General features: G+C 47.8%; 3 protein-coding genes across 3 annotated transcripts in view; 1 reads left to right on the top strand and 2 right to left on the bottom strand.

Moving 5' to 3' along the window:
* Positions 1–4,513: 4,513 nt before the first annotated feature.
* LOC145339485 (inosine-5'-monophosphate dehydrogenase 2-like) lies at positions 4,514–35,520 on the top strand. The gene is made up of 14 exons (XM_080183954.1): positions 4,514–4,597; positions 7,783–7,884; positions 8,627–8,701; positions 11,706–11,912; positions 12,045–12,132; positions 13,624–13,823; positions 13,999–14,089; positions 16,671–16,766; positions 20,059–20,130; positions 29,976–30,119; positions 32,072–32,216; positions 33,444–33,587; positions 33,687–33,770; positions 34,798–35,520. Exons 1-14 carry the CDS (start codon positions 4,514–4,516, stop codon positions 34,817–34,819), a joined length of 1,554 nt encoding a protein of 517 aa, XP_080040080.1. The 3' UTR covers positions 34,820–35,520.
* Positions 35,521–36,115: 595 nt separating this feature from the next.
* Positions 36,116–44,335, bottom strand: ndufaf3 (NADH:ubiquinone oxidoreductase complex assembly factor). The gene is made up of 5 exons (XM_080183951.1): positions 44,210–44,335; positions 40,068–40,257; positions 39,252–39,318; positions 38,541–38,641; positions 36,116–36,386 (listed from the first exon to the last, which is right to left on the bottom strand). Exons 1-5 carry the CDS (start codon positions 44,317–44,319, stop codon positions 36,288–36,290), a joined length of 567 nt encoding a protein of 188 aa, XP_080040077.1. The 5' UTR covers positions 44,320–44,335; the 3' UTR covers positions 36,116–36,287.
* A 15,213-nt stretch (positions 44,336–59,548) lies between these two features.
* LOC145339483 (cytochrome b-c1 complex subunit 1, mitochondrial-like) overlaps positions 59,549–70,862 on the bottom strand; it is a 29,053-nt gene continuing 17,739 nt past the window's right edge. Inside the window, exons 10-13 of the mRNA XM_080183952.1 lie at positions 67,033–67,118; positions 66,101–66,189; positions 61,523–61,598; positions 59,549–59,827 (exon numbers count right to left, since the gene is read on the bottom strand). Coding sequence (XP_080040078.1) covers positions 59,763–59,827; positions 61,523–61,598; positions 66,101–66,189; positions 67,033–67,118 — 316 coding nt within the window. The 3' untranslated portion in view covers positions 59,549–59,762. The remainder of the gene's footprint in view (positions 59,828–61,522; positions 61,599–66,100; positions 66,190–67,032; positions 67,119–70,862) is intronic.

The following is a 70,862-nucleotide window of genomic DNA, read 5'->3' on the forward strand; positions in this document are numbered from 1 at the left end:
TGGGCCGAAGGGCCTGTTTGTGCTGTAGTGTTCTATGTTAATCTTCTCGCCTCTGGAGTGTGGAATCTAAATGTTGAAGATACTGCCTAAGCAGTGCACTGCTTTATAGATTGCTTTGAATGGGCTGCACAGTGGTTAGTACTGCCGCCCCATAGAGCCAGGGACCCAGGTTTGATTCCAGCCTCGGGTCACTGTCTGTGTGGAGTCTGCACGTTCTCTCAGTGTCTGCGTGGGTTTTGTCTGGGTGCTCCGTTTTCCTCCCACACTCCAAAGATGTGCAAGTTTGGTGGATTGGCCGTGCTAAATATGCAGGATTGCGGGGGAGGGCCCGGGTAGGATGCTCTTTCAGAGTTAGTGCAGACTTGATGGGTCAAATGGCCTCTTTCTGTCCTGTCGGGATTCTGTTAAATTTGATTCGTGACATCTTTAAACAGCACAGGTGTGGACATGATGCCACATGGAAATTGTTTATATCGGAATAGCCCTTTGTGTATCCCGATTGTTAAATGTTGTTGTGAATCTGGATCCCATTCCTCTGGAGGTGGGAGGTACTAGATTGCACTCGGGACTGGATTGATAGCGACTTCAGAATCAAGTCTTCATCACAGGCACTATCGGTGTGGCCCAATCACTCCCATTAATGGGTTTGAGGCCTTGGGCTTTGATCTCCCTCTCATTCTGCATACGCCTCAGAGCCTAATGGTGTGTGGAACTGACCTTATCTTTGGTTTGGGTCCTTGGACATTTCTTTGGTTATTGCGTGAGTCAGGATTAACGGCAGCAGTTTGGGTTTAATTCCTTTTCTGGCTCAGGTGGACAAACTCTAACTGGAAGACAGCTGTGGATCCTCCAGATCCCGGGATCATTCCCCACCTGAGGACGTAACTGATCATTGTGAGCTAGGACTTGGGGGCAGGAGCTGGCCAGTCAGCCATGTTTGTGGGATCTTACTGTGTAGACATTTTCCATTTCTTGTGAAGCTTGGGGGCTGTGCTGAGGTTCTCGATGTAAATTGTCTCGTGTGTTCAGCATCCTGTCAGTGCGCAGGAAGGAAATCTCTGGCTGCAGAGATTGATTCTGCTAAATATAACCATCTAATGTTTTGTGCGTGACTTCAATAATGAATTAAATGTTAGAATGTGGGAAGCTAACTCCTGACCACCACCTGATCTGGGCTCTATCTTTAAATCTGCGGGAGCTGTCTCTATAATCCAGTAACTGGGGAGCTCGTGAAAGTCCCCCCCCCCACCCCCCAGACACTGCGGTGTGGGAGTCGAGACAGTGAGTGCATCAAACCAGAACCCCCCCCCCGTAGCCACAAGATGGAGGTTTTGGGGGATTCAGCGTCTGATACGACCGCTGGGAGAAGCTGCGATGCCAGTGTGATATCACCAGCTGTGAGTGGGTAAGGCCGTCGGTAACATTCCCATTCCCTCAGCTACAGGATTAGACCACATTTACACATCCCACAGGAGGCAGCCAGGCCTGGGGGCTGGGGCAGACGCTAGATCCAGGCTGGGGTGGGGGAGGTGGTTAAACCTGACCCCCAGCTCCAGGCGGGGTGGAGGAGCTGGGGGGTGGGCAAGGGGTAAATCAGGCCCCCCACCTGGGTGGGGACAGGCAGGGGGTAAGCCAGGTTGGGGTGGGGCGGGGGGGGTGCGGGGGGAGAGGGAGGACGCAGGGGGTAAGCCAGGTTGGGGTGGGGGGGTGGATGCAGGGGGTAAGCCAGGTTGGGGTGGGGGGGGTGTACGCAGGGGGTAAGCCAGGTTGGGGTGGGGGGGGGGGTGGATGCAGGGGGTAAGCTAGCCAGGCACCAGCTCGGGGGGAGGTGGCGGGATGCCAGGTGTGGCTCCGGGGGAAATTGATTTGGTCGTGCGAGTCACTCCCTGGTTCTCCTGGTGACATTGACAATGAGACCTGCCCTCCCCAGGGTAGACCGCTTGCTGTGATTCCTTTGGGAGGTGTGGGGTAGTGCCGGACAGCAGCAGTGTCTGTGGAACCCACTCGCTCTGTGCCTATCTTTGGGGTGCGTTGGTGACAAATTGGATTAAAGTTCCAGAGAGCTGCGTGTTAGTGACAAGGAGTGGTGGTTAGGGATTGTTTCTGGTTTTTGAAGCAGCCTCAGGTAAATGTTAATGGAAGTATTGGATTAATTTGAGTTTGTGCTGGGTCAGTGGATTGCAAACTGATCCAGTGAGATCTGGGGTCATTGCCCTGGATAATCTGAATAGTCTGTGTGCCTGTGCCCCTCATGAGTCTGGAGTGTACCCCACTCCCCACTGACTGAGACCCCTTCCCCTCTGGAAGCAGTGATTGTTGCTAGCCGTTTAGGGGTGGGAGAAGGGGCGGGGGTGGTTGTTTTAAGGAATGGTGCAATCCAGAAGGTGCCATGAGAACCTAGAGTTAATTTTAAGGAGTTTATAACTGGGCATTTGGAAGGCAGTGGTATAATCAGACAAAATCAGCATGGATTTACAGAAGGGAAATCGTGCCTGGAACTCATTGCCAGGGGAGGGAGTGGAATCGGATACAGTGGTGAGTTTTAAGGGGCATCTGGGCAAATCCATGAATAGGATTGGAACGGAGGGACATGGTCCCCAGAAGGGTAGGGGGTTTGAGTTCAGTCGGGGCAGCATGGTCAGTGCAGGCTTGGAGGGCCGAAGGGTCTGTTCCTGTGCTGGAATTTTCTTTGCTTTGTTCTTTGTATCGATTGCAGTTTGAGGATGTAACTAGTAGAGCTGACCAAGGTGAACGAGTGGATTGGTTTGTTTAGACTTTCAGAAGTCTTTCAACAAGGTCACGTGTAACAAACTACTGTGTAAAGTTAAAGCACGTGGGGTAATGTCTGGAGATGGATGGAAAGCTGGTTAGCAGTGAGGAAGCAAAGAGTTAGCACAAAAAGTCTTTCTGATTGGTAAGCAGTGAATAGTGGGGTTCCGCAGGGATCTGTGCTCGGACCCCAACTGTTCACATATATTAACGATTTGGAAGAGGGAACTGAATGTATCATTTCCAGATTTGCAGATAATACTGTACTGTTGTATGTTCTGTACAAAGTTGGGTGGGAGGGTGAGTTGGGTGGGAGGGTGAGCTGTGAGGAGGATGCAGAGAATCTTCAGTGTGATTTGGACAGGCTGAGTGTGTGGGTATCTAGGAGTTCAACTCCTTCCTATAGGAGTGAATTCCACACATTCCCCACCCTCTGGGTGAAGAAATTTCTCCTCACCTCAGTTCTAAAAGGTTTACCCCTTATCCTCAAAGAATGGTCCCTAGTTCTGGACTCCCCCCACCATTGGGAACATTCTTTTGAACCTACCCTGTCTAACCCTTTTAGAATTTTATAAGTTTCTATCAGATCCCCTCTCACTCTTCTAAACTCCAGTGAATATAATCCCAACTGATTTAGTCTCTCCTCATATGACGGACCTGCCCTCCCAGGAATCAGCTGGTAAACCTTCGCCGCACTCCCTTTATAGCAAGGACATCCTTCCTCAGATAAGGAGACCAAAACTGCACACAATACTCCAGGTGTGGCCTCACCAATGTCCTATATAATTGCAACACAACATCCCTATCCCTATACTCAAATCCTCTCACTATAAAGGTCAACATACCATTTACCTTCTTTACTGCCTGCTATACCTGAGAGCTTACTCAGTGACTGATACACGAGGGCTCCGAGGTCTCGCTGAGTATCCATCTCTCTCAATTTACACCCATTCAAATAATAATCAGTCTCCCTATTATTGCTACCAAAGTGGATAACCTCATGTTTATCCACATTATATTGTAACAGCCATGCAAACGTTCACACGCTCAGCCTGTCCAAATCACATTGAAGCATCTCTGCATCCTCCTCACAGCTCACCCTCCCACCCAACAATGTATCATCTGTAAATTTGGAGAAAATACATTCAGTTCCCTCTTCCAGACGATGAGGGAGGGGAATATTGGAGGAATCTCATAGAAATCTGTAAAAATCTACCAGGATTGGACAGGGATGATGTAGGAAGAATGTTCCCGATGGTGGGGGAGTCCAGAACCAGGGGGTCACAGTCCGAGGATTCAGGGGAAACCATTTAGGACGAAGATGAGGAGAAATTTCTTCACCCAGAGGGTGGTGAATGTGTGGAATTCACTCCCACAGGAAGTAGCTGAGGCCAAAATGTTGGATGTTTTTGAGAGGCAGTTTGATAAAACTTGAGGTGAAGGAGATTAAATTATGTTTGGGGAAAGTGGGAACAGGTTATTGAGTTGAATGATCAGCCGTGACCATAATGAATGGAGGAGAAGGCTCGAAGGGCTGAGTGGCCTTTTCCTGCTCCTGTTTCTGTGTAATTATTTATTTACTCTCATCACAGTCACAGCGTCTGCCTGATGGATTAACACACTGCAGGAATTTAACCCAACCTCGAGACTCGGTGTTCAGTGGCCGCAGCAATGGTCGTGTTAGATTCTTTGAGAGTGACTGTTGGCCACATAGTGCTGTTCAAATGCAGGAGCTGATTCAGTGATGCTGATAGCTTTCTCTCTCTCTGTCTCTCTCAGTGATTTCCTCATCCTGCCCGGGTACATTGACTTCACCTCTGACCAAGTGGTGAGTATTCAGAGAAAACGCCAGAGCGAAATTAGTGGAAATGGTGCAGAATGAGGCCATTCTGCCCAACTAATCACACTCCCCCTTCTCTCTCCCCAAGGTGCTGTCAGTATCTTTTCACTTTCTCCAATCCCCGTTTGGAAGTTGTTATTGAATCTTGTTTTCATTGCCCTTTCAGGCAGGGCCTTCCAGATCACAGCATTCTAGGACATTCCCAGCTGCAGCAACTCGTCGATTTTCTCCATCTCCTCTTTGGTTCTTTAGTCAATCATCTTCAACCGAGTTGTAGAGGTTTACAGCATGGAAACAGGCTCTTCAGCCCAACTTGTCCATGCTGCCCAGTTTTTACCATTAAGCTAATTCCAGTTGCCCGCATTTGGCCCATATCCCTCTATACCCATCTTACCCATGTAACTGTCTAAACGCTTTTTAAAAGACAAAATTGTACCCGCCTCTACTACTGCCTCTGACAGCTTGTTCCAAACACTCACCACCCTCTGTGTGAAAAAATTACCCATCTGAACCCTTTTGTATCTCTCTCCTCTCACCTTAAACTTCTGCCATCTGGTTTTGGAAAAAGATATTGACTATCTCGCTGATCTGTGCCCCTCATTATTTTATAGACCTCTAAGATCACCCCTCAGCCTCCTACACCCCAGAGAAATAAGTCCCAGTCTATTCAGCCTCTCCTTATAACTCAAACCATCAAGTCCCAGTTGCATCCCAGTAAATCTTTTCTGTACTCTCTCTAGTTTAATAATATCTTTTCTATAATAGGGTGACCAGAATTTCACACTATATTCCAAGTGTGGCCTTACCAATGTCTTGTACAACTTCAACGAGACATCCCAACTCCTGTATTCGGTGTTCTGACCGATGAAACCAAGCATGCTGAATGCCTTCTTCACCACTCTGTCCACCTGTGACTCTACTTTCAAGGAGATATGAACCTGTACCCCTAGATCTCTTTGTTCTGTAACTCTCCCCAATGCCCAAATTTACTGGAGTTCTATGAGGATGTGTCTAGGGCGGTGGATAGAGGAGAGCCGGTGGATGTGGTCTTTCTTGATTTTCAGAAGGCGTTTGACAAGGTACCTCACAAGAGGTTATTGCAGAAGGTCAGGGGACATGGAGTTGGGGGTAGGGTGTTAGCGTGGATAGAGGATTGGTTGTCAAATAGGCAGAGAGTAGGGGTCAGTGGGTGCTATTCGGATTGGCGGTTGGTGACTAGTGGAGTGCCCCAGGGGTCGGTGCTGGGGCCTCAGCTATTTACCATTTATATAGATGATCTGGAGGAGGGAACCGAGTGTATGGTGTCGAAATTTGCTGATGACACCAAGATTGGTGGAACGGCAAATTGTGTGGAGGGTGTGGAGAGTCTACAGAAGGATCTAGATAGGCTGGGCGAATAGGCCAGGAACTGGCAAATGGAAGTTAATGTTGGCAAGTGCGAGGTGGTCCACTTTGGTAGGAATAATGGTAGGAAGGACTATTACTTACGTGGCGAAAAACTGCAGCAGGCGACGGTGCAGAGGGACCTCGGGGTCCTTGTGCACGAGTCGCAAAAACCCAGCTTGCAGGTGCAGCAGGTGGTCAGGAAGGCGAATGGGATGCTGGCCTTCATCGTGAGGGGGATTGAATATAAAAGTAGGGAGGTCTTGCTGCAGCTGTATAGGGCACTCATGAGGCCGCAGCTGGAGTACTGTGTGCAGTTTTGGGCGCCGCACTTACGCAAGGATATTTTGGCCTTGGAGGGAGTGCAGAGGAGGTTTACTAGGCTGATACCAGAGTTGAGGGGATTGAGCTATGAGGAGAGGCTGGATAAACTAGGCTTGTACTCGTTAGAGTTTAGAAGAATGAGGGGAGATCTCATTGAGACGTATAAGATGATGAATGGGATGGATAGGATAGAGGTGGAGAGACTCTTCCCGCTCAGAAAGGACAGTAGGACTAGGGGGCACAGCCTCAAGATAAAGGGGGGGCGGTTTAGAACGGAGTTGAGGAGGAACTTCTTCACTCAAAGGGTGGTGAATCTCTGGAATTCTCTGCCCGTTGAAGTGGTGGAGGCTGCCTCGCTAAATATTTTTAAGAAGCGGGTTGATGGGTTTTTGATAAGAGAGGGGATTAAGGGTTATGGGGAGAGGGCGGGAATGTGGAACTGAGCCATGACAGATCAGCCATGATCTTATTGAATGGTGGGGCAGGCTCAAAGGGCTAGATGGCCTACTCCTGCTCCTATTTCTTATGTTCTTATGCCCTACCATTAACTGAGTAAGTCCTGCCCTGGTTCAGTCGACCAAAATGCATCACTTCGCATTTGTCTAAATTAAACTCCATCTGCCATTCGTCAGCCCACTGGCCCAATTGATCAAGATCCCATTGAAACGCTCAATAACCTTCACTGTCCACTATGCCACCAATCTTGGTGTCATCTGCAAACTTACTAACCATGCCTCCTAAATTCTCATCCAAATCATTAATATAAATGACAAATAACAGTGGACCCAGCACTGATCCCTGAGGCACACCGCTGGTCACAGGCCTCCAGTTTGAAAAACAACTCTCTACAACCACCTCAGAAGCCAATCTTGTATCCATTTAGATACCTCACCCTGGATCCTGTGAGATTTAACCTTATGCAGCAACCTACCATGCGGTACCTTGTCAAAGGCCTTGTTAAAGTCCATGTAGACAATATCAACTGCACTGCCCTCATCTACCTTCTTGGTTACATAAGAACATAAGAAATAGGAGCAGGAGTAGGCCATCTGGCCCTTCGAGCCTGCCCCGCCATTCAATAAGATCATGGCTGATCTGTCGTGGCTCAGTTCCACTTTCCCGCCCTCTCCCAATAACCCTTAATCCCCTCTCTTATCAAAAACCCATCAACCCGCTTCTTAAAAATATTTAGCGAGGCAGCCTCCACCACTTCAATGGGCAGAGAATTCCAGAGATTCACCACCCTTTGACCCCTTCAAAACACTCAGGTCAGGTTACCTGGTGGTGTTACCGGGGTGGGGGTGGGGAGGGGGTTTGTTCTGAGGGAGGTACATTGTGACTGTCAGTTGCTTTGAACCCTATTGGAAGTTGCTCTTGGGGGGGATGGAAGTGAATTTTAATCTCAGACATCCATGCCATTTCTATAGTTTGCCTGTATTTTTTAACCTTTGTGTTTTCGTATACAGGATCTTGCCTCAGCACTTACCAAGAAAATCACCTTAAAGACACCCCTGGTCTCCTCTCCAATGGACACAGTGACTGAGGCTAGCATGGCAATCGCAATGGCGGTATGTAAGTTCAGCTATCCTACTCCCCATCCATCGGGAAATGCTTGCTCAAGGCCCGTGTTTCCGAATCTCATTGCAGCTCAACTGAACGTTCCCAGTTCTGGAAACCTCTCTGATTCCATGCTCTGCCCCATTGGTAAATTTTAACTGTATATTTGGAGGGTGCTGATAACTGTCCGGAGTAGAGTGGCTGTAACTCCGTCCCCTGCCCCCACCACTGCCCTGTTTACATTGAAAATCCCATTCTAAATGAAAGCGTGGGAATTTGAAATGGGGAAATGTGCAGAATGTGGACAGAGATGTAATTGTTCTGTTATTTGTAATTATGGAGTTTGGTTTCCTCCTTGTCTGGATGTAGAGTCTGGAGGATATTTCTCTCCGGATTGGATGCCTGCTTCCCGACTCCCATTCTTGACACTCAGAAAGGCAGGTGCCTGTTGATTGGAGACTGAGACAGCTCTGACCAACATCATTTCTGATCCCTTTACTGTCTGGCCTCGTGCCTCCGAGGTTACCAAACTTTGCCAGTGATCGGTAGTAATTACCGTCAGTCTGGCTGAGGTTAATGCGGAGCGGAAGTGTAACACCCTCCACCCTCCTCCAATCTGCTGCGTGCCTCGCAGTGTGACAATGAATTATGTTCTTGGTTTGAATTGAATAGGCTGCAGTTATGGAGTGTTGCTGCTCTGAGCCTGTGGCCAGGAATGTTTTTAACTCCTGTTATTTTCTCTTTGAACCGCAGTTGATGGGAGGAATTGGGTTCATCCATCATAACTGTACCCCAGAATTCCAGGCAAACGAAGTCCGCAAAGTTAAGGTACGGATTTGGAATACCGGTTCAGTGAGATTCTGGCTAACTAAGCCATTCCAGAATTCTGCAGTTTTGGTTTGACGAAAGGTTTGGGATGTTTTAATTCCTGTCCTTGGAGAAGTGAGTGTTAAACTGATGGGCAGAAGCCAGTGGTGTGGCTCAGTAATGTTGATGTACAGTGTGGATTCTAGCACTCGCCTGGAATCTTCCTGCTATTTATATTGTTAATAAAGGCGGGATAGTGAAATGGGTAATGTCCCTGGGATTATGGAAACATAGAACAGGAGGAGGCCATTGAGCCCGCTCCGCCATTCATTGTGATCGTGGCTGATCCCGACTCCCTCTCCCCCATCCTTTGAACCCCTTCACCCCAAGAGTGAAATCAAACTGCTTCTTGAATACATTCAATGTTTTGGCATCAACTACTTCCTGTGGTAATGAATTCCACCGGCTCACCACTCTCTGGATGAAGAAATGTCTCCTCACCTCCATCCTAAATGGTCTACCCTGAATCCTCAGACTGTGACCCCCTGGTTCTAGACTCCCCCTGCCATTGGGAACATCCTCCCTGCATCTACCCTGTCTAGTCCTGTTAGAATTTTATAGATTTCTGTGAGATCCCCCTTTTTCTTCTGAACCCCAGTGAATATAATCCTAACTGACTCAATCTCTTTTCATACATCAGTCCTGTCTTCCCAGTAATCAGTCGGGTAAACCTTCTCTGCACTCTGTCTGTAACAAGAATATCCTTCCTCAGGTAGAGGCCGAAACAGCACACAATATTCCAGGTGTGGTCTCACCAAGGCCCTGTATAATTGCAGCAAGGCACCCCAGCTCCTGTATTCAAAACCTCTCACAATAAAGGCCAACGTACCACTTGTCTTTTTTACCGCCTGTTGCAGCTGCATGTTTACCTTCAGCGACTGGTGTACAAGGACACCCAGATCTTGTTCTGCATTCTCCTCTCTCAATCCATAGCCCAGTAGATGGTCACAACATCAGGTTAGAATCCAACAGAGTTATTTGGTAGTGCTCCAAAAGCTCGTGCTATCAAATAAACCTGTCGGACTTTAACCTGGTATTGTGAGACTATTTACTGTGCCCACCCCAATCTGTAGCCATTCAGTTCATCTGTCTTCCCATTATTGCTACCCTAGTGGATAACCTCACATTTATCCACATTATACTGCATCTGCCATGTAGATACCCACACACTCAGTCTGTCCAAATCACACTGAAGCATCTTTGCATCCTCCTCACAGCTCACCCTCCCACGCAACTTTGTATCATCTGTAGATTTGAAGATAATATATTTAGTTCCCTTTTCCAGACCATTAATATATAATGTGAGCAGTTAGAGTTCCAGCACTGTGCCCTGCTGTGTCCCGCTAGTTACTGCCTGCCATCTGGAAAAAGACCTGTTTAGTCCAACTCTTTGTATCCTGTCTGCCAGTCAGTTTTCTATCCATCTCAATACACTTCCCCCAATCCCACACGCTTTAATTTTACACGCTAATCTCTTACGTGGGACCTTGTCAAAAGCCTGCTGAAAGTCCAAATAAATCACTTCCACTGGCTCCCCCTCATCAATTCTATATCCTTGAAGAACTCCAGTAGATTTGTCAAGCATGATTTCCCTTTCGTAAATCCATGCTGACTCTGTCCAATCCTGTCGCTGTTTTTCTTTGATAATGGATTCTAGAATTTTCCCCACAACCAACACTATAATTCCCTCTTTACTCTCTATCTCCCTTTTTAAATAGTGGGGTTACATTGACTACCCTCGATTCTGGAGGAACTGTTCCAGAGTCTATAGAATCCTGGAAGATGATCACTAATGCATCCACAATTTCTGCAGCCACTTCTTTAAGTACTCTGGGATGTAGATTATCAGGCCCTGGGATTTATCCATCAGATTCCCCAACACCATTTCTCTACTAACACTGATATCCTTCAGCTCCTCTCTCTCACTAAACCCTGTGTTCCCAAACATTTCTGGTATCTTTCTTGTGTCCTTTATGAAGATGGAACCAAAGTCCGTATTCAGTTAGTAAGCTGTTTCTTTTCCCCTATTCTACAATACCCGGTCAGTAGAGAGATTCAGGTCTGTTGTGGGCAAGGGACTGAGAGGTGAGATTGTTGAACGGGATGGCTTTGAATAAGTCATTGTGTTTTCTTGTTTGTAGAACTCCTGTTTTGTGTTTAGTTTAATTGTATCTCCATCAGCAGAATCCCATTCCCAGAACCTCCTGCTGTTCCTGATCTGTGGGTTTTGTCATTGGGTAGCACAGTGGGTTAACGCTGCTGTCTCACAGCGACACGGTGACACAGTGGGTTAACACTGCTGTCTCACAGCGACACGGTGACACAGTGGGTTAACACTGCTGTCTCACAGCGACACGGTGACACAGTGGGTTAACACTGCTGTCTCACAGCGACACGGTGACACAGTGGGTTAACGCTGCTGCCTCACAGCAACACGGTGACACAGTGGGTTAACACTGCTGTCTCACAGTGACACGGTGACACTGGGTTAACACTGCTGTCTCACAGCGACACGGTGACACAGTGGGTTAACACTGCTGTCTCACAGCGACACGGTGACACAGTGGGTTAACGCTGCTGTCTCACAGCGACACGGTGACACAGTGGGTTAACGCTGCTGCCTCACAGCAACACGGACCCAGGTTCCATTCTCGGCTTGGGTTACTGTCTGTGTGGAGTCTGCACGTTCTCCCCGTGTCTGCATGGGTTTCTTCTGGGTGCTCCGGTTTCCCCCTCACTGCAAAGCTGTACGGGTTAGGTGGATTAGCCATGCCAAATTGCCCCTTAGTGTCAGGGGGATTAGCAGGGTAAATATGTGGGGACAGGGTCTGGGTGGGATTGTGGTTGGTGCAGACTTGATGGGCTGAATGGCCTCCCTCTACACTGTAGGGATTCTATGATTTAATTATTTTTTTGCTGACCCCTCCCTCGCTGATCCTTGTCAATGTTTGGATTTTCCTTTCAGAAATACGAGCAGGGCTTTATCACAGACCCCGTTGTCCTGAGCCCATGCGATAAGGTACGGGACGTCTTTGAAGCAAAAGCTCGCCACGGATTCTGTGGAATTCCCATCACGGACACCGGGAAACTTGGCGGCAAATTGGTGGGAATCATTTCCTCTCGTGACATTGACTTCCTGACGGAAAAGGAGCATGACCTTAACCTGGCAGAGGTATTGCGCCCTCCTCCGTGCTAATGCCCCTCAACTCCTCCCTGCCATGACCCATCCCTGGGCCCTCGCCCCCGCCCCCGTTTAGGGTGATGCTGGGGCTGTTCTCTGACTGTTTCTCTGTCTCTGCACCAGGTAATGACCAGGAGAGAGGACTTGGTGGTCGCTCCAGCTGCCGTCACTTTGAAAGAAGCAAATGAGATATTGCAGCGAAGTAAGAAAGGTAAAAGCAGGAAGAATAAACTCCAAACAAATCGCAACAGAATGGCAGAGAACTCAGTTACAGCAAAGACCAACACAGTCTCTGTGTCCCTGAAAGTTGGGAGTCAAGTAGATAAGGTTGTTAAGAAGGCATACGGTGTCTTGGCGTTTATTGGTAGGGGGATTGAATTTAGGAGTCGCAGCGTCATGTTGCAACTGTACACAACTCTGGTGCGGCTGCACTTGGAGTACTGTGTGCAGTTCTGGTCCCCACATTACAGGAAGGATGTGGAGGCTTTGGAGAGGGTGCAGAGGAGGTTTACCAGGATGTTGCCTGGTATGGAGGGGAGGTCCTATGAGGAGAGACTGAGGGATTTGGGGTTGTTTTCGCTGGAAAGAAGGCGGCTAAGAGGGGATCTTATTGAAACATATAAGATGATTAGAGGTTTAGATAGGGTGGATAGTAATAGCCTTTTTCCTCTGATGGAGAAATCTAGCACGAGGGGGCATGGCTTTAAATTAAGGGGTGGTAGTTATGGGACGGATGTCAGGGGTAGGTTCTTTACCCAGAGGGTGGTGAGGGATTGGAATGCCCTGCCTGCTGCAGTTGTAAATGCGCCTAGTTTGGGGGTGTTTAAGAGATCCGTGGATAGGTTTATGGACGAGAAGGGATTGGTTTAGGTTAGTGGGTCATTGTTTTGTAACTGGTCGGCGCAACATCGTGGGCGGAAGGGCCTGTTCTGCGCTGTAATGTTCTATGTTCTAATTCCCACACAACTGCCCCTCCCTTTGGAGGGGGGAGATTGCAGAGACTGGATTGGTTATTGGAGAGAGGGGACCGGTTGATTGCAGCAACTGGATTGGGAGGTTCACGGTTTTGAACAAAAGTTGAACTTTATAAACATTTTGAAAGTGGGTGCTGTGGGGGTGAATTATTTCGAGTGGAGGAGGATGAGAGGTGATTTAATAGAGGTTTATAAGATGATGAGGGGGGGATTGATAGAGTGGACGTTCAGAGACCATTTCCTCGGGTGGATGTAGCTGTTACTTGGGGGCATAACTATAAGGTTCATGGTGGGAGATATAGGAGGGATGTCCGAGGTAGATGCTTTTATTCAGAGTGTGGTTGGGGTGTGGAATGGACTGCCTGCTGTGACAGTGGAATCGGACACTTTAGGAACTTCAGAATGATAAGGAGTGGGATAGCTTGATCTTGGGTTTGGACGTAGCTCGGCACAACATCGAGGGCCAAAGGGCCTGTACTGTGCTGAACTGTTCTATGTTTCTATTATTCTGGGGCTGATTGGATCCTTAATGGGCTAGTATGTGTAGAATGGGGCTGAATGGCCATTTTTTCTGTAACGAGCAGCTTCCTGACACAGGATCAGAATTCCTGACAACTCCGTCAGGGTTGTATTGAATATCACCCATCCCGGCACCAGCCTGGCTCCCTGCCCCAAACCCCACCCCAGCCTCAGGTCGATCTGACTCACTCTCGACCTTTTTGCTACAGGGAAGTTGCCCATTGTCAATGACAATGACCAGCTGGTGGCCATCATTGCTCGGACAGACCTGAAGAAGAATCGTGATTATCCGCTTGCCTCAAAAGATTCTAAGAAGCAGTTGCTGTGTGGGGCAGCAGTTGGTACGCACGCTGATGACAGATATCGACTGGACCTCCTAGTCCAGGCTGGAGTAGACGCTGTGGTTCTGGTGAGATAATCCAGCTCCCTCACTCCTGCTGTCAGCCCTCACCCCTTCGTCCCTCCACTCCACCCTTGCCCTATCACCTCTGCACTCCACCCTCGCCACTTTACCCCTCCACTCCACCCTCACCCTATCCCCCTGCCCGGCTGTCCTCTCACACTCTCTCTCTTGTTCTTCACAGGATTCCTCACAGGGAAATTCCATCTTTCAGATCGATATGATTAAATACATCAAAGAGAAATATCCTGAGCTACAGGTCATTGGTGGAAATGGTAATTTCTCTGAATAATTCTGTTACTGTCAACAAAGACAGGAGTTTATTATCATCTGCAGTTTCTCGCTGTGATTGGCTTGCCCACTTCCAGCTATTATCATAGGATCTTGCAACACAGAGTCCATTCAGCCCATTGTATCTGTGCTAGCTCTTTGAAAGAGTGCCACCATACAAACAAACACCCTCCCAGGCTTCGCACAGTAAGTAAATATGCTCACGTGATGCTGAACCTTACAGCTTTGCAACACCTGCTGTGACTTAGTACTTTGGATGGAGAATTGAAACTCTCTTCCCATCCTGGAGCTCCCAGCACCTCGAGGTAGGGATAGAGCCATTGCTGGTCTGTAGCTTTTAGTTTGAGAGACAGGCGCTCCTTGCCTTTAGTTGCCAGCCAGCCACCAAAACCTAAATTTCTAATGCTAGGGAAAGACCCAGAAACACAGTGCGTCCAGTCTGGAATCCAATAGCTTCTGCCTAGACAGCAGAGCTTACCGGGGGGTGGGGAGAGAAGCAAACACTTTAATTTGGAGTCCAGCAGTTTCCAGCTCACGAAACTGAAAGTAAAATTCTCCTGTGAGGGGGGAAAAGCTCCCACCTGATCTCTCCAATCATTCTTCCCCCAACAATTCAAAAGGGTCAAACCCCAGGACAGTGCATTATGCTCAAACTAAAAATAAACAGCCTGTTGTGTGACTCGCAACAATGAAAGGAATGTACAGCTTGGTGCCTGCCTATAACTGCAGAGAACATGCTTAAAATACATTCCTTAAAGGCACAGAAGTGTCACAATGTACCTTCCCTGAAAGTTGGGAATCAAGTAGATAAGGTTGTTAAGAAGGCATACGGTGTCTTGGCGTTTATTGGTAGGGGGATTGAATTTAGGAGTCGCAGCGTCATGTTGCAACTGTACACAACTCTGGTGCGGTCGCACTTGGAGTATTGTGTGCAGTTCTGGTCCCCACATTATAGGAAGGATGTGGAGGCTTTGGAGAGGGTGCAGAGGGGGTTTACCAGGATGTTGCCTGGTATGGAGGGGAGGTCCTATGAGGAGAGGCTGAGGGATTTGGGGTTGTTTTCGCTGGAAAGAAGGCGGCTAAGAGGGGATCTTATTGAAACATATAAGATGATTAGAGGTTTAGATAGGGTGGACAGTGATAGCCTTTTTCCTCGGATGGAGAAAGCTAGCACGAGGGGGCATGGCTTTAAATTAAGGGGTGGTAGTTATAGGACGGATGTCAGGGGTAGGTTCTTTACCCAGAGGGTGGTGAGGGATTGGAATGCCCTGCCTGCTGCAGTTGTAAATGCGCCTAGTTTGGGGGCATTTAAGAGATCCGTGGATAGGTTTATGGACGAAAAGGGATTGGTTTAGATTAGTGGGTCATTGTTTTTTAACTGGTCGGCGCAACATCGTGGGCCGAAGGGCCTGTTCTGCGCCGTAATGTTCTATGTTCTACACTACAGGGACTGCAGCGGTCCAAGGAGGCAGCTCACCATCGCATTGTCAAGGGGCAATTAGGGATGGGTAATAAATGCTGTCAAAACCAGTGACGCCCACATCCTGTGAACAAATGGGAACAAGCTTCAGAAAAAAGGCCCACGTTTCCAAAGTGTGTTTGGCTGCAGAATGATTAAAACCATTTTACAAACAGTGAAATATGTAATGTAGTCACGGCATCCATTTAATGCACAGTAAGATCCCCCCAACAGTAATGTGGTGGTGGCCAGATCATCAGTTCCAGTTTTGTTGATAAAGGGATGAATATTGACTGAGGCACTGAGGACAACTCCCCACTGTTTGTTTGAAATAGTGGGCCAGACTCTCCTTAGACAACAAGACCACAGATTGGATCTGAGTGATGATCAGTAGGGTGCTGTTAGCCTGGGCAGTCTCAGATTCTGACTCTGTCGATGGAGCACTCAGTCACCTGAATAAATCTCCAAAATCCTTTCACCGTGTAGAGAACGATATCAGTCTGTGTATCCATTCCAGCAAATCAATCCTCATCCTGACAGGCAAATCAACCTGGACTGCGGATCTGGAATCTGAAACCAAAAGAGAAAATGCTGGAAAATCTTGGCAGGTCTGACAGCATCTGGAAGGAGAGAAAAGAGCTGACGTTTCGAGTCCAGGTGACCCTTTGTCAAAGCTTTAACCTCCCCTCTCCCCGTTCATTCCATCTCTCTGTCCCTCCCCCATCTCTCTGTCAAACCTTTGACAAAGGGTCAGCTCGACTCAATGTCAGACAGGTGCTATCAGAGCTGCTGAGATTTTCCAACATTTCCTCTTTTTTGGTGGAAAATCAGCCTTCTGTCTATGATAAAACTCACTTTTTTTTATCAATGTTCCCCCCCCTCTCTCTGCCCCCTCCGCCTCCCTCTCTCTCTCCCCCCCTCTCTCTCCCTCTCTCTCTCTCTCTCTCCCCCCACTCTCTCTCTCCTCTCTCTCTCTCTCCTCCTCTCTCTCTGTCTCTCCTCCCCTCTCTCTCTCTCTCTCCTCCCCTCTCTCTCTCTCTCTCTCTCCTCCTCTCTTCTCTCTCTCTCTCCTCCTCTCTTCTCTCTCCCCTCCCCCCCTGTCCCAGTTGTTACTGCAGCACAGGCCAAGAACCTGATTGATGCTGGTGTGGATGCTCTGCGTGTCGGAATGGGAAGCGGCTCCATCTGTATCACACAGGAAGGTAATTTACTCAGAGTGAGTGAATAAAGCTGCGATGCAACTGCTGACTGTTCTGAGGTTTGTTCTTCTCTGCTGAGTACCTGCCTCCTGGGATCGCCCTGTGCATGTGAGGTTGTCTCAGTGCCTGGAGAGGGGGAATTCTCGGTTGCTGCATTCTGGGATTATATTCCAGTCCCTGGGATTGTCTGTCAGGCTGCAATATTCCATAACTATCATCACCCCTTCCTCAGTTCTTGCTGAAACTCTGACTGCTCACTGACACTTGAGTGGAACATTTCAGGTGACTTATTTGTAATCAGGATTTCTCTCCCCCACCCACCCACCTCCACTTTCAACATTCCTCCCTTCCCCCAAGCCTTGACAGGCGCACCCCCACCCCCCCCTCCACCCCCCACCTACTTCGCCTTAAAAATATTTTAAAGGTTCAAGTTCTAGACTCTCCCACAAGAGGAAACGTTCTCTCCATTTCCACCCTGACAAAACCCCTCAGAATCTTAAATGTTTCATTTGATTTGCCTCTTCCTGTTCTAAACTCCAGTGGATTCCAATCCAATCTCTCCTCATAAGACAATCCACCCATTCTTGGTATGTGTCTCATAAACTTTTTTCAACAATTCCTTAAGCAAGGAGACCGTTACTGTGGCCAATACTCCAGATGTGATCTTACCAACACTGTAGAATTGAAGCATAACCTCCCTAATGTTGATATGTGAAGAGAAATAAATAAACTTTAATTTTAATTCTTAGTCACAAGTAAGGCTTGCATTAACACTGCAATGACATTACTGTGAAATTCCCCTAGTTGCCACACTCTGGTGCCTGTTCGGGTCAATGCACCCTAACTAGCACGTCTTTCAGAATGTGGGAGGAAACCTGAGCATACAGAGGAAACCCACACAGACACAAGGAGAATGTGCAAACTCCACACAGACAGTGACCCGAACCGGGAATCAAACCTGGGTCCCTGGTACTGTAAAGCAGCAGTGCTAACCCACTGTGCTGCCATGCCACAGTTGGTGAAGATAAAGGTAGATCCCCTGCAGACAAACGGGGGAATGTATAATAAGGGACAAAGAAATGGCCGAGCAACTGAATACAGACTCTGGTTCTGTCTTCATAAAGGAGGACACAAATCAGATATCAGAAATGTTAGAGAATACAAGGATTAGTGAGAGGGAAGAACTGAGGGAGATTAATATTAACAGAGAAATTACGCTGGGAAAACTGGGATTGAAGGTGGATAAATCCTAGGGCCGGATAATCTACCTCCCAGAGTACTTAAAGAAGTGGCTGTAGAAATAGTGGGTACATTGGTGATCATCTTCCAGGATTCTGTAGACTCTGGAACAGTCCCTGCAGATTGGAGAGTAGATGTCACTCCAATATTCAAAAACGAGGTAGAGAGAAAACGGGGAACTATAGACCAGTAAGCTTAACATCGATAGTGGGGAAAGTTCTTGAATCCATTATCAAGAACTTTATAGCAGAGCATTTAGAAAGCAGTGGCAGGATCTGACAGAGTCAGCATGGATTTATGAAGGGGAAATCATGCTTGATAAATCTGTGGAATTCTTTGAAGATGTAACTTGTAAAGTTGATAAGGGAGAGCCAGTCAATGATTGGACTTTCAGAAAGAGTTTGCCAAAGTCCCGTATAAGACATTATATTGCAAGATTAAAGCACATGGGATTGGGGGAAGTGTATTGAGATGGATAGAAAACTGGCAGAGAGGAAACAAAGAGGAGGAATTAATGGATGCTTTTCAAATTGGCAGGCAATAACTAGTGAGGTGTCACAGGGATCGGCGCTGGGACCCCAGCTATGTACAATATATATTAATGATTTGGATGAGGGAACAAAATGTAACATGGCAAAGTTTGCAGATGATCCCACGTTGGGTGGGAAGGTGAACTGTGATGAGGATGCAGAGATCCTTCAGAATGATATGGATAGGTTGAGTGAGTGGGCAAATCATTGGCAGATTCAGTATAATTTGGATAAATGTGAAGTTACTCGCATTGGAAGCAAAAGCAAGAAAGGTTGTAAATTGGGAGAGGGGAGCGTGCAGTAGGACCTGGGTGTCCTTGTGCACCAGACACTGATGGTAAGCATGCAGGAGCAGTTTTACATTTTCCTACACTATATTCCCATTTGACAGATCTCTAACATTTGCTGAATCTGTCCTGTCTGTTTCTGGCTTCCTTGCGTTCTCTTCACAATTTATTTTCCTTCCTAATTTTCTGTCATTAGTCAATTTTGCAACTCTCCCTTTGGTCCCTTCATCCAAGTCATGGATATAAATTGTAAACAGTTAACGTTCCAGCACTGATCCCTGTGGCACACCACTCGTCACAACCAGCCAACCAGAAAAAGACCCATTTATGCCAACTCTGTTTCCTGTTAGCTAGCCAATCCATGCCAATATGCTACCCTCGACACCATTGGTATTTACACTCCGCAATAACCATTGATGTGGCACTTTATCAAAAGCCTTCCGGAAACCTGAGTACAGTACATCCACAGGTTCCCTCTTTTCTGCAATACATGTGACTCATTCAAAGAACTTGAATAATTTGATTAAACAAGATTTCCTGGAATTTTTTCACCTGGCCTGCCATAACACCTTTAATAATGACTTCTAACATTTTTTCTATGACAGATGTTGGGCTAACTGGCCTATATTTTCCTGCTTTCTGTTTCCATCCCTTTTTGAATAAAGGAATTTGCTCTCTCCCAATGGAATGAAACCTTCCTGAATCCAGGGAGTTTGGGAAATAAATCTACTACCTCCGCAGCCACTTCTTAAAGAATTAGAGTGGAATCCATCCAGACACAGGGATTGGTCAGCCCGTAGACACCGTGGTTTACTAAGTACCGTCTCCGTGGTGATTGTAATTCCGCCACTGCCACCACCCAGGGAGAGTGGGAACACCCCCAGTAATGGAAGAGAGTGGGGAAGCCAGGATATTTCATAGAGAGGTTTAAGGAGAGACTAAATCAGTGGTTTTGGTGGAATGGAAGGAGTGATTCCTGTGCGGGTGAGTGGGTAACCAGAGGGGAAGCTGACCTTTGCCTGCAGAATGATGGGGTGTCTGAGCCTGGGTTTTGGATTGGGGGTGGAGTGGGGGGAGGGGGTTTGGAGGACAGCAAGTGTTGAAGTTGAGTTGTGATGATGAGATGGCCAATTGCAGTGTGATCAGGACTGTCCTACCTCACCCTCCCTCTGCTTCCTGTCACTCTCACTTGGGAACTTACTGTAGTAATCTCCATCTCTCTCTCCCTCTGATCTATAGCAGCACCCAGGATTCCTCCAGATTTTAAATCCCTCAGCCCCAAACTCCCATCAACCATCACTGGGGCTTTTAGTAAGTGCTTTTTAAAGCCTGTTGTGTTGGAGACTGAAACGTGATTGGCTGTGCACTGACCATTTGCTTCTATTTGCTATGTCACCCCTCCTCTCCCCCCACAGTCCGATCTAACACCGGAGATAAAACTATCCTCAGGCTGGTGATTTGTGACTGATTAATCTCTCACTTGGTGTCTGAAGCTGCAGATGGGATTGACCTGTGAAGCCTGAGGTCAGCAAAGGGCTTCCCACTAGCTGCAAAACCACACACACGCTGACTCTCACTGGGGTATGGGTCCCACACACGCTGACCCTCACTGGGGTACGGGTCCCACACACACTGACTCTCACTGGGGTACGGGTCCCACACACACTGACTCTCACTGGGGTACGGGTCCCACACACACTGACTCTCACTGGGGTACGGGTCCCACACACACTGACTCTCACTGGGGTATGGGTCCCACACACACTGACTCTCACTGGGGTCCCACACACACTGACCCTCACTGGGGTACGGGTCCCACACACACTGACCCTCACTGGGGTACGTGTCCCACACACACTGACCCTCACTGGGGTACGTGTCCCGCACACGGTGACCCTCACTGGGGTACGTGTCCCGCACACGGTGACCCTCACTGGGGTACGTGTCCCGCACACGGTGACCCTCACTGGGGTACGGGTCCCACACACACTGACCCTCACTGGGGTACGGGTCCCACACACACTGACTCTCACTGGGGTACGGCTCCCACACACGCTGACCCTCACTGGGGTACGTGTCCCGCACACGGTGACCCTCACTGGGGTACGTGTCCCGCACACGGTGACCCTCACTGGGGTACGTGTCCCGCACACGGTGACCCTCACTGGGGTACGTGTCCCGCACACGGTGACCCTCACTGGGGTACGTGTCCCGCACACGGTGACCCTCACTGGGGTACGTGTCCCGCACACGGTGACCCTCACTGGGGTACGTGTCCCGCACACGGTGACCCTCACTGGGGTACGTGTCCCGCACACGGTGACCCTCACTGGGGTACGTGTCCCGCACACGGTGACCCTCACTGGGGTACGTGTCCCGCACACGGTGACCCTCACTGGGGTACGTGTCCCGCACACGGTGACCCTCACTGGGGTACGTGTCCCGCACACGGTGACCCTCACTGGGGTACGTGTCCCGCACACGGTGACCCTCACTGGGGTACGTGTCCCGCACACGGTGACCCTCACTGGGGTACGTGTCCCGCACACGGTGACCCTCACTGGGGTACGTGTCCCGCACACGGTGACCCTCACTGGGGTACGTGTCCCGCACACGGTGACCCTCACTGGGGTACGTGTCCCGCACACGGTGACCCTCACTGGGGTACGTGTCCCGCACACGGTGACCCTCACTGGGGTACGTGTCCCGCACACGGTGACCCTCACTGGGGTACGTGTCCCGCACACGGTGACCCTCACTGGGGTACGTGTCCCGCACACGGTGACCCTCACTGGGGTACGTGTCCCGCACACGGTGACCCTCACTGGGGTACGTGTCCCGCACACGGTGACCCTCACTGGGGTACGTGTCCCGCACACGGTGACCCTCACTGGGGTACTCTGTAGACAAGGCAGGGAAATTTTTCAGTGTATTTTCTCATTACTGATGTCCCCAGTACACACGACTGGTTGCAATGAATTGGTGCGTGAGCTGGTATGGGGTGTCAGACGGGGATGGGGTGGTGGGGGTTGTTAGACTGGGGGTGTTGGGGGAGGGGGCAGTTTATTGTGCTGAGCTGTTGCTCAGTTTCCCCTAGCTTCATCCCCTGGGGCTGAGTGTTCACCTTTTATCAAGCTTTAGACTCTCCCAGCTGTTTGTAGCAGGTGTGATTGAGGTTAGTGACTGAACTCTTGTGCTTGGAGCTGGGGATTTGAATCAGAATCATAGAGATTTACAGCATGGAAACATGCTGCCCCTTTTTTTAACCTCTAAGCTAGTCCCAATTGCCCGCGTTTGGCCCATATCCCTCTATACCCATCCTCTCCCCCTGCTGCAGTTTGCAGTACGTGGTCCCACACTAGATGCTGTAGGGATATGGCCACAGATATAAATAAACTTTCAATCCTTCTGATAATCCTTGAGAGAGAGGTGCAATCTGGATTTAAACTGAATACTACATAGTCTGGACTGTTCCGGGATCATTTGAAAGCTTGGCGGGAGTTTTACTCTGTATCTAACCCCGTGCTGTACCTGTCCTGGGAGTGTTTGATGGGGGACAGTGTAGAGGGAGCTTTACTCTGTATCTAACCCCGTGCTGTACCTGTCCTGAGAGTGTTTGATGGGGACAGTGTAGAGGGAGCTTTACTCTGTATCTAACCCCGTGCTGTCCCTGTCCTGGGAGTGTTTGATGGGGACAGTGTAGAGGGAGCTTTACTCTGTATCTAACCCCGTGCTGTACCTGTCCTGGGAGTGTTTGATGGGGACAGTGTAGAGGGAGCTTTACTCTGTATCTAACCCCGTGCTGTACCTGTCCTGGGAGTGTTTGATGGGGGACAGTGTAGAGGGAGCTTTACTCTGTATCTAACCCCGTGCTGTACCTGTCCTGGGAGTGTTTGATGGGGGACAGTGTAGAGGGAGCTTTACTCTGTATCTAACCCCGTGCTGTACCTGTCCTGGGAGTATTGTGCAGTTTTTACAGTGACAGGCTGGTTGCTGTGTGGCTGTTGATTCTCACCCTGTGACTGCTGGATCTCTGCTGTACACTGTGTGTGTAATTTCTAATCCATTTGAACAATCTGTTGCACGATTGCTGTTTCGAATCTCAAAGCATGCTGTGTTTGTTGCTGTGATTGTTATATTGTTTGATCTGAATTATAACCTGTTCCTGCTTTACCAATATTTTCACATTTGAAAATTAAATACATTTTATGATATTTGAATGAGGAATCTTGGGCCATCTTAAAGCACCATCCAAGCTAGTCACTACCAAATAGCCCCTGCGTGGCATATCAGGAGAGATCTGAGATGGATATAGGACTTACTCGCTCACGCACGTGCGCAAACACACACACACACACACACACAGCAGCATTCAATGAGGCATGGCAGAGAGCAGCAATAGTGAGACATGGTTTCGGAGTCAGAGAGAGTGTTTCCAAACTCCACTCTCAAAAAGACCTGCCTTAGAATTTTTCAAACAATGCTTTCTTGCAGCTGTTTTCAGCAAGGATCCACTTCCAGGATTTCCAACTGTCCTTTCAGTAATCCTCTGTCTTGAATTGCCATGTGCATTCACATTGCCACACAATTACTTTTCATATCACAACCCTCAAAGCATAATGCAGGTAGTTTGAAATGAAATCAAATCCTCTGTAGCAAACAGTTTTGTTTAACATGAGTCTAGCTGGCCTTTTCCCTTTGTCTATAAACATTGAAATCAACTCACTTAAACCTATCCCTGATTTCTAATATCCAACATGACAAACATAGATTACTTAAAACTATTTCTGCCTCCTCACACCTCTGCCTTTGGACAAAAGAAATCTTCGTAACCATGAACTGGTGTGACTTCCACATCACAAATATCTAACAAAATAACTCCATACATTTCTCTTTCACAATTATGTATAATACTGTATAATTACAATGATTTCACCAAAACGCAGACAATAACTGTAACGGTGTAATCTATACGTGAAGTTTCTGTGTTTCTTTCTTTCCTGTCTTCAAATATTTAACTTGGAAAAGAATGTTCCATTTAAGTCTCTGGTTCGATTGCCCTTTTTGTTACTTGTAGGTACAGTTCCAATCTCATAAATCCTCATTTATTCTCTTGTCAAAATCTCGGTGCTGTTTCAAGAATATTGTTTAGAAGCTTCTAACTAAACTGAAAGAAAATCTTCTGGTCTTGCTGGGTCCGTATCCCCCCTCTTCCCTCCCTATTCATGTCTCCTTCCAGATACCCCTTAAACGTTGCCAGTGTGCCTACTTCCACCACCACCTCTGGCAGCGCGTTCCAGACACCCACCACTCTCTGTGAAAAACTTACCCTGCTTATCTCCCTTAAACTCCGCTCCCTGCCCCTCATCCTGAACCTGTGCCCCCTTGTGATTGACACTGCCACGCTCCCCCCCAGGGGAAAAGGCCTCTGATGATCCACCCTGTCTGTCTCTCATTATTCTGTAGCCCTTTATCAGATCTCCCCTCAGCCTCTGTCCTCATCGCCAACACCTGCAAGAACAGGCAACTTCCTGATGAACATTCTTTGCACTCTTTCCAAAGTTTCTACATCCTGGTAGTGTGGTGACCAGAAGCGCACGCAATACTCAATTGCGGCCTCACCAAGGTTTTATAAAGCTCACCTGCTCAGTGTCTCTTTTAGCTGCATCCTAAACTGGAATTCGCTCTCTTTTTCTCTTTCTTGCTAACTTTTCCATTCCCATTTTCCTTCATTTCCATTTTTCTCTCGTTTTCCTTTGCCTCCAATTTAAGTTTTTTAATTTGCAAATGGACTTTAGCCAATACAGTTGCTTCCCCTGTCAAAGAACAGGGTCTCTCAAGCAACCCTTAGATTTTAAATGGTTTGCTATGCTTTCATCAATTTCAGCTTTCCAAACCCCTGCAGGGAAATCCTTATTCCAGTTTATCTGCCAGTTCAGTTAGCGCACTGTAGCCAATCAGAATTAGCTCTTCTATCTTTAGAAAAGCCTCAGCAATTTCCAACGCCATTTTGGATTTAGAAACATAGGAAAAAACTACGGCACAATACAGGCCCTTCGGCCCACAAGTTGTGCCAAACATGTCCCTATCTTAGAGATTACTAGGTTTACCTATAACCCTCTATCTTACTACGTCCCGTGTAATCATCCAGAAGTCTCTTAAAAGACCCCAGCGAGTTCGCCTCCACCACCGACGGCAGCCGATTCCACTCACTCACCACCCTCTGAGTGAAAAACTTACCCCTGACATCTCCTCTGTACTTGCTTCCCAGCAGCTTCAACCTGTGTCCTCTCGTAGCAACCATTTCAGCCCTGGGAAATAGCCTCTGACTATCCAATCCTTACAGTACATCTCTCAGCAACTCCAATTATTATGGCCTCTACCTCAGTATCTCCACTTACTCTTTTAAAAGGGTTCACAGATCCCAAACCAAGCTTTACTATTCAGCATCCAGGAATTTGCTTTCCACTTTTCAAAGTACCCCAATGAATTATTACTAATGAGCATTCCCTTTCTCCTTGAATCCTGGACAAACCCCCACATCTGTTACAGTCCCAGTTGATTATCTCACGAATGTTTCCAAACTCCAGCCTCAAAGAGCTGCCTTAGAATCTTCTTCCAAATATCACTTTCAGCTGTTTTCAGCAAGGATTTACTTCCAGGATTTCAGATTTCCTTTCAGTACACTCCTGTCTTCAATTGTCACCTGCATTCTGTATTCCACACAATTTCTCAGGTACCCGCCCGCCAGTGGAACACTAATGTGTCGCGGGCAGGTCACCGACTTTAGGGTTTCACCAGCTCTGCACTTTTTAGCTCTATCGTAACTTCAATGAGCTGTTCCCTTTTGTCCTTTGACTTCAGTCTCCCTGGAACCTCTTCTCATTTTCTTGTTTCTAGAACCGGTTCTTTAGATGCTGGGACTTGTTTTCTTAGAGTCATAGAGGTTTACAGCATGGAAACAGGCCCTTCGGCCCAACTTGTCCATACTGCTCCTTTTTTTTAAACCCCTAAGCTAATCCCAGTTACCCACATTTGGCCCATATCCCTCTATACCCATTGTATCCATATAACTAACTAAATGAATGGAGGGTCTTAATGACATTACTGTTACTAGAGAGGTGGTGCTCGACAGACTGGAGGGGCTGATTGTGGACAAGTCCCCAGGACCGGATGGAATGCATCCGAGGGTTCTGAAAGAAATGGCGGAGGTGATAGTGGATGCCTTGGTGGTTATTTTCCAGACGTCGCTGGATTCCGGGGAAGTGCCGGAAGATTGGAAAACGGCTAATGTTACGCCGTTGTTTAAGAAGGGTGCCAGGCAAAAGGCGGGGAATTATAGGCCGGTTAGTTTAACGTCTGTGGTAGGTAAAATGTTAGAATCCGTCATTAAGGAGGAAATTGCGAGGCATCTTGAAGGGAATTGCTTGATAGGGCGGACGCAACACGGTTTCATTAAAGGGAAGTCGTGTCTGACAAATTTACTGGAGTTCTATGAGGATGTGTCTAGGGCAGTGGATAGAGGAGAGCCGGTGGATGTGGTCTTTCTGGATTTTCAGAAGGCATTTGACAAGGTACCTCACAAGAGGTTATTGCAGAAGGTCAGGGGACATGGAGTTGGGGGTAGGGTGTTAGCGTGGATAGAAGATTGGTTGTCAAATAGGAGGCAGAGAGTGGGGGTCAATGGGTGCTATTCGGATTGGCGGTTGGTGACTAGTGGGGTGCCCCAGGGGTCGGTGCTGGGGCCTCAGCTATTTACCATTTATATAGATGATCTGGAGGAGGGAACCGAGTGTAGGGTGTCGAAATTTGCTGATGACACCAAGATTGGGGGAAAGGCAAATTGTGCGGAGGGTGTGGAGAGTCTGCAGAAGGATCTAGATAGGCTGGGCGAATGGGCCAGGAAATGGCAAATGGAATTTAATGTTGGCAAGTGTGAGGAGGTCCACTTTGGTAGGAAGAATGGTAGGAAGGACTATTACTTACGTGGCGAAAAACTGCAGCAGGCGACGGTGCAGAGGGACCTCGGGGTCCTTGTGCATGAGTCGCAAAAACCCAGCTTGCAGGTGCAGCAGGTGGTCAGGAAGGCGAATGGGATGCTGGCCTTCATAGCGAGGGGGATTGAATATAAAAGTAGGGAGGTCTTGCTGCAGCTGTATAGGGCATTGGTGAGGCCGCAGCTGGAGTACTGTGTGCAGTTTTGGGCGCCGCACCTGTGCAAGGATATTTTGGCCCTGGAGGGAGTGCAGAGGAGGTTTACTAGGCTGATACCGGAGTTGAGGGGATTGAGCTATGAGGAGAGGCTGAATAAACTAGGCTTGTACTCGTTAGAGTTTAGAAGAATGAGGGGAGATCTCATTGAGACATATAAGATGATGAATGGGATGGATAGGATAGAGGTGGAGAGACTCTTCCCGCTCAAAAAAGACAGTAGGACTAGGGGGCACAGCCTCAAGATAAAGGGGGGGCGGTTTAGAACGGAGTTGAGGAGGAACTTCTTCACTCAAAGGGTGGTGAATATCTGGAATTCTCTGCCCGTTGAAGTGGTGGAGGCTGCCTCGCTAAATATTTTTAAGATGCGGGTTGATGGGTTCTTGATAAGAGAGGGGATTAAGGGTTAAGGGGAGAGGGCGGGAAAGTGGAACTGAGCCACAACAGATCAGCCATGATCTTATTGAATGGCGGGGCAGGCTCGAAGGGCTAGATGGCCTACTCCTGCTCCTATTTCTTATGTTCTTATGTTCTTCAAAGATAAAATTGTACCCGCCTCTTCTCCTACCTCTGGCAGTTCGTTCCAGACACTCCCCACCCTCTGTGTGAAAAAATTGTAAGAAGTTTCACAACACCTTCTCACTGTGTTTACCCCAGTCCAATGCTGGCATCTCTATATCATGAAAAAATTGCCCCTCTGGACACTTTTGTATCTCTCCTCTTTCACCTTAAACCTGTGTCCTCTAGTTTTAAACTCCCCTACCTTTGGGAAAAGATATTGACTATCTAGTTGATCTGTGCCCCTCGTTATTTTGTAGACCACTATAAAATCACCCCTCAGCCTTCTACACTCCAGAGAAATAAGTCCCAGTCTATCCAACCTCTCCTTATAACTCAATCCATCAAGCCCTGGTAACATCTTAGTAAATCTTTTCTGCACTCTTTCTAGTTTAATAATATCCTTTCTATAATAGGGTGACCAGAACTGTACACAGTATTCCATTGTTCTGCTTCTGTCAAAGCTTTGAACTGCCTTCTCTCTCATTACCAACTCCAACTGCCCTGGGTTAAAAGTAAATTCAAAAAGTCTTTCTAATTTAAAGGTGACCCCTGGTTGCTAAGCAACAGCCCAGTCCTTGTCTAAGCTCTTGTTTACTTTACAAATCATAAACACTCAACGTACAATACAGACACAGTTTGAGTTGAAACCAAAACTTTCAAATGCCTTTGTTTAACATGAGTCTTAAACAGAAACTAAATCAACTCACTTAAATCTATCCGTTATTTCTAATATCCAAAACAAATGTAGGTTCCTTTAAGTTACCTCTGCTTCCTAACAATGTAGAGATTCAGTAATAAGAAAATTAATCTGTAATGCTCATGAAGTTGTCAGATTATAATAAAATATAAATTATAATAAATTAATAAATTATAATAAATGTAATATAAATTATAATAAAAACCCATCTGATTCACTTGTGTCCTTTAAAAATGGAAATCTGCCAACTTGGCCTGGCCTGGCCTACATGTCATTGAGTCATACAGTGTAGAAAAGACCCTTCAGCCCATCGAGTCTGCGCAATAATAACTACCAATTGCACTAATCCCATTTTCTGGCACTTGTCCCACATCCTCCAGTGTGACTCCAGAACCACAGAAATATGGTTGACTGTTTAAGTGCCCTCTGAAATGATGCACTCTGAATATTATCAGCTGTTACAACCACAGCAGATATTACTGAGCAAAGCAGACCCCAGAGTGAGGTCTGTGTCACTAATTATAAACCTTTCCTTTATTGTGAAAATGAGGATGAAGAGCTACCGACCCCAAAGTATAGAATTCCAATAACACCTTTAGAATTCCAAAACAAAAATTATTAAAATGGAAAAAAAACTTAAGCACACAAGATTAAAGTCACACAGTTAAAACAGTCATACCAAACAATCCCCAAAAAACTGCTTGGCCAAAAGTATACAAATAAACTACCTTTTTGGCAACTTCCCCCTTATAGATTTTTAACCATTAACAATCCAATTAAGTCACCTTATTAATTTTATACCTCCCAGCTTCTCAAACACTTCTTCCAAAAAGGAGATTCAAACTAAACAGAGACTCTGTTGATTTAACACTGGACTGCTGTCTCCACATTTTCACAACAGCTGACATGCAGAGGAGCTGTCCAGTTCCTAATCCATTTAATAACTGCTCCTTAAATATCTTTCTCCCGGAGGTTTCATTGTCTTCAAATACCTCTTTGAACTTAACTACAAATCGATAGAATCTTAGATCTTTCATGTTTTTCCATTTCGTCTCTGCCTTTGAGTCAATAAACTTTAATATTTCTTTCCCTGTTTAAGATGTAACAGTTCCTTATCATCTCTGGGCTCCCTTTTTATAATTCAACACATGTAAAACCAAGTTTTCTACTTTACACTCAATGAGATCTAATGATTTTATTTTTGACTCAAACTCATCATAATCTCTCACTGCAAATAAACCAATTATTTATTTGTGGGATGTGTGCACACCTGGCTGGTACATGTATTGCCCATCTCAAGTTGCCCTTGAACTGAGTGGCTTGCTAGGCCATTTCAGAGGGCAGTTGAGTGCAACCACACCCATAACCCTTCAGCTCTTAGCCCTCACAGACAACCTATCTTTAGTAAAATCGTCTCCTGTTTAATTACCCTGAACAAACACACACAGCTTTCTTTATCTGCACAGAGTATCAACATAATCCCAAAACATTAAAAAAAACTCTCAACAAACTGGTATTTCAGGAAGGTTCCATCTTCATCCACCATCTAGCAAAAAATGGTAAATGCTGGCCTTGCCAAGAATGAGGGAGTTTAATTGTACAAGTTTGGGTGGTGACTGTACTCTGAGCTGTTTGAGGGATCTGACTGTATGACCTGGGGACTGATTGATTTCCTGTTTTCCCCCAGTGCTAGCTGTGGGGAGACCTCAGGCCACAGCTGTTTACAAGGTCGCAGAGTACGCAAGGAGGTTCTCAGTGCCGGTGATCGCAGACGGCGGGATTCAGACTGTTGGCCACATTGCCAAGGCCTTGGCACTGGGAGCGTCGACCGGTGAGTGAATCATTAACCACAGAGAGACAGGAAAGGCAAACCTCTGGTTTTCTCTGAATTAATTTGGTGTCAAAGAACAGTACAGCACAGGAACAGGCCCTTTGGCCCACCAAGTCTGTGCCAACACAGATGCCTCTGTGTGGTCCCTATCCCTCTATTCACTGCCTATTCATGTATCTATCCAGGTGCCTCTCGAATGTTGTTACAGAATCTGCTTCCAGCAGCACATTGCAGGCATTCACCGCCCTCTGTGTGAAAAACCTGCCCCTTGCATCTTTTTTAAACTTCCCCCTCTCACTTTCAACCTGTGCCCCCGAGTAATTGACCCTTCGACCCTGAGAGAAAGACCCTGACTATCCACTCTATCCAAACCTGTTATAATCTTGTAAACCTCTATCAGGTCCCCCCCTCACCCTTTGACACCCCAGTGAAAACAATCCAAGTTTAAAACATAGAACACTACAGCACAAACAGGCCCTTCGGCCCACAAGTTGCACTGATTGCATCCATACCTACCAGGCCATAGAACTATCTCTAACTCCCCAATCCCATTAAATCCCATATACTCATCCAGACCCCAGAAGACTCTCACTCTATGAAAAAATTGCCCCTCTGGACACTTGTATCTCTCCCCTCTCACCTTAAACCTATGCCCTCCAGTTTTAGACTCCCCTACCTTTGGGAAAAGATATTGACTATCTAGCTGATCTGTGCCCCTCGTTATTTTATAGACCTCTATAAGGTCACCCCTCAGCCTCCTACACCCCAGGGAAAAAACCCCCAGTCTATTCAGCCTCTCCTTATAACTCAAACCATTAAGTCCCGGTAGCATCCTAATAAACTTTTTCTGCATTTTTTTCTAGTTTAATAATATCCTTTCTATAGTAGTGACCAGAACTGTACACAGTATTCCAAGTTTGGCCTTACCAATGTCTTTTCAACTTTAGCAAAACATCTCAACTCCTGTATTCAGTGTTCTGACCAATGAAACCAAGCATGCTGAATGCCTTCTTCACCACTCTGTCCACCTGTGACTCCACTTTCAAGGAGCTATGAACATGTACCCCGAGATCTCTTTGTTCTGTAACCCTCCCCAATGTCCTACCATTAACTGAGTAAATCCTGTCCTGGTTCAGTCTATCAAAATGCATCACCTTGCATTTGTCTAAATTAAACTCCATCTGCCATTTGTCAGCCCACTGGCCCAATTGATCAAGATCCTGTTGCAATCCAAGATAACTTTCTTCACTGTCACTATGCCACCAATCTTGGTGTCATCTGCAAACTTACTAACCATGTCTCCTATATTCTCATCCAAATCATTAATATAAATGACAAATAACAGTGGGCCCAGCACTGATCCCTGAGGCACACCGCTGGTCACAGGCCTCCAGTTTGAAAACAATTCTCTACAACCACTCTCTGTCTTCTGTCAAGAAGCCAATTTTGTATCCATTTAGACACCTCACCCTGGATCCCATGAGATTTAACCTTATGCAACAACCTACCATGCAGAACCTTGTCAAAGACCTTGCTGAAGTCCATGTAGACAACATCAACTGCACTGCCCTCATCTACCTTCTTGGTTATCCCTTCAAAAAACTCAAATTTGTGAGACATGATTTTCCACTCACAAAGCCATGCTGACTGTCCCTAATCAGTCCTTGTGTCTCTAAATGCCTGTAGATCCTGTCTCTCAAAATACCTTTCTACAATTTACCCACCACAGATGAGAGGCTCATTGGCCTGTAGTTCCCAGGTTTTTCCCTGCAGCCCTTTTTAAACAAAGGCACAACATTTGCCACCCTCCAATCTATTTATAATTCAAATATCTTGGCTAGGGGACCCACAATTTCCTCTCTAGCTTCCCAGTGTTGTAAGAATGTTGTGGTGGAGCAGGGGAGTTCTCTCTGGTTTCCAGGTTGTTGCTGATTCTTCTCCCCTGTCTCTAGTGATGATGGGATCGCTGCTGGCTGCCACTAGCGAAGCCCCTGGTGAATATTTCTTCACAGACGGAGTGAGGCTAAAGAAATATCGAGGAATGGGCTCCCTGGATGCAATGGACAAGCATGTGGGGAGTCAAAACCGCTACTTTAGGTCAGTAATATGTATTTCTGTCTGTCAACATCTATTTAATCTGAAATAAAAGCAGAAAGTATCTGGAAACCTCTGAGTCTGGCTGTGTCGAGGGAAACAGCATCAATGCTTCATGCCTTTGTGACTCCTTCAGACGGACACATCCAGACTTGAAATGTTAACTCTGTTTCTCCTCAGAAGCTCAGTAAGAAATCTCAATACCAGGTTAAAGTCCAACAGACTTATTTGGTAGTAAATGACACTAGTTCTTGGAGTTTGCCCCTTTGTCAGGTGAGTGGGAATTCTGATTATAAACAGGGCATAGAAAGAAGCTACCAGACCTGCTGAGGTTTTCCAGCATTTTCAATTTTGATTTCAGATCTCCAACACCTGTAGTTTTTTTTTATTGTAATATTTATACTTTTGCTGCCTTTCAGTTCGGGGACCTGGGTTCAATTCTGGCATTGAGTGACTGTGTGGAGTTTGCGCGTTCTCCTCATGTCTGCATGGGTTTTCTCTGGGTGTTCCAGTTTCTTCACAGTCCAAAAATGTGCAGATTTGGTGGATTGGCCGTGGGAAATGTGTGGGGTTCTGGGGATAGGGCAGGAAGACGCCCTGGGTAAGATGCTCTGTCGGGGAGTTGGTACAGACTCGATGGGCTGAATGTTCTTTATTTTAACAGGACATCACAGTACAGGCCCTTCGGCCCTCAATGTTGTGCCGAGCTATGTCCGAACCTAAGATCAAGCTGTCCCAATCCCTATCGTTCTGGTGTGTAACTTGTGTTGTTTGCAATGTTCAACTTGGACAAAAAAAGTTACTGCATTTCACAAGATTACAAAATATTGTCTTTAGACTTCAGTATCTCCTGAAGAAGGTAGAAATTTGCATCAGAAATGAACCTTTACTGGTTCACACCTGCCCACGAGACTCAGCAGAGTTTCATTGGTGGGAGGTTAATGGTTTAAAAGGGAGCAGGGTTACTGGTGTGAATCCAGAGATCAAAAGTTCAGGTCTGCCTACAGGTTATGGAAATCAGTGTAATAAATCTGATTGTTTTTCTGGAATGACCCCCAGTAAAGACTCATTGTTAGGTTGTCAGAATAGAAGTGCCTGAATGATTTACCCTGAAGGGGAGGAAGCTGGATCAGAATATTCCTCCAGGTTGGGTGTTGTTATGGTACATGTACATGTACATGTATGAAGTGGCATTGTGTACTGATTAACTCAAAGTAATTCCTCTTGCAGTGAGTCAGATAAGATTAAAGTGGCTCAGGGTGTATCAGGTGCCATCCAGGACAAAGGTTCCATTCACAAATTTGTTCCCTATCTGATTGCTGGAATCCAACACGGTTGCCAAGACATTGGAGCCAAGAGCCTGTCACAGCTCAGGTACGACCCCTGTACTCCTGCTTCCTCACCCTCTTCTCCCTGTCTCTTCACCCTCTTTCTATGACATGGTGCCAGTGATTGACTCTCTGCTGTTTTTAGAGCGATGATGTATTCGGGGGAGCTGAAATTTGAAAAGAGAACATTGTGTGCTCAAATGGAAGGCGGTGTTCATGGGCTTCACTCGTAAGTATTGTCCTCCTTTGCCCTCATTCCTGATGGAGCTGGTGCTAGTCCCTCCCTGTTTCTCCTACTGTAATTTACTTTCTAAACAGATGGAACAGTGGAAACAAAGTGTAATATACTAACTGTATTTGGGAGTTTTGTACAAAGATGTGGTTTGCATGTGCAGATTCACAGTAACACACAACAGGTTTATTGAAAAATATTCTCTGCACACAGCAGAAACTGAAACTAAACAGTTTGTGAAACACCCTAATGACCACCTTCAAATCAGGTGACCAGCTCTTAGAGCAATCATGCAACCAGTTAAATTTATAAGAGTGCTTCAGAAACACAAATTCTAGCTACTCCAGTTGCATAGAATTTTGTAATGTGACCATTTGGGGTGATGTGTAACTGGGAGGTTTTCAATGAGAAATATTCAAAGCTAATTTTCTTTTACTCTAGCTTCATCATGCTTGGACAAGTGATCGTCCTTTAGTTTTAGTTGACATTGTGTATCTCCCCTCCTACACACATCTCTATAGGATTTCTAACAGTTTTTGTTTCAACTCCTCTCCAATTCAGTAACGTATTTAAACCTCCGGACATGAAACAGCTGCAAAAACAAGTGCCCCAATCTGCAGTGATCTGATCAGACTCTAAGGAGTTACTGGGTATGTGTAGCACGGTAGCACAATGGTTAGCACTGCTGCTTCACAGCTCCAGGGTCCTGGGTTCAATTCCTGGCTTGGGTCACTGTCTGTGTGGAGTTTGCACATTCTCCTCGTGTCTGTGTGGGTTTCATCCAGGTGCTCCAGTTTCCTCCCACAGTCTAAAGATGTGCGGGTTAGGTTGATTGGCCATGCTAAGAAATTGCTCCTTAGTGTCCAGGGATACGTAGGTTAGAGGGTATAATATGTAGGATATGGGGGTAGGACCTGGGTGGGATTGTGTTCATTACAGACTCGATGGGCTGAAGGGCCTCTTTCTGCACTGTAGGGTTCTATGATCTATGTATCTGGGACCAATGAGTGACTTTTTTTTTCAGATATGAGAAGAGACTTTTCTAGAAATTCCAGTCTGGATCCAAGATTGTTTCTTGTTGATCATTTCCGGCCAAATTTCCAGAAGTCTTATTTTCAACCTTTTGTCAGCGTGAAATCCATCTAGGGAAGCAATGGGAGAGGATATGGGACTCTGGAATTCACACCGTCGCTGTTTGATTCTGCATGTCTCATGTCTTGGGTTGCTGTGTTGTGTAGATACTGTCACCAAATGCCTTTTATTTTTGTTAAAGTGGAATGACAGTGTTTTTCATAATGTAACCAACACCTTTGAAAGGTGCTACTGGCTGTGGCACTTTGATGTCACTGTCAGTGTTACTAAGTCAGTTTGTGTTGGATTTTCCAGCCCTTGCACAACTGGAGTCTTTGTACTCTGTTCTAAGGTTGCACACTAACACTGAGATTATTACTGTGACGAGTTCCTTGGTATCTGCCATTTAAATATTGACTCTGAAGCATCGAGGAACGGTTATTTCATGCAATTTAATCAGGACGTGTATCCGGGAAACTGAAAAGGAGATCAATGTTTGCAGAATGACTGATGAAATAGCATTCGTTTTAAAGATGGGATGGCTGTGTAATTCTTGATTCAGTGTCTTAGACACAGTTCTGATTGTAGTTTAAATATTCCCAAACTGATTAAATTTCAGGCAGGAAAACTTGAATGCAATTTCCTGTGTGAAGAATAAAGAACAACTTGACTGAAAGGTCTCCTCCTGATTAAACAAGTGAAACAGAAACCCCTTTCCCCAGCATTGGTCTCCTGTTGCCCCTGCTCCCCACCCCTCACATTCTGGGCCAAGTGCCATAGTTAGTGTGTGGGATGCTGAGGGTAAAACTAGTCAGTTCAGTTTGTTACACAGTGACCCTGTCAGTCCCACCCTGTGTTGTCAAACTCCTGTTACGCTGTTTCCACAATCAAATAGCCTACATCTGGTTTAATCCCAGAAGCAATCAGATATTTCATTGGAACAGTGCCTTTACCTTGGGCAGAGGAGGAAATGAGGTTTCACTGTGATTTCTGTTTTTATTTCAATTGGTTGAACAAAAGTGATTGATTTTCAATATTTTTAGGCTTCAGACAGTTGAATGTAAGAACACATTCTGCACTCCAATTTACACTAAACCCAAACCCTTCCCTAACCAATCCTGTTCTCCATTCCTCATCAGGAATGGAAGCAGTGAGGGATGAGGATGGGATTAGCCTGTGTCACAGCACATTAATGTATGAACTCAGCTCAGTTTATACAAAGTTGCTTTAGGAGCTGAGAAATTTGGGACAGAAAAAGACAGAAGCAGGAATTGGGATCAGCCACTAATATTAAAATTTAATTTTCAAATGACAGAATTGGATCTAGAAAAAGCAGCATGGTGAAGTGCACCCCCACCACGAAACAAAACATCATCAACAACCTGTTGGCACAAACAGAGTTTAATTATTCCAGCCGATAGATTCTTTACACACTGCTGTGAGTTACTCCAGCTCCCTGGAAATGTAGTGTGGAGGAATCAGTGCAGCTGCTGTGCATCTTTTCTCACTTGTAAGGAAGTTAAAGGTGGCACATGCATTTGGCTGTGAAGAAAAGAAGAGGAATTAGCTTGGGCACACAATGGAAAGGTAAATCTCAGCACCAACAATAAGCTTCATGTGTCACTGGGCCAGGCACAACCTCAGGCAAAAGGGAGAAACCTTTAAAACAGATGAGGAAGAATTTCTTCAGCCAGAGTGGTGAATCTGGAACATTACCACAAATGCTGTGGAAACCAGGTCATTGACTGTCTTTACAGAAACAGACAGATTCTTGATTAATAAGAAGATCAGGGTTATGGGGAAAAGACAGGGAAAATGGGGATGAGAAAAATAGCCATGATTGGATGGCAGAGCAGACTCAATGGACTGAGTGGCCAATTGTACACCTGTGTCTTACGGTGTGAAGCCTGTCCTCACAATGACCACCTGATAACACATCCAATAATACCTTCACTGGGCTGGCACTGAGATCACTGTACAAAGTCTCCAAAACCAGGTTAAAGTCCAACAGGTTTACTTGGTAGCAAACACCACTAGCTTTCGGAACGCTGCTCCTTCATCAGGTAAGTGGGGAGTTCTGATCACAAACAGGGCTTATAAAGGCACACACTCAGTTTACAGAATACTGATTAGAATGCAAGTCTTCACAGCTAATCAAGTCTTAAAGGTGCAGACAATGTGAGTGGAGATAGCGTTTAGCATAGGTTAAAGAGATGTGTATTGACCCGAGACAGGACAGTTAGTGAGATTTTGCAAGCCCAGGCAAGTGGTGGGGGTTACAGATAGTGTGACATGAACCCAAGATCCTGGTCGAGACCATCCTCATGTGTGCGGAACTTGGCTATCAGTCTCTGTTCAGCGACTCTGCGCTGTCGTGTGTCATGAAGGCCGCCTTGGAGAACATTTACCCAAAGATCAGAGGCCAAATGCCCGTGACCGCTGAAGTGTTCACCAACAGGAAAGGAACAGTCTTGCCTGGTGATTGTCGAGCGGTATTCATTCATCCGTTGTCGTAGCGTCTGCATGGTCTCCCCAATGTACCATGCCTCAGGACATCCTTTCTTGCAGCGTATCAGGTAGACAACGTTGACCGTTTACTGTTCTCTTCCTGTTGGCGAACACATCAGTCACGGGCATTCGGCCTCTGATCTTCGGGTAAATGTTCTCCAAAGCGGCCTTCACAACACACGACAGCAGAGTCGCTGAGCAGAGACTGACAGCCAAGTTCCGCACATGTAAGGACAGCCCTTGGGATCTTGGGTTCATGTCACACTATCTGTAACCCCCACGACTTGCCTGGCCTTGTAAAATCTCACTAACTGTCCTGTCTGGAGAAAATACACATCTCTTTAAGCTATGCTTAATGCTCTCTCCACTCACATTATCTACACCTTTAAGACTTGTTTAGCTGTAAAGACTCACATTCTAATCAGTATTCTGTAAACTGAGTGTGTGCCTTTATATGCCCTGTGATCAGAGCTCCCCAGTCACCTGACAAAGGGGCAAAGCCCCGAAAGCTAGTGGCGTTTGCTATCAAATAAACCTGTTGGACTTTAACCTGGTGTTGTGAGACTTCTGTGTTTACCCCAGTCCAATGCCAGCATCTCCACTTCATGACTACTGAGATCATCAACAGAGACAGGCTTGAAGGCAGTGGCAGGTATAATTACTACGTTAACACAGCCACCAGTCATGTAGATTCACACCTTCGAGCCTGCAAATGAAATAAGACACAGAAACACATGGAAGCTGTACCCCAGTGAGGGTCAGTGTGTGTGGGACCCGTACCCCAGTGAGAGTCAGTGTGTGTGGGACCCGTACCCCAGTGAGAGTCAGTGTGTGTGTGGGACCCGTACCCCAGTGAGAGTCAGTGTGTGTGTGGGACCCGTACCCCAGTGAGAGTCAGTGTGTGTGGGACCCGTACCCCAGTGAGAGTCAGTGTGTGTGGGACCCGTACCCCAGTGAGAGTCAGTGTGTGTGGGACCCGTACCCCAGTGAGAGTCAGTGTGTGTGGGACCCGTACCCCAGTGAGGGTCAGTGTGTGTGGGAGCCATACCCCAGTGAGAGTCAGTGTGTGTGGGACCCGTACCCCAGTGAGAGTCAGTGTGTGTGAATTGAGGACATTTTTTTGTTTCTGGTTTGAATTATTTGTACTGTTTTGCTGCTGCATTGTTGTGTCTGCGCTGCCTCACTCACCGTGTCCTGTACCTCCACAGCGATCCCCTTGCTCTTCATAAAGACCAACAGTTTGGGATCCAGTCTCTGGATTCTGTCACCCATCCCCAAAACCAGAATCTCTGCAAAACGACAGAATGCAGCTAAAGCAGCATCAAACAGATTGTAAGCATTGTCTGCGCCAATATTTATCGGCACCCCTAATAACCTTTGAGACAGTGGTGGTGAGCTGCCTTATTAAACCGCTGCAGTCCCTGTGTTTCCAGAGTGACAGAGGTTTACAGCACGGAAACAGGCCCTTCAGCCCAACCTATCCATGCCACCCCTAAGCCAGTCTCAATTGCCCGCGTTTGGCCCATATCCCTCTACACCCATCTTATCCATGTAACTGTCTAAAACGCTTTTTAAAAGACAAAATTGTACCGACCTCTACTATTACCTCTGGCAGCTTGTTCCAGACTTTCACCATCCTCTTTGTCAAAAAATTGTTCCTCTGTATCTTTTGTATCTCTCCCCTCTCAGCTTAATCCTACGCCCTCTAGTTTTAGACTCCCCCATCTTTGGGAAAAGATATTGACTATCTTTGTGTGTAAAGCATATACCGAGCGTGGGGTCCCAAAAACCATCAGCCTTCTATAATAAAGGGACTACAGACCAAGGTCATGTAACCTGCCTTATCATTTGAGCTGCAGTGTTTTAACTCAGTTTCCGATGTAATGTAACATTTCCCACCTATTTTCGGTTCCAGCATATAAAATAGAGCAAGACTGTCCTCATTGATGTCTTTGTAACTTCCAACCTAGATAGAGAGAACACAAAACACAATGTTAACCCCTCCAGTCCCATTCTCATCTCTTACTACTGCACCCCAATTCTCCCTCGCAATATCTCCTGAGCCACTGCCTCAACTGCAACCACCCATCAGAAAGGGCAAAGCCACCTGTAACCCTCCCAAACACAACTCCAGCTGAGAAATAAACTAAAAACATACTTTGGGTTAATTCTTTACATTAACTTTGGCCCTCAAATGTCTGTTCAAAATATCCAGTTAGTGAAAAGGATTCAGTCAGTGCTTTGACTGAGCCCCAGCCACAGATTGGCTGAGTGTGAGTTATCAGGGTGCCTGTTTCCAGGCTGGGATTTCTCTGAGGATTAGTTACACATGAAGAATCCCTCAATTTCTGTAACTGGCACAATGAGAATACCTCGACTGCTGCTCAGGTCAGGCACAAACATGGAAAGTGATTCTTGTTGAAACTGAAGTTTGCAGCAGCAGGTGAGGTAATATGAATGAGATGGATTGTTAAAGGGCAGAATGATCATGAGTGATGCTTCAGAAGCAAGACAGTCAACCCATTAACTATAAACCACATGCTTGAGAATAACATGAATTCTCTACAAACTGGGAGTGAATGTTTCATGAAGTGTACATGGTTAATATTCATGATATCGTGTATTCATTTCCTATGAAATCCTTTAAAACCTATTATTTTGGGGGAATTAATTCTATAGAAGATCAATTTCCTCAAGGACCAATTTAACACTCACATTCCACTGGATTAATGCCTGTGGAATCACTGCACACGGACCAAAGACTCGGTTCCCATTAATAGTGAAGCCATGCTTGCTGTAAGCATCGATGAACATGTCACGGGATTCGCGCTCCAGAACATTCACTCTAGTGCGCTGGTACAGCTCATCGTCTGAGGGAGTCATCTTGTAACCTCGACAGGTTTGCCTGGAAAGAGAGAATCAAATCTGGGAATTGATACCAGAAACAGGTACCTCACCTTCTACATAACAAGTCCTGGAGCTATACAGCACGGAAACAGGCCCTTCAGCCCAACTCATCCACACTGATCAGGTTTCCTAAACTGAACTAGGCCCTTTTGCTTGTGTTTGGTCCATATCCCTCTAAATCGTTCCCTTCCATGTACCTTTCTAAATGTCTTTTAAATGATGTAATTGTACCCGCCTCTACCACCTCCTCTGGCAGCTCATTCCATACACACACGACCCTCTGGGTGAAAAAGTTACCCTTCAGGTCCCTTTTAAATCTTTCCCCTCTCACCTTAAACCTATGCTCTCTAGTTTTGGATTCCTGCACCCTAGGGAAAAGCGCTTAGCTATTTACCTTATCTATGCCCCTCAAGATTTTATAAATCTCAATAAGGTCATCACTCATCCTCCCACAATCCAGGGAAAAAACTTATAGCCTCTTCTTACAATCCAATCCCATTAACATCCTTTCAAATCTTTTTTGCACCCTTTCCAGTTTAATAACCTTCTTCCTATAGCAAGGTGATCAGAATTTTATGCACTACTCCAAATGTGGCTGCACCAAGGTCTTGTACAGTTGTAACATAACATCCCGAATCCTGTATTCTGATCAATAAAGGCCAGTGTGCCAAACACCTTCTGCACCACCCTGCCTACCTGTGATGCCACTTTCAGGGAACTCTATATCTGCACCCTGAGGTCTCTCTGTTGATAACACTACCCAAGGTTCTGCCACTAAGAGTATAAGCCCTGGCCTGGTTTGTCTCAGCAAAATGCAACACTTCGCATTTATCTGAATTAAACTCCATCTGCCATTGGCCCACTGGCCCAGTTCATTAAAATCATGTTGTGATCTTAGATAACTTTCACTGTCCACTACACCATCAATCCTGGTGTCATTGGCAAACTTACTAACCATGCTTCTCATCCAAATTGTTTATATAAATGACAAGTAACAGTGGACTCAGCACCAATCCCTGCGCACACGGCTGGTCACAGGCCTCCAGTTTGTCAAAACAACCCCCTGTCAGAGGGTCAGTGCCGAGGGAGTGCCGCACTGTCGGAGGGTCAGTGCCGAGGGAGTGCCGCACTGTCGGAGGGTCAGTGCCGAGGGAGTGCCGCACTGTCGGAGGGTCAGTGCCGAGGGAGTGCCGCACTGTCGGAGGGTCAGTGCCGAGGGAGTGCCGCACTGTCGGAGGGTCAGTGCCGAGGGAGTGCCGCACTGTCGGAGGGTCAGTGCCGAGGGAGTGCCGCACTGTCGGAGGGTCAGTGCCGAGGGAGTGCCGCACTGTCGGAGGGTCAGTGCCGAGGGAGTGCCGCACTGTCGGAGGGTCAGTGCCGAGGGAGTGCCGCACTGTCGGAGGGTCAGTGCCGAGGGAGTGCCGCACTGTCGGAGGGTCAGTGCCGAGGGAGTGCCGCACTGTCGGAGGGTCAGTGCCGAGGGAGTGCCGCACTGTCGGAGGGTCAGTGCCGAGGGAGTGCCGCACTGTCGGAGGGTCAGTGCCGAGGGAGTGCCGCACTGTCGGAGGGTCAGTGCCGAGGGAGTGCCGCACTGTCGGAGGGTCAGTGCCGAGGGAGTGCCGCACTGTCGGAGGGTCAGTGCCGAGGGAGTGCCGCACTGTCGGAGGGTCAGTGCCGAGGGAGTGCCGCACTGTCGGAGGGTCAGTGCCGAGGGAGTGCCGCACTGTCGGAGGGTCAGTGCCGAGGGAGTGCCGCACTGTCGGAGGGTCAGTGCCGAGGGAGTGCCGCACTGTCGGAGGGTCAGTGCCGAGGGAGTGCCGCACTGTCGGAGGGTCAGTGCCGAGGGAGTGCCGCACTGTCGGAGGGTCAGTGCCGAGGGAGTGCCGCACTGTCGGAGGGTCAGTGCCGAGGGAGTGCCGCACTGTCGGAGGGTCAGTGCCGAGGGAGTGCCGCACTGTCGGAGGGTCAGTGCCGAGGGAGTGCCGCACTGTCGGAGGGTCAGTGCCGAGGGAGTGCCGCACTGTCGGAGGGTCAGTGCCGAGGGAGTGCCGCACTGTCGGAGGGTCAGTGCCGAGGGAGTGCCGCACTGTCGGAGGGTCAGTGCCGAGGGAGTGCCGCACTGTCGGAGGGTCAGTGCCGAGGGAGTGCCGCACTGTCGGAGGGTCAGTGCCGAGGGAGTGCCGCACTGTCGGAGGGTCAGTGCCGAGGGAGTGCCGCACTGTCGGAGGGTCAGTGCCGAGGGAGTGCCGCACTGTCGGAGGGTCAGTGCCGAGGGAGTGCCGCACTGTCGGAGGGTCAGTGCCGAGGGAGTGCCGCACTGTCGGAGGGTCAGTGCCGAGGGAGTGCCGCACTGTCGGAGGGTCAGTGCCGAGGGAGTGCCGCACTGTCGGAGGGTCAGTGCCGAGGGAGTGCCGCACTGTCGGAGGGTCAGTGCCGAGGGAGTGCCGCACTGTCGGAGGGTCAGTGCCGAGGGAGTGCCGCACTGTCGGAGGGTCAGTGCCGAGGGAGTGCCGCACTGTCGGAGGGTCAGTGCCGAGGGAGTGCCGCACTGTCGGAGGGTCAGTGCCGAGGGAGTGCCGCACTGTCGGAGGGTCAGTGCCGAGGGAGTGCCGCACTGTCGGAGGGTCAGTGCCGAGGGAGTGCCGCACTGTCGGAGGGTCAGTGCCGAGGGAGTGCCGCACTGTCGGAGGGTCAGTGCCGAGGGAGTGCCGCACTGTCGGAGGGTCAGTGCCGAGGGAGTGCCGCACTGTCGGAGGGTCAGTGCCGAGGGAGTGCCGCACTGTCGGAGGGTCAGTGCCGAGGGAGTGCCGCACTGTCGGAGGGTCAGTGCCGAGGGAGTGCCGCACTGTCGGAGGGTCAGTGCCGAGGGAGTGCCGCACTGTCGGAGGGTCAGTGCCGAGGGAGTGCCGCACTGTCGGAGGGTCAGTGCCGAGGGAGTGCCGCACTGTCGGAGGGTCAGTGCCGAGGGAGTGCCGCACTGTCGGAGGGTCAGTGCCGAGGGAGTGCCGCACTGTCGGAGGGTCAGTGCCGAGGGAGTGCCGCACTGTCGGAGGGTCAGTGCCGAGGGAGTGCCGCACTGTCGGAGGGTCAGTGCCGAGGGAGTGCCGCACTGTCGGAGGGTCAGTGCCGAGGGAGTGCCGCACTGTCGGAGGGTCAGTGCCGAGGGAGTGCCGCACTGTCGGAGGGTCAGTGCCGAGGGAGTGCCGCACTGTCGGAGGGTCAGTGCCGAGGGAGTGCCGCACTGTCGGAGGGTCAGTGCCGAGGGAGTGCCGCACTGTCGGAGGGTCAGTGCCGAGGGAGTGCCGCACTGTCGGAGGGTCAGTGCCGAGGGAGTGCCGCACTGTCGGAGGGTCAGTGCCGAGGGAGTGCCGCACTGTCGGAGGGTCAGTGCCGAGGGAGTGCCGCACTGTCGGAGGGTCAGTGCCGAGGGAGTGCCGCACTGTCGGAGGGTCAGTGCCGAGGGAGTGCCGCACTGTCGGAGGGTCAGTGCCGAGGGAGTGCCGCACTGTCGGAGGGTCAGTGCCGAGGGAGTGCCGCACTGTCGGAGGGTCAGTGCCGAGGGAGTGCCGCACTGTCGGAGGGTCAGTGCCGAGGGAGTGCCGCACTGTCGGAGGGTCAGTGCCGAGGGAGTGCCGCACTGTCGGAGGGTCAGTGCCGAGGGAGTGCCGCACTGTCGGAGGGTCAGTGCCGAGGGAGTGCCGCACTGTCGGAGGGTCAGTGCCGAGGGAGTGCCGCACTGTCGGAGGGTCAGTGCCGAGGGAGTGCCGCACTGTCGGAGGGTCAGTGCCGAGGGAGTGCCGCACTGTCGGAGGGTCAGTGCCGAGGGAGTGCCGCACTGTCGGAGGGTCAGTGCCGAGGGAGTGCCGCACTGTCGGAGGGTCAGTACTGGTTGTAACAGGCGCTAAAAATAAAGCAAATTCTTCCCGAGCCGCTGAAGCTGCTGCACTCACCTGACGGGGCTCCGGGACCGGGCCTGCTCTCCCAGGGCCCCCGCTCCCAGGGCCGACCAAAGCCAGAGCCGGGACTCGAACCGGCAACACAGAGCCGCCGCCGCCGCCATTGCGCATGCTCTTCGGGGTCAGCGCCAACGAGCCGAGCGGCAAGAACAGCCCTGAGCCTGATCCCGACTCTCTGCCGCCCTCTGCGGCTACTCCCAGTCACTCCAGCTTCTAGCTTCACTTCCTGCCCAGTCCCTTCCTCCCATTGACACTGTCACTGCTGACCCCTCCTCAGCAACATCTCCCAATAGGAGCAGTAAGAGGCCATTCAGCCCATCCTGCTGGCTCCACCATGCAATGGGATCTCAGCCAATTTGATTGTAACCTTGACTCCACTTTCTGTCACAATGATTAGCAGTGCTGCCTCACCGCGCCAGGGACCTGGGTTCAGTTCTGGCCTCGGATGACTGTGTGGAGTTTGCACGTTCCACTGAGTGCTCCGGGTTCCTCATACACTCCAAAAATATGTGGGTTAGATTGATTGGCCATACGAAATTGCTCCTTAGTGTCCCAGGATGTGTAGGTTAGTGGAATTAGCAGGGTAAATATTTGGGGTTAAGGGAATAGGGCCTGGGTGGGATTGTTGTCAGTGCAGACTCAATGGGCTGAATGGCCTCCTTCTGTACTGTAGGGATTCTATGATGATTCTGTTCTATGATTCCTGTCTATCACCCACAATCACAATCCCCTTTTTGATCATTAATCTGTCTATATCATGGCTTGGTGTGGAGTATGCATGTTATCCCCATGGGTTTCCTCCCACAGTCCGAAAGACATGCTGGTTAGGTGCATTGGCCACGCTAAATTCTCCTTCAGTATACCAGTACAGGCATTGCACTGTGGCGACCAGGGGATTTTCACAATAACTTCATTGCAGTGTTAATGTAAACCTACTTGTGATGTTAATAACTGTTTTTTAAAATATTGGCCTTGGTTTTATTCGGTGACCCAGACCCTACCCCCACTACTCCCTGTGCTTGTAAATTCCAAAGATTGAGACGAAATTTCTCCTCTGTGTCATCTTAAATTACAGATTTATTTTTAAACACTTACCCCAATTCTAGATTTCCCTACAAGTTGAAGACCTGCTCAGCATCTACCCTGTCTGACCAACCCAATCAAATCTCTTCCTTTGACCCAAGGCCCTCTTCCTCACTATTAACCACCCTATTCCCTTGTTTCTGTCTTCACGGAGGAGGACGTGAATAATTTGCCGGGTGTTAGAGATGGAAAGGTGGTAGGACTGGAGGGTCTCGATGACATTACTGTTACTAGAGAGGTGGTGCTCGACAGACTGGAGGGGCTGATTGTGGACAAGTCCCCAGGACCAGATGGAATGCATCCGAGGGTCCTGAAAGAAATGGCGGAGGTGATAGTGGATGCCTTGGTGATTATTTTCCAGACGTCGCTGGATTCCGGGGAAGTGCCGGAAGATTGGAAAACGGCTAATGTTACGCCATTGTTTAAGAAGGGTGCCAGGCACCCTTATAGGCCTGTTAGTTTAACGTCTGTTGTAGGTAAAATGTTAGAATCCGTCATCAAGGAGGAAATAGCGAGGCATCTTGAGGGAACTGCTTGATAGAGCAGACGCAGCACGGTTTCGTTAAAGGGAAGTCGTGTCTGACAAATTTACTGGAGTTCTATGAGGATGTGTCTAGGGCGGTGGATAGAGGAGAGCCGGTGGATGTGGTCTTGATTTTCAGAAGGCGTTTGACAAGGTACCTCACAAGAGGTTATTGCAGAAGGTCGAGGGACATGGAGTTGGGGGTAGGGTGTTAGCGTGGATAGAGGACTGGTTGTCAAATAGGAGGCAGAGAGTGGGGGTCAATGGGTGCTATTCAGATTGGCGGATGGTGACTAGTGGAGTGCCCCAGGGGTCGGTGCTGGGGCCTCAGCTTTTTACCATTTATATAGATGATCTGGAGGAGGGAACCGAGTGTAGGGTGTCGAAATTTGCTGATGACACCAAGATTGGGGGAAAGGCAAATTGTGCGGAGGGTGTGGATTGTCTGCAGAAGGATCTAGATAGGCTGGGCGAATGGGCCAGGAAATGGCAAATGGAATTTAATGTTGGCAAGTGTGAGGTGGTCCACTTTGGTAGGAATAATGGTAGGAAGGATTATTACTTACGTGGTGAAAAACTGCAGCAGGCGACGGTGCAGAGGGACCTCGGGGTCCTTGTGCATGAGTCGCAAAAACCCAGCCTGCAGGTGCAGCAGGTGGTCAGGAAGGCGAATGGGATGCTGGCCTTCATAGCGAGGGGGATTGAATATAAAAGTAGGGAGGTCTTGCTGCAGCTGTATAGGGCATTGGTGAGGCTGCAGCTGGAGTAGTGTGTGTGCAGTTTTCGGCGCCGTACTTACGCAAGGATATTTTGGCCTTGGAGGGAGTGCAGAGGAGGTTTACTAGGCTGATGCCGGAGTTGAGGGGGTTGAGCTATGAGGAGAGGCTGAATAGATTAGGCTTGTACTCGTTAGAGTTTAGAAGAATGAGGGGAGATCTCATTGAGACGTATAAGATGACGAATGGGATGGATAGGATAGAGGTGGAGAGACTCTTCCCACTCAGAAAGGACAGTAGGACTAGAGGGCACAGCCTCAAGATAAAGGGGGGGCAGTTTAGAACGGAGTTGAGGAAGAACTTCTTCACTCAAAGGGTGGTGAATCTCTGGAATTCTCTGCCCGTTGAAGTGGTGGAGGCTGCCTCGCTAAATATTTTTAAGAAGCGGGTTGATGGGTTTTTGATAAGAGAGGGGATTAAGGGTTATGGGGAGAGGGCGGGAATGTGGAACTGAGCCACGACAGATCAGCCATGATCTTATTGAATGGCGGGGCAGGCTCGAAGGGCTAGATGGCCTACTCCTGCTCCTATTTCTTATGTTCTTATGTTCTATCAATCTTTTGTCATTGACAAACTTATCATCCTCCCACATTCTCATCTACATCGATTATATGTGTATCACAGACAATATGGGACATCATACTGATCCCTGTGGGGCACCATTGGACACCAACCTCCAGCCACACGACCTTCTATCACCACCCTCTGTCTCCTACCACAAAGCTAGGTTTGGATCTAACTTGCCAAGTTACCCTGCATCCCATGTCTTTATCAGTCTCCCATGTAGAACCATAGAATCGTACAGTTCAGGAGGCCATTTGGCCCATCAAGTCTGCACCAACCACAATCCCTATTAACCCTATGCATTTACCCTAGCTAGTCCCCCTGACACTAAGGGGCAATTTAGCATGGCCAATCCACCTAACCCACACATTTTTGCAGTGTGAAAGGCGTTTGACAAAGTGCCTCACAAGAGGTTATTGCAGAAGGTCAGGGGACTTGGAGTTGGAGGTAGGGTGTTAGCGTGGATAGAGGATTGGTTGTCAAATAGGAGGCAGAGAGTGGGGGTCAACGGGTGCTATTCGGATTGGCGGATGGTGACTAGTGGGGTGCCCCAGGGGTCAGTGCTGGGGCCTCAGCTATTTACCATTTATATAGATGATCTGGAGGAGGGAACCGAGTGCAGGGTGTCGAAATTTGCTGATGACACCAAGATTGGGGGAACGGCAAATTGTGCGGAGGGTGTGGAGAGTCTACAGAAGGATCTAGATAGGCTGGGCGAATGGGCCAGGAAATGGCAAATGGAATTTAATGTTGGCAAGTGTGAGGTGGTCCACTTTGGTAGGAAGAATGGTAGGAAGGACTATTACTTACGGGGCGAAAAACTGCAGCAGGCGACGGTGCAGAGGGACCTCGGGGTCCTTGTGCATGAGTCGCAAAAGCCCAGCTTGCAGGTGCAGCAGGTGGTCAGGAAGGCGAATGGGATGCTGGCCTTCATAGCGAGGGGGATTGAATATAAAAGTAGGGAGGTCTTGCTGCAGCTGTATAGGGCATTGGTGAGGCCGCAGCTGGAGTACTGTGTGCAGTTTTGGGTGCCGCACCTGCACAAAGATATTTTGGCCTTGGAGGGAGTGCAGAGGAGGTTTACTAGGCTGATACCGGAGTTGAGGGGGTTGAACTATGAGGAGAGGCTGAATAAACTAGGCTTGTACTTGTTGGAGTTTAGAAGAATGAGGGGAGATCTCATTGAGACGTATAAGATGATGAATGGGATGGATAGGATAGAGGTGGAGAGACTCTTCCCGCTCAGAAAGGACAGTAGGACTAGGGGGCACAGCCTCAAGATAAAGGGGGGGCGTTTTAGAACGGAGTTGAGGAGGAACTTCTTCACTCAAAGGGTGGTGAATATCTGGAATTCTCTGCCCGTTGAAGTGGTGGAGGCTACCTCGCTAAATATTTTTAAGAAGCGGGTTGATGGGTTTTTGATAAGAGAGGGGATTAAGGGTTATGGGGAGAGGGCGGGAAAGTGGAACTGAGCCACGACAGATCAGCCATGATCTTATTGAATGGCGGGGCAGGCTCGAAGGGCTAGATGGCCTACTCCTGCTCCTATTTCTTATGTTCTTATGTTCTTAAACCGGAGCACCTGGAGGAAACCCGCTTAGACACAGGGAGAACGTGTAAATGCCACACAGTGACCCAATCCAGGAATCGCACCTGGGTTCCTGACTCTATGAGGCAAAGTACTGACCACTGTGCCCCCCACGTGGAAACTTGTCAAAAGTTTTGTTGAAATCCATAAAGATATATTAACTGCACTATGTTCTACACACCTGGCCACCTAGACGACAGACACAAGCCCCAGTTCAATACTTCTCTCTTTTTCTTGTCTGTTAAAATCTGCAGTCTCACCCACTAAGGAGCCAATGCCTAGTGTCACCGCTTGTCTTTCTATACTTTAAGTTTTTCTTATTGGATTTTTATATTTCTCCATTTTTTGTCACCTTTGATGATTTTTAATTTTTTCTAATTTTCTGGGCCGCTGCTAAGCTTTACAACATTGAATATCTTTTCAAGGGGAACAGTTTGGGAACAGTGACCACAATTCAGTAAGCTTTAAGGTACTGATGGATAAAGATAATTGTAGTCCTCGAATGAAGGTGCTAAATTGGGGGAATTGGTGCTAAATATTAGGCAGGAACTGAAGGATGTAGAATTGGGGACAGATGTTTGAGGGCAAATCAACATCTGGCATGTGAGAGGCTTTCAAACGTAAGTTGATGGGAACTCAGGACCGACACATTCCTGTAAGGTTAAAGGATAATTATGGCAAGTTTTGGGAACCTTGGATAATGAGGGATACTATGAGACTAGTTAAAGAGAAAAAGGAAGCATTTGTCAAGGTTAGGAGACTGGGAACACACAAAGCAAGTGTGGAATACAAGGAAAGTAGGCTAAAAGGGGCTACAAAACATCATTGGCCAGCAGAATTAAGGAAAATCCCAAGACTCTTTATAATGTATGAAGGCCAAGCCAGGGAGAGGATTGGCCCACTCAAGGTCGGGGGAGGAAATCTATGCGAGGAGCCAGAAGAAATGAGCGAGGTATTAAATGAGTACTTTGCATCAGTATTCACCAAACAGGAAGTGTTCCTCAGCAGACCAGTGAAGGAGCAGGGAGACAGATAAGAAACTACCTGTTAAAAACCTGTTTAAATAAGTTTAAAGTACTTTGTAGTAAGAACTAACCTTGTAGAACTGTTTAAATCATTTAAAAGCATTTTTGTGGGCTTTTTGTATTTACCACTTTAAGAATTCTGAGGGAGTGGTTAGAAGGGAGTTGTGGGCCAGCAAGCTTTAAATCAGTGCCAGGTTTAAAAGGAGGCCTGGTGTAGTCAGCGGGCAGCGGAGTGAGGGGGAAGCAGAATGAGCTATTAGGGCTTAATATCAAAAGGGCTGGGGAGAAAAAGGGCCAGGTAAGTTCATGTGGAAATTTTCAATACTACCACAGTGAATAATGGAGGGGCATGTGATGTGTTGTTTCTGTATGATGTGGGAACTGGTGGACTCCAGGGTCCTTCCCAGTGACCATGTCTGCAGTAAGTGCAGGTTGCTGGAGGAGCTCCAGCTCAGGGTAAATGAGCTGGCCTCTGAGCTACAGACACTGAGGCTCATCAGGGGGAGAGAGGGTGCCATTGTTAATGGGGTGCAAGTGAGGAAGGGGGGAGAAGAGAGGAGGAAGGGGGGTGGGGAGCAGAGGAAGGGGGGTGGGGAGCGGAGGAAGGGGGGTGGGGAGTGGATGAAGGGGGGTGGGGAGCGGAGGGAGGGGGGTGGGGAGCGGAGGGAGGGGGGTGGGGAGCGGAGGAAGGGGGGTGGGGAGTGGACGAAGGGGGGTGGGGAGCGGAGGGAGGGTGGGGAGCGGAGGCATCAGCCTCTCAATCTGCATAACAGGTTTGAGGTTCTTGCTTCCAGTCTGGACGAGGACGAGGGAGGTGAGGTCGGTGAGCAAACTGCACACAGTACAGTGATGCAGCAGGACATAGGCAAAGAGAAAGTGAAAAGGAACATAGTAGTGATTGGGGATAGTGGGGTGAAGGGTATTGACACTGTCCTTTGTCACAATGACAAAGTGCACAGAAGGGTGTGTTGTCTGCCTGGTGCTCGGGTCCGGGATGTCGCAGCTGGGCTGCAGAGGAACCTGGAGTGGGAGGGTGAGAATCTGGTCGTTGTGGTTCATGTGGGTGCCGGCGACGTAAGCAAAATGCAGACTGAGGATCTGGGGAGGGAGTATGAAAAGCTGGGAATGGAATTAAAAAGTAGAACCGACAAGGTGGTCGTCTCTGGGCTACTGCCTGAACCGAGTGCAGACGGGCGTAGGGTTGACAGGATTAAGGAAGTGAATGGGTGGCTCAGGGATTGGTGTGGGAGGAATGGGTTTGAATTTATGGGGCATTGGCACCAGTATTGGGGTAGGTGGGACCTGTTCGGGCGGGATGGGGTGGGTCTGAACCGTGCTGGGACCAGAGTGCTGGCTAATCGAGTAAAGAGGACTGTAGACAGGGCTTTAAACTAATTAGGGGGGGGAGGGTGCGAGGGTAGGTGACATTAAGAGGCCTAAAGTTAAGGAGAGGGTACAGGTAAGGGTGGAGGCCGAGGATGTCCCAATAATAAAGGGAGTAGGGGGTGTGAGTATGAATAGGGTCCAGGTGAAGGCTGGGATGAAGGCGCTTTATCTGAATGCACGAAGCATTCGGAATAAAGTGGATGAGCTGGTGGCGCAGATCAGCACAAATGGATACGATCTGGTGACCATTACAGAGACATGGCTGCAGGGTGACAGGGACTGGGAGCTGAATGTACAGGGCTATCAAGTGTTTAGGAAGGATAGGCGGGAGGGAAAAGGGGGGGGCGTAGCTCTGCTGATTAAGGATAGCATCAGGGTGGTAGCAAGGGATGATATTGGAGCCAAGGAGCAGAGGGTGGAATCGTTGTGGGTGGAGATTAGGAACAGCAAAGGGAGGAAGACGCTGGTGGGTGTCGTCTATAGGCCCCCGAATAATGATCTGGAGGTGGGGCGGGCTGTTAACGCGCAAATAAGTGCGGCGTGCAGGAATGGGACAGCCGTAGTTATGGGGGATTTCAATCTGCATATTGATTGGTCGACCCATGTTGGACGCGGGGGGCTCGAGGAAGAGTTCTTGGAATGCTGCCGGGATAGTTTCCTCGAACAGTGTGTGTTGGAGCCGACGAGGGAGCGAGCTATCTTGGATCTGGTGTTATGTAATGAGGCGGGTAGAATTAGGGACCTTGCGGTGAAGGATCCTCTTGGAGAGAGTGATCATTGTATGGTGGAGTTTCTGGTGCAGATGGAGGAGGAGAAAGTGGGTTCCCGGACACGCGTCGTTTGTTTGAATAGAGGGGAGTATGGTAGGATGAGAGAAGAATTGGCGAATGTTGACTGGGGGAGCGCGTTGGAAGGTAGGTCTGCTGAGGAGCAGTGGAGGATCTTTAAGGAGATCTTTCTTGGTGCTCAGCAGAAATTTATTCCGATGGTCAAAAAGGACCGTAGGAGGAGAGGTAATAAGCCGTGGATAACGAAGGAGGTGAAGGAAAGTGTTAAATTAAAAGCGGAGGAATTTAGAGTAGCTAAGAGCACTGGGCGAGAAGAGGATTGGGAGAAGTTTAAATGTCAACAAAGATTGACAAAGAAGTTGATAAAGGAGGGTAGGATAAACTATGAAGCTGGGCTAGCGCTTAATATAAAAAAGGATAGCAAGAGTTTTTATAAATATATAAAAAGGAAGAGGCTGGCTAGGGTGAACGTTGGACTCTTAGAGGATTAGAAGGGGGACTTAGTGGTAGGGGATGGGGATATGGCTAAGGTATTGAATAACTTTTTTGTTTCGGTATTCACGGAGGAGGACGTGAATAATTTGCCGGATGTTAGAGATGGAAAGGTGGTAGGACTGGAGGGTCTTAATGACATTACTGTTACTCGAGAGGTAGTGCTCGACAGACTGGAGGGGCTGGTTGTGGACAAGTCCCCAGGACCGGATGGAATGCATCCGAGGGTTCTGAAAGAAATGGCAGAGGTGATAGTGGATGCCTTGGTGATTATTTTCCAGACGTCGCTGGATTCCGGGGAAGTGCCGGAAGATTGGAAAATGGCTAATGTTACGCCATTGTTTAAGAAGGGTGCCAGGCAAAAGGCAGGGAATTATAGGCCGGTTAGTTTAACGTCTGTTGTAGGTAAAATGTTAGAATCCGTCATCAAGGAGGAAATAGCGAGGCATCTTGAGGGGAATTGCTTGATAGAGCAGACGCAGCACGGTTTCGTTAAGGGGTAGTTGTGTCTGACAAATTTATTGGAGTTCTATGAGGATGTGTCTAGGGCGGTGGATAGAGGAGAGCCGGTGGATGTGGTCTTTCTTGATTTTCAGAAAGCGTTTGACAAAGTACCTCACAAGAGGTTATTGCAGAAGGTCAGGGGACATGGAGTTGGGGGTAGGGTGTTAGCGTGGATAGAGGATTGGTTGTCAAATAGGAGGCAGAGAGTGGGGGTCAATGGGTGCTATTCGGATTGGCGGATGGTGAGTAGTGGAGTGCCCCAGGGGTCGGTGCTGGGGCCTCAGCTATTTACCATTTATATAGATGATCTGGAGGAGGGAACCGAGTGTAGGGTGTCGAAATTTGCTGATGACACCAAGATTGGTGGAAAGGCAAATTGTGCGGAGGGTGTGGAGAGTCTACAGAAGGATCTAGATAGGCTGGGCGAATGGGCCAGGAACTGGCAAATGGAATTTAATGTTGGCAAGTGTGAGGTGGTCCACTTTGGTAGGAATAATGGTAGGAAGGACTATTACTTACGTGGCGAAAAACTGCAGCAGGCGACAGTGCAGAGGGACCTCGGGGTCCTTGTGCATGAGTCGCAAAAACCCAGCTTGCAGGTGCAGCAGGTGGTCAGGAAGGCGAATGGGATGCTGGCCTTCATAGCGAGGGGGATTGAATATAAAAGTAGGGAGGTCTTGCTGCGGCTGTATAGGGCATTGGTGAGGCCGCAGCTGGAGTACTGTGTGCAGTTTTGGTCGCCGCACTTACGCAAGGATATTTTGGCCTTGGAGGGAGTGCAGAGGAGGTTTACTAGGCTGATGCTGGAGTTGAGGGGGTTGAGCTATGAGGAGAGGCTGAATAAACTAGGCTTGTACTCGTTAGAGTTTAGAAGAATGAGGGGAGATCTCATTGAGACGTATAAGATGATGAATGGGATGGATAGGATAGAGATGGAGAGACTCTTCCTGCTCAGAAAGGACAGTAGGACTAGGGGGGCACAGCCTCAAGATAAAGGGGGGGGCGGTTTAGAACGGATTTGAGGAAGAACTTCTTCACTCAAAGGGTGGTGAATCTCTGGAATTCTCTGCCCGTTGAAGTGGTGGAGGCTGCCTCGCTAAATATTTTTAAGAAGCGGGTTGATGGGTTTTTGATAAGAGAGGGGATTAAGGGTTATGGGGAGAGGGCGGGAAAGTGGAACTGAGCCACGACAGATCAGCCATGATCTTATTGAATGGCGGGGCAGGCTCGAAGGGCTAGATGGCCTACTCCTGCTCCTATTTCTTATGTTTCTTATATCAGTGCTGGGACCTTACTGTTTGCAACATATTTCAATGATTTGGAGGAAAATGTAACTGATTTGACTAGTAAGTTTGCAGACAACACAAAAGTTGGTGGGATTGTGGATAGCGATGGGACCATCTGAGGATACAGCAGGATATAGATTGGTTGGAGACTTGAGCGGAGAGATGGCAGATGGAGTTTAACACAGTAAGAAGTCTCACAACACCAGGTTAAAGTCCAACACGTTTATTTGGGAGCAAAATCCACCAGCTTTCAGAGCGCTGCTCCTTCGTCAGGTAGGTGGGAGTTCTGTTCACAAACAGGGCATATGAAAACACAAACTCAATTTACAAAATAATGGTTGGAATGCGAGTCTTTACAGGTAATCAAGTCTTATTGGTACAGACAATGTGAGTGGAGAGAGCATTAAGCATAGGTTAAAGAGATGTGTATTGTCTCCAGATGGGAGAGCTCGTTAGATTTTGCAAGCCCAGGCAAGTCGTGGGGATTACAGATAGCGTGACATGAACACAAGATCCCGGTTGAGGCCTTCTTTATGTGTGCAGAACTTGGCTATCAGTTTCTGCTCAGTGACTCTGCGCTGTTGTGTGTTGTGAAGGGCATCTTGGAGAATACTTACCCGAAGATCAGAGGCCGAATGCCCGTGACCGCTGAAGAGAACAGTCTTGCCTGGTGATTGTCGAGCAGTGTTCATTCAGCCATTGTTGTAGCATCTGCATGGTCTCCCCAGTGTACTATGCTTCGGGACATCCTTTCCTGCAGCGTATCAGGTAGACAACATTGGCCGAGTTGCAAGACTATATATGAAATGTGGTTTGATCCAGACAAATGTGAGGTAATGCATTTTGTAAGGTGAAGATAGGAAATATACAGTAAATGGCAGAACCCTTAAGAGCATTGAAAGGCAGAGGGATCTGGGTGTACAGGTACACAGGTCACTGAAAATGGCAATGCAGGTGGAGGAGGTAGTCAAGAAGGCTTATGGCATGCTTGCCGTCATCGGTCGAAGCATTGAGTTTAAGAATTGGCAAGTTATGTTGCAGCTTTGTAGAACCTTAGTGTTCAATTCTGGTCACCACACTACCAGAAGGATGTGGAGGCTTTGGAGAGGGTACAGAAAAGATTGACCAGGATGGTGCCTGATATGGAGGGCATTAGCTGTGAGAGGTTGGACAAACTTAGTTTGTTCTCACTTGAGCAAAGGAGGTTGAGGGGAGACCTAGTGGAAGTCTACAAGATTGAGGCATGAACAGAGCGGATAGTCAAAAACTTTTTCCCAGTGTGGAAGAGTCAATTCCTAGGGGGCAGAAGTTTAAGATGCAAGGTTTAAAGGAGATGTACGAGTCAAGTTTTTTACACAGAGGGTGGAGAGTGCCTGGAATTCGCTGCTGGGGGAGGTAGTGGAAGCAGATAGGATAGTGAGTTTTCAAGGCGCCTTGACAAGTACATGAATAGGATGGGAACAGAGGGATACGGTCCCCAGAAGGGTAGAGGGTTTTAGTTCAGTCGGACAGCATGGTCGGTACAGGCTTCGCAGGCCTGTTCCTGTGCTGTAATTTTCTTTGTTCTTTGAATCTGATCCATCGCTAATGCCTTTCATTAATCATGAATCTTTTAGTGCGCAGGTGTGCCGGTCCACCTTGTTGTCTAACAAGGGGCATGCACACGGTGGGTCGTGCGTGGGCTGCTCTTGGATGTTTCGAGAGTGGCCTAGTACTTTGCGTCGTTGTGTGTGCTTAAAACTGGACCAGCAGATGGGCACCACAGGAGCTCAGTGACTATCACTGCTGGCTGTGCAGATACATGGAGTGTCTGCGGGAGTTTGTGCATTCTCCCTGTGGTTGTGTGGGTTTCCTCCGGGCGCTCCGGTTTCCTCCCACACCCCAAAGATGTGCTCTTAGGCTGATTCGTGTAACAAATTGTCCCTAAATTATCCTCCCCTGAATCTGGTTTCCAATAGGGGTACCATACGCATACACACGGGTCAAGGTAGGGGTAGGAAAATGCTTTTAAGATGGCGGTGTGGGCTCGTTGGGCCGAAGGGCCTGTTTCATAAGAACATAAGAAATCGGAGCAGGAGTAGGCCATCTAGCCCTTCGAGCCTGCCCCGCCATTCAATAAGATCATGGCTGATCTGTTGCTGCTCAGTTCCACATTCCCGCCCTCTCCACATAACCCTTAATCCCCTCTCTTATCAAAAACCCATCAACCCGCGTCTTAAATATATTGAGCGAGGCAGCCTCCACCACTTCAACGGGCAGAGAATTCCAGAGATTCACCACCCTTTGAGTGAAGAAGTTCCTCCTCAACTCCGTTCTAAACCGCCCCCGCTTTATCTTGAGGCTGTGCCCTCTAGTCCTACTGTCCTTTCTGAGTGGGAAGAGTCTCTCCACCTCTATCCTATCCATCCCATTCATCATCTTATATGTCTCAATGAGATCTCCCCTCATTCTTCTAAACTCTAACGAGTACAAGCCTAGTTTATTCAGCCTCTCCTCATAGCTCAACCCCCTCAACTCCAGTATCAGCCTAGTAAACCTCCTCTGCACTCCCTCCAGGGCCAAAATATCTTTGCGCAGGTGCGGCGCCCAAAACTGCACACAGTACTCCAGCTGCAGCCTCACCAATGCCCTATACAGCCGCAGCAAAACCTCCCTACTTTTATATTCAATCCCCCTCGCTATGAAGGCCAGCATCCCATTCGCCTTCCTGACCACCTGCTGCACCTGCAGGCTGGGTTTTTGCAACTCATGCACAAGGACCCCGAGGTCCCTCTGCACCGTCGCCTGCTGCAGTTTTTCGCCACGTAAGTAATAATCCTTCCTACCATTATTCCTACCAAAGTGGACCACCTCACACTTGCCAACATTAAATTCCATTTGCCATTTCCTGGCCCATTCGCCCAGCCTATCTAGATCCTTCTGTAGACTCTCCCCACCCTCCGCACAATTTGCCTTTCCACCAATCTTGGTGTCATCAGCAAATTTCGACACCCTACACTTGGTTCCCTCCTCCAGATCATCTATATAAATGGTAAATAGCTGAGGCCCCAGCACCGACCCCTGGGGCACTCCACTAGTCACCATCCGCCAATCCGAATCGCACCCATTGACCCCCACTCTCTGCCTCCTATTTGACAACCAAACCTCTATCCACACTAACACCCTACCCCCAACTCCATGTCCCCTGACCTTCTGCAATAACCTCTTGTGAGGTACCTTGTCAAACGCCTTCTGAAAATCTAGAAAGACCACATCCACCGGCTCTCCTTTATCCACCGCCCTAGACACATCGTCATAGAACTCCAGTAAATTTGTCAGACACGACTTCCCTTTAATGAAACCGTGCTGCGTCTGCTCTATCAAGCAATTCCTCTCAAGATGCCTCGCTATTTCCTCCTTGATGACGGATTCTAACATTTTACCTACAACAGACGTTAAACTAACCGGCCTATAATTCCCTGCCTTTTGCCTGGCACCCTTCTTAAACAATGGCGTAACATTAGCCGTTTTCCAATCATCCGGCACTTCCCCGGAATCCAGCGACGTCTGGAAAATAACCACCAAGGCATCCACTATCACCTCCGCCATTTCTTTCAGAACCCTCGGATGCATTCCATCCGGTCCTGGGGACTTGTCCACAATCAGCCCCTCCAGTCTGTCGAGCACCACCTCTCTAGTAACAGTAATGTCATTAAGACCCTCCAGTCCTACCACCTTTCCATCTCTAACACCCGGGCTGTGTTGTTCTTTGAATGGTGCAGCCTTCCCAGAGTTCTTCTATCTTCCTCAATGGAATGTTGTCTACTTTTGAGTGAGGAAATAGCTCCCTCCAATGTCTGCCATTGCTTCCCAACTCGGGCCTCAGTGTTTACAAATTATATCAATGACTCGGATCTAACGACTGAAGAGATTATGGCACATTCTGCTGGCGACAGAAAAATAGGTGTGAAGGTAAATTGTGAAGAGAATGTGAGGAATTTCCAAAGGGATATAGATAAAGTGAGTGGACATAAAATTTGGCAGAGTTTAATGTGGGAAAATAGGAATCTGTGCACTTTGGCAGGAAGGAAGAAAACCCAGTATATTATTTCAATGGAGAGGACTTGCAGAACAGAGGGATCCGGGTATCCAGATTTTTAGTTATTGTTTTGCATCCTCTGTTTCATATTTACTGAGGGATTTCTCCTCTTAATCTCCTCACTCTCTCCGGATTCCTGTCCTATAATTTGCTTCTTTAATTTCCTTGACGGGCAAAACTATTACTGACTTTACCAGTCCTTCTCACACTGTCTCTGTTCAGAGGCAGTGGATATTACTGCTCGGAGATGCTCACATACATTTTCAACAATGTGGTGATATCTGGTTTGAATTTTTCCCTTTTGTTATGGCTATGGGTGGTGATAAATGCCTGTAGATAACTTCCTGAAAGTTTGGGCATAATTTTGAGTTTGCAAGTTCTCCCTGTATCTGCGTGGGTTTCCTCCGGGTGCTCTGGTTTCCTCCCACAGTTCAAAGATGTGCAGATTAGGTGCATTGGCTATGCTAAATTGTCCCTTAGTGACTTGGGATGCATAGGTTGGAGGGATTAGCGGGGTTAAAACGTGGGGTTACGGCTATAGGCCTGTGTGGGATTGTCGTCGGTGCAGACTTGATAGGCTGAAAGGCTTCTTTTTGCACTGTAAGGATTCTATGAATGCTATTGTCTCTCTGAATTCTTCATAGCAAAATGAATCACATTTCTCCACATTGAACTTCATCTGCCACTTGCCTGCCTATTCCACTAATCTATGACCCTTTGAAATGCTACGATATTCCTCCCCATTGTTCACAATACTTCCAGGTAAGAGGTGAGGATATTTTGTTTGTGATCTGGAAAATGCTATCTGGAATGGAGGTGGAAGTGGATTCAATAATTTTCAATTCCATCAACAATGGATAAATACAGGGAGAACAATTTGCTGGGTTATGGAGAGGAGAGCAGGAGCAGGGAGATTAATCAGATAGTTCAAAAGAGCACAATGTGGAGAATGGTTTCCTCTGCTCCGAGGCAAGAGGATCTGACAACAGCTGCTCTTGGATATATTCAGCATGAAGATCAAACGGTAAATGTGACTTCCTCCGAGTTCTCATCACAGAGACTGAGTACAGATTGCAGAGTGAGGACTGCCTCAGTCCCACAGAATCCAGTCTGTTTGATGACACTATCCCTTCCAGCTGCTGTTACATGGCGATGCACCAATTTCCTTCTACAACACCGCCACTGAACAAATTAGAGCCGATAGTGAATGTTCTGCTGCAGTCAGTGCATCACAAACAGGTTTTCAGTTAGACAGGCAGCTTTAATTAGACCTTGAACAATGTATGTTCTGTACAATTGGATTATACAGTCTCAGATTAAACTGAGTCTCTTATACTTCAAACATGTTTTTCACCATTTGAAATTTACAACACAAAACCAATGATACAAAACATCTCATGAGACTGAGGACTCAAAGCAGAAACACCCCAAACGTGTCTGTTCTTGGAGCTCGCTCACAGACGGAGCCAGTACATGGCACTTCGGATCCTGTTATAGTCTGGTAACTGCTCAATTGGACCTGCCAGGGCGATAGAAGACATCAATTAATGAATTCTGGAGAAAGCAGTGCCAGAGTGAAGTACTGTGTTGTTCTCTAATTCTACTTACAAACACACACTGAAGAACTTGGCACTGCTGTGATTGAGTGCTACATGTGTTGCAGGACACTTCTCAGTCCCAGGACATAGAGTCATAGAGGTTTACAGCACGGAAACAGGCCCTTCGGCCCAACTTGTCCAAGCCACCTTTTTTTAAAAACCCCTAAGCTAATCCCAATTGCCCGTATTTGACCCATATCCCTCTATACCCATTGTAGCCATGTAACTATTTAAACGCTTTTTAAAAGATAAAATTGTAGCCGACTCTATGGATTTGGGCCAGTGTCTGTGGGAGTTTGCGCATTCTCCCTGTTGTTGTGTGGGTTTCCTCCGGGTGCTCCGGTTTCCTCCCACACCCCAAAGACGTGCTCTTAAGCTGACTGGTGTAACAAATTGTCCCTAAATTATTCTCCCCTTAATCTGGTTTCCAATGGGTGTACCATAAGCATAGACATGGGTCAAGGGTGGAGGAGGAAAAGCACATTGTTAAGATGGTGGCGTGGGCTTGTTGGGCCAAAGGGCCTGTTTCCCATGCTCTACTACTACCTCTGGCAGCTTGTTCCAGCCACTCACCACCCTCTGTGTGAAAAAATTGCCCCTCTGGACACTTTTGTATCTCTCCTCTCTCACCTTAAATCTATGCCCTCTAGTTTTAGACTCCCCTACCTCTGGGAGACGATATTGACTATCTACCTGTGTATGCCCCTCATTAATTTATAGATCTCTATAAGGTCACCCCTCAGCCACGTACGCTCCAGAGGAAAAAGTCCTAGTCTATTCAGCCTCTCTTTATAACTCAATCCATCAAGTCCTGGTAGCATCCTGGTAAATCTTTTCTGCACTCTTTCTAGTTTAATAATATCCTTTCTATAATAGGGTGACCAGAACTGTACACAGTATTCCAAGTGTGGCCTTACCAATGTCTTTTCAACCTTAGCAAAACATTACAACTCCTGCCTTCAATGTTCTGACCAATGAAACCAAGCATGCCGAATGCCTTCTTCACCACTCTGTCTACCTGTGACTCCACTTTCAACTACGCTGAAGCACTCTGCAGGAGTTCCTCAGGGTAGTGTCCTAGGACCAACAATCTTCAGTTGCTTCATCATAAGGTCAGAAGTGGGGATGCTTGATGATTGCCCAATGTTCAGCACCGTTTGCAAATCCTCAGATACTGAAGCGGTCCATGTTCAAATGCAAAAAGATCTGGACAATATCCAGACTTGGGCTGACAAATGGTAAGTAACATTGTTGCCACATAAGTGCCAGGCATTGACCATCACTCCATAACATTCAAAGTAAAAATAAGAAATCATCAAATAATCTTGAAACAGACAGTCCTGAATGCAGTATGCCCTGAATACAGGGACTCCAAACAGGGACACTGTCACACACCCTCCTTATACCACACTTTGGATCCCAGGACTTTCCATCTCCTCCCTTGCTTTATAATCATTTCTCCTCTCCCATCTGTTCCCATGAATTTTCAAGCCCACACACTGTTATTCAACGCTGTGACTATTCTGCACTGAAGCCCTAGTCTCTCATCTCAATCACAAAACATGTGATGAACCGTGGCTACAGGATAACTATCGACTGAAAAGCATTTAACTTACCAACTGCTGCAACTGCAGGACACTTGTCATAGATATAACGGCTACACACGGCACGCAACATCTGGGCATCAACAGCCTGTTCCAGGGAACAAAGCGTAAATCAGGAGTAACAGTATAAAACAGAATGGCACTGAGGGGGTACAACAACGGGATGACAATTCCCCAGATCCTAGGGTGCCTCTGGCTGGGGAGTTATTTGTTGATAAAAGCAAAATACTGAAAATGCTGGAACGTAAAACAAAAATAGAAAATGCTGGAAAATCTCAGCAGGTCTGACAGCATCTGTGGAGAGAGAATAGAGCCAACGTTTCGAGTCTGGAGGTCCCTTCATCACAGCATAGTTATTGCAGTGGTTTTAATTTCCCAAAACTCAGGGAAAGTTCCATTAGATTGGAAAATAGTGAGTATAAATCCAGAAATTTAAGAAAGAACGCAGGAAACTATAGGCCAGTTAGCTTAACATCTGTCATAGAAAAAATGTTAGAAGCCATTATTAAAATTACAGAGCAGTTGGAAAAATTCAAAGTAATCAGGCAGATTCAACATGGTTTTATAAATGGGAAATCATGTTTAATCAATATAATGGCATACTTTGAAGGACTCACATGTGCAGTTAATTAAGGGGAACCAGCGGATGTACTGTACTGTATGATTTCCAGAAGACATTTGACAAGGTGGCACATCAAATATTATTGCACAAAATAAATGCTCATGGTGTAGGGAAGATGTGAGGAGGACATAAAGAGGCTATAAATGGATATAGATTGGCCAGGCTGGCACAATAGTTAGCACTGCTGCCTCACAGCGTCAGGGACCCGGATTCGATTCCTGGCTTGGGTCGTTGTGTGGAGTTTCCACGTTCACCCTGCGTCTGCATGAGTTTCTTCCAGGCACTCCGGTTTCCTCCCACAGTCCGAAATATGTGCTGGTTTGGCGCATTGGCCATGCTAAATTCTCCTTTGGTGTATCCGAACAGTAAGAAATCTCACACCACCAGGTTAAAGTCCAACACGTTTTTTTTTAGCATGGGCTTTCAGAGGGCTGCCTCTTCATTGGGTGAGTGAAGAGTTGGATTCACAACAGGGCATATACAGACACAAACTCAGTTACAAGATACTGGTTGGAATGCGAGTCTTAACAGGTAATCAAGTCTTTACAGCTGCAGACAATGCAAGTGGAGATAGGGTTAAGCACAGGTTTAGCAGGTGTGAATATTCTCAAGCCAGGGCAGTTCGCAAGATTTTGCAAGCCCAGGCAAGTCGTGGGGGTTACAGATAGTGTGACACGAACCCAAGATCCCAGTTGAGGCCGTCCTCATGCGTGCGGAACTTGGCTGTCAGTTTTTGCCCAGCGAATCTGCGCTGTTGTGTGTCTTGAAGGCCTCCTTGGAGAATGCTTACCCGAAGATCAGAGGCCAAATGTCAGTGACCACTGGAGTGTTCCGCAATAGGAAGAGAACACACTTGCCTGGTGATTGTCGAGCGGTGTTCATTCATCCATTGTCGTAGCGTTTGCATGGCCTCCCCAATGTACCAAGCCTTGGGACATCCTTTCCTGCAGTGTACAAAAGACCCACCTGAACTCGAAACGTCAGTTCTTTTCTCTCCTTACAGATGCTGCCAGACCTGCTGAAATTTCCAGCATTTTCTCTTTTGGTTTTAGATTCCAGCATCTGCAGTAATTTGCTTTTATTTAAGCTCCACTCAATCCCCAAAAGATCATAAAACCCCAGGTCACTGTACTGGACGACGAAGGGTACTCTGTCCACCGTGTCCCGTGTTCGTCTTCTGAGGTGGTCAGTGCGGTTTTTCGCTGAGGCGCATCGGAACTATCGATCGATGAGTCCAGCGCCATATCCTATTCTTACGAGGGCATCTGGAGGCGTCTGTTGCGATCCTCCTTGTCTGAGCAGATCCTGTATACACAGCGATCCTGATGAGACAGCCAATGAACCGAACAGCTGACAGAGATCTACAGTGCAGCAACTGAAGAGGAAAAAAATCAAATTGGACTCCTCTGGAAGGCCGCTGCCCTCAACTGGACATGTATGCCTAAGCTGTCAGGAGGTGCGTCAATGCCAGATTCATCAGCCGCACTCACAAGACAGCCACGAACGTCACCCAAGCACAACGCAACGCCATCCGTGCTCTCAAGACCAACCACAACACTATCAAACTAACAGAAAAAGGAGAGGCCGTCATACTGAACAGAACAGACTACTGCAAAAAAGTGTACCGACAACTGAACGAGGAACATGACAGTTACCCGCAGTTCTGACCAAATAACACAACAGCCTTCAGGAGAACCATGACCATGACACCACATGACCGTGCCACAGCAACCTCTGCAAGACACGCCGGATCATTGACATGGATGCCATCATTTCATATGAGAACACCATTCACCAGGTACATACAGTCTTGTGACTCGGCCAGTGTTGTCTTCCTGATACGCTGCAGGAAAGGCTGTCCTGAGGCATGGTACATTGGCAAGACCATGCAGACGCTACAACAACAGAGAAATGGAAACCACTTCAGTAGTCAAGGGCATTCAGCCTCTGATCTTCAAGTAAGCTTTCTCCAAGGCAGCCTTCAAAACACACAACGCAGAATCGCTGAGCAGAAACTGATAGCTAAGTTCCACACATGAGGACGGCCTCAACCAGGATCTTGAGTTCATGTCACACCATCTGTAACCCACACGACTTGCCTGGGCTTGCAAAATCTTGCGAACTGTCCTGGCTTGAGACAATTTACACCTTTTTACCTGGTGCTTAACCCTCTCCATTCGCATTGTCTGCACCTGTAAAGACTTAATTACCTGTTAAGACGCGCTTTCCAACCATTATCTTGTAATTGAGTCTGTGTCTGTATATGCCATGTTTACGAACCCAACCTTTTACTCACCTGATGAAGGGGCAGCTCTCCGAAAGCTCATGCTACCAATTAAACCTACTGGACTTTAACCTGATGTTGAGACTTCTTACTGTGCCTACCCAAATCCAATGCTGGCATCTGCAACATCGTGTACCTGAACTGACGCCAGAATGTGGTGACGAGGGGATTTTCACAGTAACTTCACTGCAGTGTTAATGTAAGCCTACTTGTGACTAATAAATAAACAAGCTTTTAAGTGATTAAGCAAAGATCTGGCCAGCAGAGAATGATGTTGGAAAGTGTGAAATAATCCATTTTGACAGGAAAAATAATAAAAGTTATATTATCTAAATGTTGAGAGATCGCAGAGGGATCCAGGTGTCCTAGTGTATGAATTGCAAAAGGTTATTATACTGGTACACTGAGTAACTAGGAAAGCTAATAAAAAGTTATGGTTTATTATGAGGGGAATTAATTACCAAGGTAGGGAGATTATGCTTCAGTTGTAAAGCATCAGTGAGACCACGTCTGGAATATTGTGTATGGTACTTGTCTCCTTGCTTAAGGAAGGACGTAAATGCATTAGAAACAGTTCAGAGAAGGTTTACTAGATAATGCTCGGATTGGATGGGTTGTCTTATGAGGAAAGGCTGCGAAGATGAAGTTTGTATCCGCTGGAGTTTAGATGAGTAAGAGGCAACTTGTATGAAACATACAAGATCCTGAGGGATATTGACAGGGTGGATGTGGGAAAATCTAGAACTATTGTTTAAATCACTGTTTAAAAATAAGAGATTCTCATTTATGATAGACATAAGAAGAATATTTCTCTGAGGGAGGAGTCTCTGGAACTCTTCCTCACAAGGCAATGGAAGCAGAGACTTTGAATATTTTTATGGCAGAGCTGTATAAATAACAAGTGGGGTGAAAGGTTGTTGGGGGTCGGCAGGAATGTGGGGCTGAAATACAATCAGATCAGCCATGATCTCATTGGATAGTAGAGCAGCATCAAGAGGCCAAGTGGCCTCATCCAAATAATTCATATCTTCGTATAATACAGCATCTAATAACCACATTGTTACAGCACTTACATCTCTACTAAAACTGCAAATCTCACTGGGGTACGGGTCCCACACACACTGACTCTCACTGGGGTACGGGTCCCACACACACTGACCCTCACTGGGGTACGGGTCCCACACACACTGACCCTCACTGGGGTACGGCTCCCACACACACTGACTCTCACTGGGGTACGGCTCCCACACACACTGACTCTCACTGGGGTACGGCTCCCACACACACTGACTCTCACTGGGGTACGGCTCCCACACACACTGACTCTCACTGGGGTACGGCTCCCACACACACTGACTCTCACTGGGGTACGGCTCCCACACACACTGACTCTCACTGGGGTACGGCTCCCACACACACTGACTCTCACTGGGGTACGGCTCCCACACACACTGACTCTCACTGGGGTACGGCTCCCACACACACTGACTCTCACTGGGGTACGGCTCCCACACACACTGACTCTCACTGGGGTACGGCTCCCACACACACTGACTCTCACTGGGGTACGGCTCCCACACACACTGACTCTCACTGGGGTACGGGTCCCACACACACTGACTCTCACTGGGGTACGGCTCCCACACACATCTGATGGTTACGAGGAATTCAATATAATACGTACATCGATCTTGGCATTCCATTCTGCCAATGAGATTCGCCGACCGTAACTGAGGACCTGGCGTCCAATATCTGCACATGTTGGTGTAGTGCCTGTGAACAAATGTGTACATTACTGAGCTCCAACACACCAATGGCACTGCACACGTGACTTCTCTCTGTCTGGGTATGGGCCATCACTGCAACTGTGATTGGGGTACAGTCCATGAGCGTGATCTCTGTGGTTTTTGCATTCCAGTCAGAGGTCAGATTGCTCTAATCAGAAGTTTGCTGGAACACAGCTAAGCCAGACTGGACTGGTAACCCCACACAGCATAATGCTGCATGTGTGTTTCAGGTCCACTGAACAGGGAAATCATGAATGGTAAAGTTCAGCATTAAACATAACAGAGATTAGCATAATTCCCAGCAATTCTGGTGACGGAAGATGATTTCCGGCCCATACAATACCACCTCATATCGACCTCAAGAGGTGTGCTGTCCTTGGAGAGGGGATGCAATGCAGGAATTCTTAGGGGGCTACATAAGGAGGCCAATTTGCATTGAATACATTTATGTTCCTTTGAGTTTTGAAGTTTCAAACTGATCAACATGTTTCAAATATTAAAAGGATTTGATGAGTCGATAGATGGAAACGATTCCCTCCTGCTGGGCAAAGCCCAGAACAAGAAGGTAAAATGTAGAGTAATGGCTGTTCAAATGTGTCGTCAGGAGGCACTTCCTCATACAGAGGAGGGAGAAAATCTGGAACTCTCCCAGTAAACGATGGTCTGTGGGCCAACTGAAGCTTTCAAGCCGAGATAATTGTGTCGTTCACAAAGGGTCGGAATAACATGGAACAAAGGCAAGAAAATGTAGTTAAGATAGAGGCCAGCCAGAATGTAAATAAATGATATGAGAGATTTGAGGAGCTGAATGGCCCAGTGTTCATCTTACCATCCAGTTGTGCCACTAGGTGTGTCTTCAGTGTATTTTTGGCTCTAGTCACCTCACTCTCTGTTACACTCGTGCAAAGACGCATCCTAAGCAGAAAGACAAGCAAGCACCAGTCAAAATGTAAATGGGAAAACATGACATTCCCTCCCATTGAGCCTCTCCCTGCAATCCCCATCTGCCTCTCTCTCCGAGCGGTGGGGGTGTGGATAAACGACTTTTGAATCAGAGACCCTTACACACTTTGCAATGGGGTGGGTGGTCAGTGATAAGGTGGGAACCTCACTGCTTCTCCTGCTCCAAACTGCACAATTCCCGGAGTTCTGCTGGCCAAGATCAGACAGCACAGTGACTGCACGAAGCTGAGAGCTCTGGTCACAATCAGCGATCCTTTGCTTAAAACTTTAAAGGGAACTGAGGGAATTCTGTGTGCTCTGTCTCATGGAGACATGGCTCATTCCTGCTTCAACAGACAGTGCCTTACAACCGGAGGGCTTCTCAATGCCTGAATGGACCGTGCAGCAGCCTCAGGCAAGACTAGGGGAGGTGGGGTCTGCCCTCTAATCAACACCTCTTGGGTGCCTGAACATAGCAACACTGGTGTGTTTCTGCTCCCGGACTTAGAATACCTGACCTAAAACGCTGCCCCTATTATCTTCCGCAGAAGTTCACCTCCGTTAGCCTGACATCAGTTTACATCCCAACCCATGTGACGTGAAGGCTGCACTAGATGAAACATACACCATCCCAAATAGCCTTGAGACAAAACATCCCAAGGCCTTGTTCATTGTGGCTGGGAACTTCAATCAGGCCAAGCTCAAGAGCATCCAACCAAGATACCACCAACACAGCAACTGTTCCACCAGACGCTCAAACATCCTTGACCACTGTTACACAAATATCAAACATGCCTACCGCTCTATCGCCCACCCACTTTGGCACATCAGACCACAAGGTTGTGCTCCTACTCCCAGCTTACAAGCAAAAACTGAAGCAGGAGAATCCAAGAAAGAGAGTCATGCAGTGTTGGTCTGAGGAATCGGATGATCTCCTGCAGGGCTGCTTGGAGTCAGTGGACTGGTCAGTATTCAAAAACTCTGCGGCCAGGCTGAACGAGTACGCCACTGCAGTAACTGACTTTGTTAGTAAGTGTATAGAAGTGCGTCAAAGAAACAAATCCATGTGTTTCCCAACCAGAAACCATGGATGAACAGGGATATCCACTGCTTGCTGAAGTCCACGTCTGAGGCATTCAAGTCAGGTGACCCTGATCTATACAAGAAATCCAGATAGGATTGAAGGAGATTCATCAAAGATGCCAAAAGACAGTATCGGACCAAGCTAGAGTTCCAGGCTAGTCACACGGACCCCAGCTGACTGTGGCATGGTCTGCAAGACATAACAGGCTACAAGGAGGCATGTAAAATCGCCGGCACCAATACATCCCTCTCCAACGAGCTCAACGCATTCTGTGTGTGTTTTGAGGAACAGGTCAGCAAGAACATGCCCTCCACCCTGGAAGCCTTGGATGAATCTGTACCCGAAGTTGCAGACGTCACAGCAGCCTTCCTGAAAGTCAACCCACAGAAAGTGACCGGCCTGGAAGAGCACTCAGATCCTGCACAGATCAGCTTGGGGGGGGGGGGGGGGGGGCTGCGGTGGTGGTATTCACAGACATCTTCAACCTCTCTTTACAACAATCTGAGGTCCCTATCTGCTTCAAGATGATGAACATCATCTCCGTACCAAAGAAAAGCCAGGCAGCGTGCCTTAATGACCATCATCTGGGTGCTCTCACATTCATCTTAATGAAATACTTCGAAAGATTAGTCATGGCATGAATCAATTCCAGTCTCCTGGATTGCCTGGATTTATTACAGTTTGCCTACCACCGCAATAGGTCCACAGCAGACGCCATTTCCATGGCCCTGCACTCAACCCTGGAACACCAAATAACAAAGATACCTATGTCAGACTCCTATTTACTACTACAGCTCAACCTTCAATGTCTCATCTCCAAACTCCGTGGCCTGGGCCTCGGCACCTCCCTCTGTGACTGGATCCTGAACTTCCTAACTCACAGACTGCAATCAGTAAGGATAGGCAACAACACCTCCTCCAATGATCATCCACAACACCTGTGCCCCACAAGGCTGTGTTCTCAGACCTTTATTATGCTCCTTACACACCTATGACTGTGCGGCCAAATTCCCCTCCAATTCTATTTTCAGGTTTGCTGATGACACCACCATAGTGGGTCGGATCTCATACAATGATGAGACACAGTACAGGAATGAGATAGAGAATCTGGTGAACTGGTGCAGCAACAATAATCACTCCCTCAATCTCAGCAAAACAAAGGAGATAGTCATCGACTTCAGGAAGCGTAAAGGAGAACACGCCCATGTCTATATCAATGGGGACGAAGTAGAAAGGGTCGAGAGCTTCAGGTTTTTAGGTGTCCAGATCACCAACAACCTGTCCTAGTTACCCCCTGCCAACACTGTAGTTAACAAAGCCCACAGACACCTCTACTTTCTCAGGAGGCTAAGGAAATTTGTCCACTACGACTCTCAATTTACAGATGCCCCATAGAAAGCATTCTTTCTGGTTGTATCACAGCTTGGTATGGCTCCTGCTCTGTCCAAGAATGCAAGAAACTACAAAAGGTTGTGAATGTAGTCCAGCCTCCCATCCATTGACTCTGTCTATACTTGGGAAAGCAAGCCAGCATAATCAAGGACCACAAGTACCCTGGTCATTCTCTCTTCCACCTTCTTCTGTTGGGAAAAAGATACAAAACTCTACGGTCACATACCAAACGATTCAAGAACAGCTTCTTCTCTGCTGCCGTCAGACTTTTGAATGGACCTACCTCACACTAAGTTGATCCTTCTCTACACCCTGGCTATGACTGCAACACTACATTCTGCAATCTCGTTTCCTTCTCTATCTACTCACCTGAGGAAGAAGCAGTGGTCCGAAAATAAACGTGTTGGACTTTAACCTGGTGTTGTAAGACTTCTGACTATGAACGGTATGCTTTGTCTGTACAGTGTGCAAGAAACAATACTTTTCACTGTATGTTAATACATGTGAATGTATTAACATGTGAATGGAGTAAGGGGAGATACGAAGAAGTCAGGAAGTTACTTCGACAAATAAACTGGAAGGAAGTGTTCTTAGGGAAAAGTACCGAAGGAAGGTGGCGGATATTCAAGGAATGTTTGTCTGGAGCTATGCATGACAACGTTCCGATGAGACAAGGGGGTTTTGGTAGGTCGCGGGAACCGTGGTGCACGAAGGCTGTGTTAAATTAAAAGCGGAGGAATTTAGAGTAGCTAAGAGCAGTGGGCGAGAAGAGGATTGGGAAAGGTTTAAATGTCAACAAAGATTGACAAAAAAGTTGATAAAGGAGGGTAGAAGAAGCTATGAAGCTGGGCTAGCGCTTAATATAAAAAAGGATAGCAAGAGTTTTTATAAATATATAAAAAGGAAGAGGCTGGCTAGGGTGAACGTTGGTCCCTTAGAGGATGAGAAAGGGGACCTAGTGGTAGGGGATGGGGATATGGCTAAGGTCTTGAATAACTTTTTTGTTTCTGTCTTCACGGAGGAGGACGTGAATAATTTGCCGGATGTTAGCGATGGAAAGGTGGTAGGACTGGAGGGTCTTAATGACATTACTGTTACTAGAGAGGTGGTGCGCGACAGACTGGAGGGGCTGATTGTGGACAAGTCCCCAGGACCGGATGGAATGCATCCGAGGGTTCTGAAAGAAATGGCGGAGGTTATAGTGGATGCCTTGGTGGTTATTTTCCAGACGTCGCTGGATT

This window comes from Carcharhinus amblyrhynchos, unplaced genomic scaffold, assembly GCF_965287045.1.
Source record: "Carcharhinus amblyrhynchos unplaced genomic scaffold, sCarAmb.v2.hapA scaffold_494, whole genome shotgun sequence".
Taxonomy (NCBI): domain Eukaryota; kingdom Metazoa; phylum Chordata; class Chondrichthyes; order Carcharhiniformes; family Carcharhinidae; genus Carcharhinus; species Carcharhinus amblyrhynchos.

What these genes read in the sequence shown, in the direction of transcription:
- LOC145339485 (XM_080183954.1), top strand. Translation starts at nt 4,514, where the DNA reads ATGCTGATAGCTTTCTCTCTCTCTGTCTCTCTCAGTGATTTCCTCATC. An exon ending in ACTTCACCTCTGACCAAGTG is followed by an intron (nt 4,598 to 7,782) that starts GTGAGTATTCAG and finishes TTTCGTATACAG; the next exon opens with GATCTTGCCTCAGCACTTAC. An exon ending in CATCTGTATCACACAGGAAG is followed by an intron (nt 16,767 to 20,058) that starts GTAATTTACTCA and finishes TCTGATCTATAG; the next exon opens with CAGCACCCAGGATTCCTCCA.
- ndufaf3 (XM_080183951.1), bottom strand. Translation starts at nt 44,319, where the DNA reads ATGGCGGCGGCGGCGGCTCTGTGTTGCCGGTTCGAGTCCCGGCTCTGG. An exon ending in CGGTCCCGGAGCCCCGTCAG is followed by an intron (nt 40,258 to 44,209) that starts GTGAGTGCAGCA and finishes CTCTCTTTCCAG; the next exon opens with GCAAACCTGTCGAGGTTACA. An exon ending in TATGCTGGAACCGAAAATAG is followed by an intron (nt 38,642 to 39,251) that starts GTGGGAAATGTT and finishes GTCGTTTTGCAG; the next exon opens with AGATTCTGGTTTTGGGGATG.